General features: G+C 46.8%; 1 protein-coding gene and 1 long non-coding RNA gene across 2 annotated transcripts in view; both read left to right on the top strand.

The window, feature by feature from the left end:
- The window catches only part of DPT (dermatopontin), a 25,751-nt gene extending 1,008 nt beyond the window's left edge, over nt 1–24,743 (top strand). Inside the window, exons 2-4 of the mRNA XM_030303218.1 lie at nt 11,299–11,424; nt 20,513–20,620; nt 23,547–24,743. Coding sequence (XP_030159078.1) covers nt 11,299–11,424; nt 20,513–20,620; nt 23,547–23,613 — 301 coding nt within the window. The 3' untranslated portion in view covers nt 23,614–24,743. The remainder of the gene's footprint in view (nt 1–11,298; nt 11,425–20,512; nt 20,621–23,546) is intronic.
- Nucleotides 24,744–57,619: 32,876 nt separating this feature from the next.
- Nucleotides 57,620–69,678, top strand: LOC115505006. The gene is made up of 3 exons (XR_003965880.1): nt 57,620–57,703; nt 65,660–65,664; nt 69,668–69,678. It is a non-coding gene; the product is annotated as an uncharacterized LOC115505006 (long non-coding RNA).
- Nucleotides 69,679–72,089: the final 2,411 nt, after the last annotated feature.

Genomic DNA, 72,089 nt, shown 5'->3' with positions numbered 1-72,089 from the left:
GCTGCTCTTTGCCTGATGGGGCTCCGCCACAGTCAATGGCATGGACACGGTCCAAGTCTGTGATTCGCTGTGGGGTGTGACCGTCCCAGCCCCAGTACTTGGTCAGGAGCCCATCCCAGTACTACTGATGGCTAGGCTGGTTATTCATTCAGCCTGGATTGGGGGCAGGAACCCTGGAGGGGGGTGGGTGGGAAGGGGGAGGGGAGCCCTGGGAGGTTGGGAGGGGAGGGCAGCCCTAGGGGAGGCAGGTCCAGGGAGGAGGATGCCCAGCTGGGAGGCTGCTGTAAGGCAGGTCTCTATGAAGGTTCCAGCAGGCATGTGGCATAGAGGGGGTTGGGGTGGTCAAACTCTGGGGGATCGCTCGGTCAACAGACAGAACCATGATGAGAGGCCAAGAGGCAAAGACAGTGACCCGCGGAGGAGCCAGGCAAGAGAAGGGACCTCTGAGTGGTAAAAACAGCCACCGTTTACTGAGTGCTTCCGCTGGGCTGGCACCATGCTGAGTGCTTTGTATGGATTACCTCATTAGTGCTCAAAACAAATCTCTAAGTCATTTTATAGGCAGACAAACTGTGGTCTAGAGACCCAGGTGTTTCCTCAGCCGGAAAGTGCTAGAGCCAGGATTTGGATCTTAACTCCAAAGTGGATGTGCGTGGTCCCGGTGATGAGCTATTTGAGAGCCCGCTGCCCCCGCCCAGTGGGGGCCATTGGCTCAGCTGGGGGGCCAGGGCTGGACTCAAGGCAGTTCTTCATCCTGGGAGGATGGGATCTGCAAAGGTCAGAGCACAAGCCCGGCCCTGGAGGACGGGGGACCAGCTCGGTACCCATGAGTGACAAGGGGTTCCGCCAGCCTGTGGAAGGGATGGGGAGAGGGTCCCACAAGCAGCTGCAAGTGGGGCCCTTCATCCGGCCTTCCCCGTCTACCCCACTGCCTCCGGTGAGCAGATTTAATTAGCCCAAACTCCTTCTGGTAGGCAGCCAACTCAGAATGTAGCCTCACCTCAAAGACCTGAAGCAGGTCCCAGTGCCTGGCCTGGAGCTCAGGACCAACCCAGTTATACTTCCACCTGGTCCTTCCATCTGGGGGGCCATGATATGGATGGGTCCCCTTTCTAATCCCCCTTTTTAGAGACAGAGTAAAACGGCACTCGGAGATGATTTCTTCACCCCAAAGGAAAAGCCCTGGGCTCTGAGTCAGAAGGCTTGGGTTTGGATCCGGGCTCTAAAGACCATGTGACCTTGGACCAGTGGTTCAACTCTCTGGGTTCCCACCTCATCTGGAAAATGAGTGGCCCCACTACATGATCCCAGAAGAATCCACATCTCCAGCACCCCACGCTCCGTTTGGCCCTGAAAACGCACTTGGATTTTTCTGGCATTCTGTTGATCCTTGTGTTTATCCCTGCTAGGCAGAGGAAGCAAATGATGTTTAGTTTTAAACTTGCCAGCTTGCTACTCAGCTAATCACAGAGTTAAAAATGCACAACCATGAAAAACAGCCCCTTTACGGTAAACCTCGGCTGCCCCAGGACCAACACCAATTACCCCAGAGGCATGTTTTTAGATGATTATTGCCTCGAGTTGAGACTTCATTGTCAGTGAAAAGTCTGAAAGGAAGGGATTTGTTTGTAGGCTGAGGGGCAGTTACGTCTTCCCACGGGCTGCAAGCTTGTAATCTGCTCTGGGGAAAGAGTCGTTGATGGTTTTGCGCAATTTGGCTGCCTTTATATATATATATATGTATATTAAATATAACTTATTGTCAGAATGGTTTCCATACAACACCCATTGCTCATCCCGACAGATGCCCTCAATGCCCATCACCCACTTCCCCCCTCCCCCGCCCCCCATCCACCCTCAGTTTGTTCTCAGCATTTAAGAGTTTCTTGTGGTTTGCCTCCCTCCCTCTCTGTAACTTTTTCCCCCCTCCTTCCCCTCCCCCATGGTCTTCCGTTAAGTTTCTCAGGATCCACCTATGAGTGAAAACATATGGTATCTGTCTTTCTCTGCCTGACTTACTTCACTTAGCGTAATACTTTCCAGTTCCATCCACGTTGCTACAAATGGCCAGATTTCATTCTTTCTCGTTGCCAAGTAGTATTCCATTGTATATAGAAACCACAGCAATTTCTTAACTCGACACGTCTCCAAAGGCAAGGGAACGAAAACCAAAAATGAACTGTTGGGACCTCACCAAGATAAAAAGCTTCCGCACTGCAAAGGAAACAATCAACGAAACTAAAAGGCAACCGACGGAACGGGAGAAGATATTTGCAAATGACGTATCGGATAAAGGGCTAGTATCCAAAAGCAATTTGGCCGCCTTGTATAACTGACTCAGCTTGCCGGTTTATTTTAAGAGGCAGGAGGAATCTCGAGCACAGGTATGACAACAATACATAAGATCTACTAAAGACGCTTGCTAAAAAATAATAATAATAATAAAAAAATAAGTAAAAAAAATAAAGACGCTTGCTAATAAGAGCACAGATTTGAAAGGTGCTCCAACCGTGGCTGAGCGACTCGTAACACTGCTGTTTGCTATGGTTTCTCTGTAGAAACCATTGTGCCGGATTCTGGTGTGTGGATCCTGGCTCCCCAACTGATGACCACCAGGAGGCTCTACCTAGGTCCCAAGCGTGGCATTTTGCTGTTTCAGGGCATGGCTGTGTTGTTCCCAGGGAATCTTCTCTAAATTGACACAGCACAAGCTGTAGGACATGTCGGTCCTGGGCGGAACAAGATGAAGTTGGAATTTTCTAGTCAGGCTGAGCTGTTATGCGGTGGAAAGAGCTTTGGTCTTAGAGTCAGGAAACCCCTGATTCACAGCTCCTGTTTCTATCATCTGCCGGCCCCGTGGTCCTGCGCATTCATTCTAGAAAGAAAGAAAGGTGTAACACCCGCTTCGCAATAGGGGTGCAAGGAAAAATGTGTAGAGGAACCCTACGTGTATACGGGAACTCCAAATCTAAATGTAAACAGATGCCCAGCACATCCTGGGTGGTCAGTAAAGGTTCAGAGATTCTGGAATCTGCTGAGGCTGGGTTTGGACAAGCCACCTTTGCGTGGTGCCTGCATTCAGAGGAACAGCACTGTGTTTATTGGCACCTGCTTTCTTCCTCCACTCCCCTCCCCTGGACTTCAAAGGACCTCAGGAAGACCTTTTGCAATGGCCGCTTCCATCAGAGCTGACAATTTCAACGTATTCAAGTTCAATTTCTTACTCAACGCGCCTCCAAAGGCAAGGGAATTCAAAGCAAAACGAACCGTTCGTGAACGACAAGCCACATGATGGAGAAAAGGAGAAAGGATAACTCTCCCACAGAGCTGTGGGAGCACCCACGTCAGTCTGAACCTGGGACTGGTGGGCAGAAACTCAGTTTTTTCCATAATCTCAGTGTTCCAATTCTAATGGAGACCAGGGCTCTGGGTCGTACGGGGCAAGCCCCCCTGATCTGTGGTTCTGAGCACTCAGGACACACAGTGCCCGCCTCCTCAGAGATCCTTCCTCAGACCACAGTCTCTAAACTCACGTTTCTCACCCTCCACTCCCCAACCCGCTTTATGTTTGCGGTGGTGCACCTGTCATTAGCCAATGTGTATTTGTATATTGCTCGTCTCCTTGAAAACAGGCTTCGCAAATGTAGGGACTTCGTCCTATTCAGTGCTGCGTAGAATATTCTCCAGCGCCGTGGATAAGGCTTGTGCAAAGCAGGCCCACTAAATACGTATGCAAGACTAAATCTGACTCGTTAGTGGCTTGGGCAGTCCCAATCCCAGCCGGTGTTCCCACCGCCCTCACCAAAGAAGCCTGCGGATTTTTCCGCAGGGGACGCCGTTTGGTTTCCATTTTTGAGTCTCGGTATTCCACTGTCCGTAATATAGGGCCCAACTTTATTGTTCACGTCTCACTGTGACGAGTTGCCTTTGCGGCCCTGCAGGATGGTCTTTTGAGATTTCCCAAAGTTCTCTAAAACATACAAAGGATGGCTGACACACTTAAGATAAATTCCTTTTTAGCTTCCACTCTCCCACCCCCCCCAAATGTTAACGTCCCCATAAGCTTCAAAAAAAAAAAAAAAAAAGAAAATACAGTAGTGAGCTCTTTATCTCAAAAGCCACAGAGCCCCAGTGCCATATGGATTCCGGGCTGGATCTCAGAACAGCAAAAGGGCATTAGTGTGAAAACTGGCGAAATTCCAAGTGAAGTCCGGACGTTAGGGCCATACTGATGTCACTTCCTTGATGTTCATCAAGGCACCGGAGTTCTGAGAGATAAGGTCAAGGGAACGACTCCTCTGTAAATCTGCACCTATTTCAAACTAAAAAGATATTTGAAAACAACGATGCAGGCTAGTAGGGTATGTACCGGGAGTTTATGAGGAAACGGCAACAGAGTCGAAGAAGCCCGGAGCTGGGAGGGATCTTGAGAATAATCCACAGCAGTCTCCTTGCTTTGTATAAGAGGAATAAAGGCCAAGAGAGCCAGAAATACATTCGGCATAGGAGCTATTACCCTTGGCCTAATTTATGTGACGCTTTGGAGTTTATAAACATTCCCCATTTATACGTTCCTTTGCTCATTCATTCACTACCAAATGCTCATCATCACAAACTTTGCCAGACTCCGGGAACCTGAAGACAAATGATATACAGTCTACGTACGCCCTTGGCTTCCTCATGGTCTATCTAATCTTACTTGTTCCTCACGGTAATACTGGGAGGCAGGCCTTACTATTTCCCGGTTTCGCAGATGAGAGACTGTAGCTCAGAGCGTTGGGAGACTTGCCGGCTCCGAGCTGACGAGTAGCAGAGCGAGGGGGGCCCAAGCCAGACAGTCTGATGCCACAGCGCTGACGGCGGATGTGAAAGGTCGGCATTGTTTTTGTGCTTGGATGGAGCCGCGGTGAGTGCTGGGCTGACGATGATATCCCATCCACCGAAGAATGACTTCTGGAGGCAAGGAGGCAAGTGTGGGAGGAGGGTTATGGCAGATCCAGGATTCTTGCCAACTTTCCATCTAGGTCGCGCCTCTAAGTACCAGGAATCAATCGTCTGGGGGAAACCTTGACTTCCGCGAACTTGGCTCTTGGTTGGGCTGATCAGGATGGCAAAGCTTCCCTCCTCCGGTAGGGGGTTTGCTCCTGCCGGGGTACTTGTCAGACATAATTTTCCCAGTAAATAAGTCTGACCCACAGACTTAGGATTGCTTCTTCTGTGCGCCCGCGTGTGTGTTTCTTTGAAGCAGTGGAGAGGTAATTTTTGGAGTCAAACAGGACCATTCTTTTTTTTTTTACATTTTTTTTTCAACGTTTATTTATTTTTGGGACAGAGAGAGACAGACCATGAACGGGGGAGGGGCAGAGAGAGAGGGAGACACAGAATCAGAAGCAGGCTCCAGGCTCTGAGCCATCAGCCCAGAGCCCGACGCGGGGCTCGAACTCACGGACCGTGAGATCGTGACCCAGGCTGAAGTCGGACGCTTAACCGACTGCGCCACCCAGGCGCCCCCAAACAGGACCATTCTTAAAACGCTGCCCCCTCCCCCACTGCTGACGCAAATCATGTCCACGTTCCAAGACCCAGTTTCTACCTCTACAAAGACAACCCCCTAGAACTGTTGTGATAAGCACCTTCGATAATATTGTAGGCATTCCTGGCTGTGTGTCCTTGGGGGAATCACTTAACCTCTCCCAACCTGAGTATCCTTGTGTACCAAATGCGAGTGGTGGGGCGGAAGGGGGAAACTGGTTATTCAAGCCATTTCACAGGATTGTTTGGATGATTGAAATAACGAACACAGAGACAGTGCTGAGCACAACGGCTGGCACATGGAGAGTCCCCGGCAAAGGTCGCTTCTTTTTACTCTTACGACTACTCTGTAGAAACCGAAACTCAGTTTCACACAGTGAATTGGACAGCTGGCGCTGAAATATAAATCGGGCTTACAGGGCTTACAAAGACCCCTGATGGGTACGTACCATTTTGTTTTAGGAACATGCAATTCGGTTCTGATCTATGAATATTTAAATGTACATTACGAGCGTCTGGAATATTTGTCACAGTTTCAGTTAGACCTGGAGGTAGCGTTAGATCTCCTGGTCAACAAACATTGCGATAATTGATGTTCAAGGTCTCCCGTGGCTGAGCCTGCAGTCCCCACGTGACCTGAAATTATTCCCAGGCCATAGCTGATCTCAGGCCATAAATCCATCATAGAAGCTCATCTGCATCTTCTCAGAGGCCTTCGGGGTAGCCTTGACTTCTTGTGTTTTTCCAAAACGGGGCTGGAGTTTGTATTGTGGGGAGAATTTGTCTTTCTCCCTCGGTCCTGGCCTGTGTCTTTTTATCCAGAAAAGCTGTTCAGCAGGCCATTCGTGCTTCCCCATCTGGAAACCTGGCAGACAGGCCAGCAGACATGAAACCGGGACAGAGAAGACGGCAGAACTCTTCCCCAGACGCGGGCAGGCAGAGAACAGCCTGCGGACAGCTCGACATTATTTAAATAGGTAGTTCGCGTCTCCACCATTGTGGCAGGAGGCCCAGTACTCAGCGGTGCAGCACTGACCTCCAAAAACTCTGCACTGTCACACTTTGCCCCTAAACTGGGTTCGTCTCTGCCCCTGGCCGCTTCCCTGTCCCAAGGTCCCCACCTGGTCTCTCATTTTTCTTCTCTGCCTTGAGTGTCAACCCCCTTCTTCTCCCCACTGTCTGAATTTCCACAGTGAGTGCTTCCCAGCACAGCCCTCTGGAAAGACCGAGGATAGCACCAGGCACAGAGGAAGTTCTCATGAGGGTCTGTTGAAAGACTTAAGAAACATTCTAAAGCCCTGTGAACTCTGGTATAAATGCCTTAGAGGAACCCAAAGGATTATTCTGGGGAAAAGAGAATTAGCGGGAATCGAGGCTTCACTCCAAAATAACGAGTCTCTCTTGGGGGGACTTGAGCCCTCCTCAAGCCGGGTTGGGGGAGAAGTTTGGCGGAGTGAAGGAGGCCGGGTCCCCGTGTCTCACACCATCTCCCCAACACCGGCTTTTCCGGTTTCTGTCTTGGCCAAGACTTTTGCAGGCGTTCTTTCATTCGATCTTCACGGTAACTTGGGTGAGGCTCCGCACGGCCTGGTAAGGACAGGACAGGCACAGACCTCAACAAAAGCTCTTCCCCTGCATGCTTCTTTGTTGGACGGCGGCAGAAACAGGAGAACGTTTTCTGTCTCTGCTTTCGGGGCAACAGGCCCGAGACAAGCCATTTTCCAAAGGCCACTTCCCAGAGAAGGTTCCTCCCTGAGGATCGTAAGGCGGGGACTAAGTAACTGCCTCCTAGTCTACCTTCTGGAAAGTTTCTCCCGTCAGGGGGAGCCGGGCCAACGATGATCCAGGTTGTGAGACAAAACCGAGCCTCCGGCCTTCACGGGGTTGGTGAAAGGAAAGGCTGCCTTCCGACGTGGGGAGTAGACAGCCTCTGAAGCAGGGCACCCTGAGGTTCTCCGGGAATCTGGGCCCAGGGCTTCCATGGGGTCCCGTCATAAGCCACCCAGAAGCCTACGGGCTTGGGTCCTTATCCTCCCGTAGGCCCCTTCAGGAGCATCGCGCAGGTGCCGGAAAGGGGAGCAGAGCCTCTGTTGTGTCTTTTCATCACCAACCACTTCTTTTTCTTAATGTTTATTTATTTTGCAAGAGAGAGAGCACACGAGCAGGTGAGGGGCAGAGAGAGGGAAGAGAGAATCCCAACAAGGCTCCCCGCTGTCCGCACAGAGCCTGATGCAGGGCTCAACCCCATGACCCTGGGATCGTGGCTGGAGCCAAAGTCAAAAGCAGGACGCTCAAATGACTGAGCCACCCAGGCGCCCCCATCACTAACCATTGTTAAAGACTGGTTTGAATCACTCGAGCCATGCCAGCCCTCCCCTGCTCCCCCGCACCCCTCCTCTCTACAGCCACCCTCACCCTTCTTCTCCCCTGCCTGCTCCGTGTGCAGCTTGTGGCCAAATGTTTAAGTGACTCTTGTCAAATAAGGTGCTTTCAGAAAAGATCGAAAGTTGCCAGGAGGGAGGGGAGGAATGCCCAAAGCTCTATTCAGTTGACACCCTCAGCCTGAGGAGGCTTGGTTCCTGAGGGCGAAGGTGGATGTGGGGAGATGATCACTCGCTTGGGTTCTGGAAACTTCATGGGGGGGGGGTAGTTTCAGGGTCCTTTCTGGGTCTAAGCGATGGGCTCTCCCAAGTCAACTCCGTCATCAGTCATCCTTTCGTTCGTTCTTCTGTTAAACATCTGCTAGACCCCTTGTGTCAGGCACTGTGGGGACTTCAAACTAAAGATCAAGCTGTCCCTTAAGGATTTTACCTTCTACTGGGGGTGATAAGTGAGACCTAAGTATCTATACTACAAAGTGGTGTGTGTGTTGGGGCACCTGGGCGGCTCAGTCGGTTGAGCGACCGACTTCGGCTCGGGTCACGGTCTCACGGTCCGTGAGTTCGGGCCCCACGTCGGGCTCTGTGCCGACAGCTTGGAGCCCGGAGCCTGCTTCGGATTCTGCGTCTCCCTCTCCCTCTGCCCCTCCCCGGCGCAGGCTCTGTCTCTCTCTGTCAAAAATCAAATACATATTTAAAAAAAATAAAAAAAAAAAACCCCAAGTGGGTGTGTGTCTACAACCAAGGCATCCAACCCCCGTGAGCTTTGTTTTAGGGAAACAGACCCTCAAAGAATGCACTGGAGTCCACCAGCTTTCCTCTGACCGGAGACTGGGGAGCCGAGGCTGCTTTCGTTGCGTATGCTCAACAGTCGTCAAGTGGACGAAATGAAAGTATGGTGGCAATAATAAATGACCGAGCAACCGTCAAAAGCGTCAATAATAAGTCATTTAGTAAGCGCCAGGATTTTATCTGCGTGGTGTTATTTCGTCTTCACGATAACCTACATAAGTATGTGCGATTATTATGCCCGTTTTGCAAATGAGAAAACCGAGGCTGTTGGAGGCTACGAAACCCACCCAAGGTGACACAGCTGGGGGTGGTTGGAGCACTTGGTCCGGCAGCATATCCTATGCTGTTAGCCTTTCTGCTCCGCCGATCGCCACGTGAGAGTGAAAATGGACCCCGACAAAAATCCACTTCAGGGAGGAATAATTTCATGGCTTGGCCACACGCACTACCAAAACCCCGGTGCAGGCTCACTCTAGCAACACGTGTAGGTGACGGGACAGAAGGTAGGAGAGGCGAGCCCTGTGTGGTTCTCTAACTTTTACCACACGGTCTTACGCCCCACGCCTGTCGTGTCCAAATGATCTTCACAGGGCAGCCTTCCTGAGGTGGCGAATGAGGGAGTGACAGGCACACTTGCCCTACGGGACGGTGGGGCCAGCTGCCTGGCTGACCGCCGGCGGAGAAGTCACAGGACAAGGAATGCCTTCAGCACCGGGACTCCACGGGCTCAGGTCAGCTTCTCTTGCTGAGGGAAATGATCACCCTGAGAACCCTGTCCCCATGGTGATCTGAGTGCCTCTGACAAACCAGAACAATGGAACAACAGCCACAGGGAAACCACAGCCTGTCTCAGTTCTGAGAAGGAACATTTTTTGTTTTTTTATAGAGGAAGCCAGAATTGTAGTGATGGTAAGAAAGAAGACACCAGAAGCTTCGTGGACAACTTTTAGCGCTTTCTATTGAAAAGCTCTCACTCACGCTGCCAGAATGAGGCTGTCATAGACCATCTTGGGCACTCCACTGCCCCAGAGCCCGGCAGCCCATTCCAATCACGTGGCTTCCAACACGTGCCAGGCGTCTTCCCAAGGGGGTACTGCTTCCGATAAGATGTGGGCAACAGTAGGGCAGAGAAGGCTAGCGCGTCAAGGGCATTTTCATCTGCGTTCCTGAGCTCCTGGAGCTGAGGTCTCTAGGGTCCCGGCACCTGTTGCAAGTTCCAGGGACAGCAACCCAGGCTAATCTGCATGGCTGGCCAAGCACCAAGCCCAGGTCTCAGTTCTCTCCACACGGAAGCATGGAGATGGATGCAAGAGTAAGAGTACTGGGGTCCATGTGTGTCCGGTGGATGAATGACCATATACCCGCATATTTGATGCATGAATGGATACGTGAATAATAGATGAGCCAAAAGGACAGAAGCTTTCCAATCAGAGCCATGAAATATATTTAATAGCTAGTGTTGTCAGATCCACAAGATCGTTTCTAGCACTTCCAAAGAATCACGTGAAACCCGTCACCACCGATGGTTTTCTAGTTTGTGTGTCAGCACGTCCCCTCCCACCCGTCAGCACGGAGCACTTATTCTTTATCTGTGATCGTTTCTGGAAACGTACCGGTACTTGGGAAAACGGGATTGTGTTCCGGCAGCTGTCAGGCCAGGACGCAGAGACAACTGCCTGCTCCGCTCACTGGAGAGAGGGATCGGGCTCCGTGGCCGGATGGGTGGGGAATGCAGGGAATCCGAAGGAGCTAAAGACTTATTTTGGAAGGACTTGTGAGCGACCCCCACCCCCCTTGGGGGGGGAGCCCTCTGTGGCCAGGTGGAGAACAGCGTCCTCAATATCAGCTGAAGGTGGCAACCTTCAGGCCCCAGTGTGATTTGGGGGGGGTGGGAGAGAGGAAGTGGGCCAAAGGAGGTGGGACAAAGGAAGAAATGATCACACACCGTCCAAAACCAACGCTTAGTGAGGAAGGCGCTGTGAAGGGAAAAGGAGCCGATCCCCAGAGTGAGGGCCCAGCGACAAGGAAAGGGTGACCATGCCCGTGGTCGAGGGGAGGATCTGTGGACCAGAAAGGAGGGGATACCTTCTGTGAAGAATTAGAACGCAACCTCTCAGGCAGGAAAAATGCTCGTCCAGAGAGTTTGAGGCCCGGTTTGAGGCCCAGTTGGCCTGTCACCACCCTGTGGCGGTGCCTCCATATACCAGGACCCACCGTGGGCACTGGGGATAAATCTGACCCAAATCTGCTCTGACCAGGTAGAGCTTATGGTTTAGCGGGAGGTAGGAAGACTCCTGGGTAAGGGCCTCCATCCATTCACGCTCTCTTCTATCCAACTCTACATTCGTAGAAGTCTGTCGGGAACAGTGTTCCCCCAAGTTTCCTTCAGCTGAAAGATTCTGAATCATGTGAATTTTAACGGTGAGCGTAATGTGATTTCTACAAATATAACGAAGTCTTGACTGTTTGCATACAAATGGAATACGTTGTTGGGAATCTAGGTCAGTCAAAGCATGGCCTGGCTTGGTAACGGTGGCAGCCGGGGTCTTGGGTGTCTCTGTCGTTAGTTCACTTTGGATTGTTCTCTTCTCTTCAGGTACCAGACGTGCTCCAACAATGGGCTGGTGGCGGGGTTCCAGAGCCGCTATTTTGAGTCCGTGCTGGATCGGGAATGGCAGTTTTACTGCTGTCGCTACAGCAAGAGATGTCCATATTCCTGCTGGTGAGCCTGGCGGAAGGAGCCTGGAGTCCAGAGGGGAGCTTGGGGGGTGCTCTGGTCCATGTTTCTGGCTTCAGATAAGCCTGGGCGGTCACAGACAAGCTTAGAATGCAACAGCCAGCATATAGAAGGCAATGAACAAATAAAATTAAGGAAAAGGCTAGAATAATATCCAAGCAGGGAGGGACCTTACAGGTCGCCAACCCAATGCGCCCACACCCCTCTTTTGGCAGGAAAGAAAACAGACAGAACGATAGGACAAGGAAGTCACTTGTCCGAAGTCACCCAGCTGTTTCATGGGGATGTCACCTCTAGAACTTGTCCCAAGTTCCTGGGTGTGCAAACAAGCCAGGCATTTCCGCCTTGGACAAATGGATCCCAAAGTGGCAACATTTGAAGGGTGGCTCACTCAAGTGATTTATCTCTCTGCCGTGTGATGCCAGAAAGGGCAGCCTTGCAGGTTATGCTGTCTTCTGCAACCAGAGTTCCTCCACAGATGCCTGCGTGGCTCTAAGGATGGGCAGTTCCAAAGGCTTAACATTTTTCTGTCCAAAGTTATGGTGACTAGAAAATCCAGATGCCATATGATGGAGCAGGGGCCTCCTCCAACTCTCCACAGCTGCCTCCATAAAGCAGTTCTTACCCCACTGTGGCAGGTGCACAGGCATGACTAGGACATAGGCTAGAACTGTGACAGGTCCCAAAGGCAAGGACCTAAAGCCCGTGCGTGGTGGCACAGCGTGGAAACCCTGATGGGGCAACAAGAAGCTTGAGGTTGTGTCTCTGTGTTGACGTGTCCTCTCCCTCCCTCCCCTCCTCCCCCAGCCTTCCTCCTCGTCCACTGTGACATCTCTAGAAAGTCACTTTCCTTCTCTACGGGGTCTCAAGTCTAGCCATCTTTTCTGGATCTCTGAGGTTTTTAAGAATCTCATGAAAGCTATAGATCCTGTCTTCGGCGTGTTTAAACAAAAGTTTACAGAGAATTTCCAGGAGTCCTTAAACTCCCGAAAGCCACCAAAAGATCTTTGAGGTTGTTTTGAGCCCTAAAAATTCCTTGACTCCAAAGGTGCTTTTGCAAAGGGCAACCAGATGCCCAGAATTGTTTCCAAAGAGAGGATGAGGGTCCGAAAGATGACTGGGCCCCACTGAGAGAGAGAAGGAGGTAGGAGCCTGCCCACTGTGACCTGAGAAATGGGGCTTTCCCCAATCTTCCCGGCCCGAGTCGGCCGACAGAGGCCACCCCCACCAAGTCAACCTCCAAGTCAACTTGGAGGCAAGCCCCTCCGAGGAATGCTTTGCTTAGCTGCATCTATTCTGACTGCATGGTGTCAGAACCGAGAGCTACCTTGGCTGTCCCAAGGAAAACTTGGAGAAGCTGCAAAGTGAGATTGCCACATGCACTCACTATCCCACTGGGCTGTCTAGACATCTTAGTGACATCTTTGAATTGCCTGAGTCATGACGTTCCTTATATCATATGTCTTTAAATTGACTGAGTCATGACGTTCCTTCTATTATATGTCTTTCTAAACTGAATGAAGTCTCTAGGGCAAAAATTAGGTCTCGTTCACCAAGGACTGCCTGGCACAAAACAGGCCCTTCATCAATTTCTAGGATGAATGTTGCAAGCCCGTAGGAACAGGAACCGTGGTGAAACCTGACACTGTTAGGATGACGTTTTCTAGTTGAGAAGGATTTTTCCACGCGCATTGTTTTCTTTGATCCTTTTAACAGCCTGTCGGGGTGAGGAGTGTTTTCGCACACCTTCCCACGGTGAAAACCGCTGATAACCTTCCAATCTGTAGCCTCCCCTTCTGTCACTTAAACTGGCTTGAATTACCTCCCCGGGAACTAGACGCATGTGTGGGGGGATGTTTTTTTTCTCCCGCTTTGAAAGCCGATCTGCTGCACTGAGCCCGACACTGTTTGGAACTCGCTAAATGAGCATCTATCCTCTTTGTGTGTGCAGGCCTTCAAGGATTCGGAAATAGCACCGCTCTTGCAGGGAGAGAAAAAAAAAAAAACACAAATCACCCCACCACCTCCCAGATGAGCGAGAGATTCATTTGTTTAGTTCGGACCGAGGTGCTGCTCTCGCTTCAGACTGAAGTTTCTCATTAGAGAGTAGAGCAAAAGAGAGAATTTCTGATAGATTCAGACACGCTGTCACTAAACAGTCCCCACTGGATGGGTTCCATATGTACATCTTACACGTCTTTATTTACATGTGAGAATTCAAAATCTTTGTCCAGTTGTCTGCAAACCACAAACACATGTCGCTGACGGAGCCACAACCCTTCGGAGCCTGTGTGTTAATAATCCCCAGGCTCCCAGCAGCTACAGCTGCTGCCTGCCATGTACCAGAATGTCCCCCATCGGCAGGTGACGCCAGCCACGTGTAGACGATGGGTCCCAGGAACCAACGGTTTTGAATTGAGCATCTATTTCCTTTTTCTCATGGTTCTTCTCCAGACCTGTGGCCTTTCATTACGTTCATTGCATAGTATGTTTGGATGGACAAAGAATAATGTTCTTCCTCAGAATCAATATAGACAACATGTTCAGTTCTCCTCCAACCCAGACGTCCCATGACTCTCGCACGTTATACTCTCTGCTGCCCAGCTCTCCTCTCCCTGAAGCTCGAGTCTGACGCCAGAGAATATTTTCCTTAATGCCCAGATAGCTCAAGTCCACAACAACGAAATCAGCTTACCAGAACACTCTTCTCCCCCCCACTCTAGAGCACTCGATCAAACTAACCTTCAACTCTGGGTCTCGTGGTTCAGATTTCAATACAAGATGGGTGGTGTTTGCCTGAAGTCATGGCAGGGACAAGAATGACGTCACAGGCACCTCCACTGCTGTGTCTGTCACCCCCGCCCCTGCTCAGCGCTGTGCCCAGAGTCTGGGAAGAAAGGCGGCTTCTACACTGGTTCCTCCGAGCCATTGGGAGCCAGTATCAGAGAGGTGGAGACACCCACGCTTTGAGACAATAGGACCGGATGTTGCATTTTTTTTTAATATGAAATTTATTGTCAAATTGGTTTCCATACAACACCCAGTGCTCATCCCAACAGGTGCCGTCCTCAATGCCCATCACCCACCCACCCCTCCCTCCCACCCCCCATAAACCCTCAGTTTGTTCTCAGTTTTTAAGAGTCTCTTATGTTTTGGCTCCCTCCCTCTCTAACCACTTTTTTTCCCTTCCGCTCCCATTTTAAAGCAACTCGCATTGAGTTTAGTCACTTCCTCTATGAACAGTGGCTGCCTCGCATTGCCTGAGGCCCAAAGCGCTCCTTTAGGGGGACAACAGCCGCTCTGAGCCTGTGCAGAATCAGTCACACCTTTCATCAGCCCGAGCGGCTGTTCACAGTGTTTTGCACTTGAGAAATTGTATGTGCTGCCTGCATGGCAGTGATGCGTTTCCCCCCACCACCCCCACCCTAGGCTCAAAGTTCAAAAGCAGCAATTTCAGAGGTGTGGCTCGTTGGCGAGTGAGCGTCGGCCACCCCAAGGCCAGGCCCTGTAGCTCCTCAGAACAAGGCAAGCCTCGCGGCGATAGACGTAATCTGTTGCGTCATTCTAGCTAGTCCGCTTGCCTTTACTGGAGTCTAGAGACCATCACTCCTTCCATTAATTTTGCCTCAGCAGCCAGTGAATGTGAATGGATATAAAATAGGTTACCATTTAGAGACTTGGATTCAGTTCCCAGGAAGGATGACGACGGTACCCTTTATGTCTTGAGCACCTAGCGTGCGCCCGCTGTTTACTTCAAGCAGGTCCAGCTGCCTCCCAGCCCTACGCTCCGCACGCAGTGCTGAGCTCTCTCAATCCAGAGGAGAAACTAAGACCCACAGGGGCGAAGTACCAGGGAGTAAGGCGGCGGGGCCTCTAGAAGGGAAAACAGCAGAGAAGGGGGTGATGTGAGCTGGGGCAGAGATGTGGGACGCGGAGTTGTTCCTCTCAGTGTTGAAGACCGGGGCGACCGTGATGCAATGTGGCTGATGAAAGCCAGGAAGCGTGGAAATAAATGTGTTTGCTGAGCAGCCCTGGGCGTGGCCAGTGAGCTGGAAATTCAGTTCCAAGAGAGCAATTGGGAAAATATTTAGCGGTTCTCCTCTTCTGACTGAAGTCAGAGATGTCTCTGGAACCGCATTTCCATGTGCTGTGACACGTATTTGAACCTTTTGCGATCTAAATCTCCAAAACGCCAGGAGAAGGTCGACATGAGCATCCGAGGTTCTTTTTTTTCCTCCCTTCAGGGTCTAAGGTCTCTCCACAGAGGATGGCACTTGGGTGACGGCAGAGACCTGGGCCTTCAGCCCCACGGGGCCAGTTCCCCAGCTCTCTGGGGGAGAAGCCAGGTGGCTGTTCCTTCGCAGGTGCTTTCCTTCATGCATAACTGCATTTGGGTCTTTGCACATCTTTGCGCAAATAATTCAGACAGGTTCTGATGAGGCTCCTGTTGGAGATGCCAGGCCATCAGCAAATTAGTCCAACCTGAAATATCCTCATGCCTGCTGGCTTGCCTGGAATAGCTTTGTGCAAGAGGATTGATCGTGAGCAGATTGTTTATTTAAAAAACAAAAACAAAAACAAACTTCTCCGTGATTTGCCTGCGGGAGAGGGACAACCTCTTTGTAGCCGGATGTAGAACGTCGGCCAACCTCAACACATCAGTTCTACAAATGCTGAATTTCTCCTTCACGCCACCGTGGGGGCCACTGTCCCCTTAAGGAGTTCACCGCATTGGTCATCATCGTGAAAAAAAGACATATTTGTGGGATCCTGTTATTGTAATTAAATGCTACATATGTGGGGCCAAGTAATAGGACATTAGAAGAGGGTATTTAAAATAAGGTGCACAAGGCACCTGGGTGGCTCCGTTGGTTAAGCGTCTGACTCTTGATTTCAGCTCAGGTCATGATCCCACGGTTCGCAGGTTCGAACGCAGCATTAGGCTCTGAGCTAACAGCGTGGAGGCTGCTTGGGATTCTCTGTCTCCCTCTCTTTCTGTCCCTCCCCTGCTCGCTCTGTCTCTCTCTCTCTCCCCTCCCTCTCAAACTATGAAATAAAAATAAATAAAATAAAATAAAATAAAATAAAATAAAATAAAAAAATAAGGTGCCGATTGGGAAGTGGAGGAAACAGGAGGAAAACAGGATTAGAGGTTGGACTGACCAGAAGCAGCTTCTCTAAAATGTCGATTGAACGTGGGCTACTCACCAAAGAATGGGTCAGAAAACATCCTCAGTTTATTCTTGTTTAGACAGAAGCTGAAGCTCCCATCCTGACGCGTTAATTTGTAAAAGCTGGGTTGTTCTTCCAGCTTTTACCTTCGGGAGGCTGTGGTGTGTGCAACCCTGCCGTCCCACGTGGCGGGATAAGGTTGGGGACGTGGTCCTCGCTGACTCGGGGCCACGAGACAAGGCCCCGTTGTCCGTGTGCACATCGGTGGGGCACACGGCCCGACAGCAGCCTGCAGGAGGCCGTCGTATAATCCAGTTGTCCCCACCGCCAGCAGATCAGGCAGGTGGGAAACCGATCCTGGGGCTGCGACGTTTGACTGTAGGTTCAACGGCCCCGTAATCGATGATAGAGGTGGATTTTGTTACGGTTTTACACTGAGTCACTCTCTGCCGAGGAATAGATTTAAAACCCTTTCCTTTATTAAACCCGGTCCTCAGCCAAACCTGTAACAACCAGTAAGACCGGCCTCTTTATCCAACTAAATCGTAGCTCTACTCCCTCTTTTGAAATGGCTGTGATAACATATATCTGGGCCTGGCTCTGTGATACGCCCCATTCTCACAGCAAAAGGAGCAGGGACATCTGTCGGCTGTGGCTCCATCAATGGTAACGAACACCGCAGCAGCCCTGTTTTGACTCTAGTTGGGTCTGTTGATAATTTCAGGGCTTTAATCTTAGATGAGAATCTTAGATGAGAATCTCCTCTATCCATCTTAAAAATCCCTTCAGTTTGAGTTTTCTTCGGCTCGTAAGTGAGATGTTATTTAATTTCTTTCCATCTCGCTCGACCCCATCTAACACAGGAAGTTGTAAAGGGGTTCTACGTTATCGAGGTCTCGCTTAGTTTCCCTCACTTTGCAAGTTCTCGGTCAAGTTCTTTGTCTTGCCTGCAGATGGCGTAAATGGGGTATCATTTACGTATGTAGTTATGTATGTAGGTAGGTATCATGGGGTGAGAAAGTGTACCCCAGTAGTCATTCATCCAAAGTGATAGGAGGAACGCACACACACATACACACACGCGCGCACACACACACAGTTCTGTGTAAGGGAGTATGTGAGGATCCCAATAGAGACCTTCAATAATCTACCCATTTCAGTGTTTTTCAGCTTCCTTATAGGTTCTTTTGATGTCCTGACAAGTCCCCACGCCCCTGTTTCAGTGTCCAGCTATGAAAGTTTACATTCTTTCTTTTCTCTCATAGAAGCTATTGCTGGGGCTTTCCTCTATTAAGACGTGTTGTGTGTGCCCAACACCATCAAGAACTAAAATGGCGACACATCTATTTGGTTCTAAAACTCAGGATCCTGGATCGTACTGAAACAGTAGTTCCCTCTATGGATGGTCTTTGGGTTGTTCACTTCCCACTCATGACTTGGGCCATTTCTTTCTCTACATTTTTAGCGTCAGAGAGCAGGCATAATTTCCATCAATATGTAAATTCCTTCCCTGGCCCCATTAATCCAGGGTCCAGTAAGAGAGTCCAAACTTGATCTCACAGTTTTGGAACAAAATAACAACAAGAACCAAACATCAAATAAAACAAAAACCCGGCGGTACCAGAGACAGAAATGTACCGAGCATGCAAGCCTTCTCTGGGGCAATCTAGAAATTTACTGGATCGCAGTCCCCCACAGAGACCAACTGTCCAGTTGATCAGGGGACCTGTATCTGATCACTACCAAAAATAAAGCAATAGAAAATGCTAGTTAAAGTATTGGATACATTTTTCCCCTTCGAAGCTTAGAACTTCGTGATTTTTTTTAATGCAAGCCTCTCTTTTCCACGTTAGTCCAAATTTGTTTAACTAACCAAGTAATCTGAGGTCAGAGCAGTAAAAATTTAAAAACAAATAAATATCTAGCCTGGTCATTTCCAAATAATTTTAGTAATTGGATTTAGCTCAATAGAGTATTGCCGTATGTAGATTCTGCCTTCACGCATATAAAACTGTTTGGCACTTAGCTTTCATGCATTGTATCCAAAGAGTGTTTCAAAGTTCCGGAAAATATTTTACGTTCCCTGAAGTAAGGAAAACACCTCCTACCCCATTTCTTTTAATCCTAATTTGCATCATTAACATTCTCAACCAATGCCTCTTTTTTTTTTTTTTTTTGGATAAACTTTAGTCTAGCACTTGTTAGAATCCATTATGTTAAGTCCATTTATGAGTCATTTAACACTTTCATTAGAAAGGGAAGTTCCTGTTCTGGGTCCCTTTAGAAGCACTGAATAGATTTCTGAATTAGCAGAGTCTAATTTTCCTTCATGAACACATTAGGCAAAAACACATATAACCCCCCCTGGGTTGGGCTTGGCATCCCAACGGAGCATAATTATGTCTTGAGAAAAGTCTCAGAAGGAGGGCAACTATATAATGTGAAGACGAATTGTGAGCCTCGAGAACGGGCTTTTGGGGCTCTAGCTAACCCCACGTTATCCTGAGCTAACCATTGATCTTGCTGCAGCCAAGCTCTGAGATCCTCCTCCGAGCCCTTCCAGTTTATAAAGCAGTCTTTTCAAGATTTCATGACAATCATTGCAATACTAAGTCCACATAATGGAAGGTCTTTGGATCATCAACAGACATACAATAACGCACAATGACCTGGTGAATCCAAATCGGATGAAATTATTGACACTCACTAACTGCCTTGGAGATGCAGATGAAGACTTTGGCACGCCCATTTCACACTGAAAGGACCCTTTTTGGTCCTGAAGGTCCCCTTACGAGCCTCGGGAGGTTCTAGATTTATTCCAGGGTGGACCACAGCAAACCTACTTTTAGGGAGTCCTGGGACCAACCTAATCTTGGAGGAGAAGGAAGAAAAAGGAGGAGGAAGAAGAAACAAATTGCTCCTTATGGCTCAACTTCTACCATTTGCACATCACACATACGAGTATTAGTTCCAATAACAAACTCATAAGGTAGTTTTCATTCTTCTCTACACCGGGACATTGAGATTAAGTGACTCTCCCAAGGCCATTTATTTGTTCAGCAAATACCTACTACATAGAAGGAACTGTTCCAGGTGCCACAAAACAATAGTGGACAAGGAAAAGACTACCTTTGTGGGGATTAAATATTATTTTAATATTTTTCAAACCCTTTAATCATGACTCACAGTAAAAAAATACATACTAAACTATCACACCAGGCATACATCATAATTACACACACATATACAGTATATTTGAAACAAAGTTTTTACACACACGTACACAACCTTCAGCATGTGCTCTGATATTTCCTATTCTACTTTTTATTTTTTTATTTTTATTTTTTAATGTTTATTTATTTTTGAGAGAGAGGGAGAGTCAGGGCGCGAGCGGGGGAGGGGCAGAGAGAGAGAGGGAGACACAGAATCTGAAACAGGCTCCGGGCTCTGAGCCCTGACACGGGGCTCGAACCCACGGACCGCGAGATCATGACCTGAGCTGAAGTGGGATGCTTAACCGACTGAGCCACCCAAGCGCCCCTATGTTTTAAACCTCACTTGGAAATAACCAGGTGAGTTGATTTCATGATCCACTAAGAAGTCACAATCCACAGTTTGGAAACACGATTCCAGTGGACTTGTCTGGAACAGACTACTCGTGATATTAATTAATACTTCCTCAAGGCCCAAGGAGTTATCTATATCTTTTTCAGTGTGTAGTTTAATGGCAAGAAGAAGGAAGATGAGAAGTGGGAGGCAACTGCCCATCGCCTTTCTGCAGCCTGGAAAGGTTTACTGGAGGCCATCAAACTCTGGCTTGGATTTCCCGTGATGTTCAGATGCCCTCTCTTCTTTGTAATGATAGTGCTTCTTCCTCTAAACTTTTCTTCTTCCCACATAGGCTGACCACAGAATATCCAGGCCACTATGGGGAAGAAATGGACATGATTTCCTACAATTACGACTACTATATGCGAGGAGCGACCACCACCTTCTCTGCGGTGGAAAGGTGAGCCTGCCCAGGGGCTAGGAGTCCAAGGAACTGGGGACCCCAGCAAGGACCGTGTCAGCAGGAACTTCCATCCGGGGTTTTCTCTAGTTTATTTCCTCCTTGGTCTAGAATTAAGGGAGAGGTTTCCAGGGCAATGGACAGCTGTGGGAATGGAGATATTCTCATCAACCTTTTCATGGAGCAGCTCACCCTTGGAAATAATGATGGGTTCCAGGCCGCTCCAGAGAAGGAAAACCCCAGCTAAGTCCCCCATGATGTTCTAAGCTCTGCCTTTCACTCGATTTCAGAGAGCGCTTTCCCTATAAATTCAGGGACTTTCTGTCAGGTGATAATCGCCTCACACAGCATATGAATTCCCAAAAAGTCACCCATACGTGTTTTGCAGACAGAACAAAACTTACATTGACTCATTCAATAATGGACTATGATGAGTGTGACTGTGGCTTACCTTTCGGGGAAATTTATGCTTTTAAATGAAACGACATCTCACCTAACTGAAGTGATCGTATTCAACATGGCCCAGGATTTGACAAACAAAACACAAAAAACAAAAGAACAAACATTAAGCAGCTCTGAAAAGGCACCCAACATGGTTCAGGCTCCATCATCAAAGAACCTTTATGTTTATTCATAAGGGAACCCTTCATTTCTCACACATTAATCGTTCTTATTTTAGACACATTTTAAACTAGCTTAGTTGTCTATTTTCTAGAAGCACAAAGTCTAAAAATGATCAGGGAAAGTAGTGCTTAGAATGAAACTCTTCACCAGGGAGAAGAAATCGCCAAATGGCATCTCACACACACACACACACACACACACACACACACACACACACACTATTTTTAAGAGAAGGAAAGACCTGAGAACTCAAAAACCAGGGGAGCCTGGTGAAAATCAGTGGCTGTGCCGTCCCAGAGGGCAGACTGGGTAACAGTATAGCAGGGCATTCAGTATTCTTGTGACGTCTCCACATCAACAGGAAAATTAGCTCTGCATTGCCTGTTTAAGAAGGCAGGAAAGACTACAATATGGAAAGAATACCATCCAAAATCACTACAAAAGACATATATGTTGGTGGTTAAAATACTCAATTCCCATTGGCTTGAAATTTATCAGTTATGGGGATTAACCCAGGACCTTGGAAAACTGAGATACCGTGTCACGCGTTTGTTTACTATGAACGTGCCCTTGAGATTTTCTGCTGTCGCTAACAGTCAGTGGCTTAAAGATCCACAATGTGGGTTCCTTCAGCTCTGTTGAAAGATGCTAAGGCCACCTCCTTGGAGAAATATTGTCAGGGCAGGACCGACCTACTGGGCAGGGGCTTTCCTTCCATATGCAAATCATAGTGGGTTCTTCTTGGTATGGAGTTGCTCAGCCTGAGTGCTGTAGATATCTGGGGCCAGATGATTCTCTGTTGCAGGCGCCGGTCCAGGCATTCCAGATGTTTAGCGGCATCCCTGACCCCTATCACTAGATGGCACTAGCAACCTCCCCTCCCCCATAGCTGTGACAACAAAAAAAACCCCTGGGGAGCAACTGGGAGACCCTCCTGCCAATGATTTTAAGCAAATGACTTGAAACAACAGACTCAGAATTCCAAATCCGGACTCAGACTGAGCAGCCCGCCCCAGAGCTGCTGGCCAGAGGTATCTCCCAGAACTACCTTCCAGATCGGAGGCTGGATGGAGACCTTCTCCGGATCGGTTATTGTTCACGATAACTGGGAAGTAGGCTGGCAGGTTGAAAGGGGAGAAGGATAATTCTAAGATTCAACGACAGGCTGCGCTTTGGAAGGATCTGCGTGACCACGGATGGAATGGGTTTTTATTTTTGCCCTTCGTTGGGACTTTGCGAAGGATGCGACAGCCATGTCCTCCGGTGGGGTTACGGGCACGTAGTTACAGTTGGTATCGTGGGACAGGAGAAAGGGCAAGATTTGAGTTCAACACTCTTGGAATCTGAAATCGCCGCCTAGTTATCTTAAGGAAAGGCACGTATTTCTCGGAGTCTGCTTCTTCACTTAAACCCATGAATCACTGTCAAGGTTAAACGAGCAAACCCGTGCACCAGTGTGACACTGGGTGTACCAAAGTTGCTCCGCAAATAGCGGGTATAATTGTCATATCGCTGTTAGGCGGTATTATTATGCCAGAAAAGCACCACGCAGGCGCTCAAAAATATACGCAGTATATACGTATATATATGCAGTTAAATGCGCAGTTAAATGGGTGAACAAAGAACGTAGGCTTGCCCTTAGCAAAGAACATCCATTGAAATGTACCCACCACACCTCATTTTCCCCAATGGAACAATGCTATGGCCTTTCATCCGCGTGCCTGACCTCTAGGACGAATATGCGATGCAATTTCCTCCGTGTGTGGATGGCGGGCATTTTCTTGTTCACTTCATGGGGGTTTAGGGTTGTGGGCCCCCACTGCATTTCCCCGTCATGGTGTTTTCTGAATGGAAACACACAGTGTATGGTGTGGAGCCTAGAACTCGGGAAGCATTTAGTAAATGAATAAATGAGCAAATGGATGGCCCATGGAAGAGAAGATTCTTTACAGTGGAAAGGAGACGATGCTAAATAAATGCTTTTATTCCAAACTGTGCACCTATTTGTCCTGGAGGTACTCATGGGACAGAGCAGTGGCCAGCAGACCCCGGGTGACAAACGGGACCTCCACGTGGCCAGGAACCTGTCAGTCACCTGCAAGGTGCAACCTGCCCTGACCAAGGAGGTGTCGAGAACTCCTGACCTCACAGATGGATTACCTGTCGGTTTTCTAGAGACTTCGTAGAGATCGACATGAGATTAGGTGCCCCTTCGGTTCCTAAATCCTCCAAAAGTCATTCGCTGCTTCTCCCTCGGCAGCGATAGTCCTCACTGGCTTGCCTTTTGACTCTCTCCCCACAGGGATCGCCAGTGGAAGTTCATAATGTGCCGAATGACCGACTATGACTGTGAATTTGCTAATGTTTAGAGCTTCCACCTACCAAATCTGGGCGAGGGGAACGGGGCCAGGAGACCGGAGGATGTCCACACAGGTCCACATCAGCTGGAGCTCCAAAGCGGTTTCTGCTGCTCTTTTCTTCTCCCTGAGCTGGTTAGTGGCCACAGCGCCAGCTTTCTGGGCCTTCCTGACTAGTATCACACTTCTAATAAAATCCACAATTAAATCGTGTTCTCACTTTCCGCACGTTCCATAGCAACCGTTTCACGTGACTGACAATGGCTTTCTTGCACACTGCATATACAGTGGGCATGCTCACAGCCGGAAAAATGCCTGGTTCCAGGAGCACCTGTCACCGCCTCCCTACGGCTTTTACTACCAAATGAGCTGCAGGCAGGCCCGGGGCTGAGTGCTGTCTATGAAGGGGTTCAGTGGAGGGGAGTGAATGACAGAAACTGAAGAGGGTGGCAGGGAAGGTCTTGGCAGCTCAGTCTGTTTGGATGAAACCCAGGGTCCTCAGCAAGCCTTGAGGGGATATGCTTCCACTCTCCCCCTCCACATAAACCAGGCTTGTCTGGAAGTCCAAGTGCAGAGCTCTGTGCTCCAGGAGGGAGGAGACAGGGAGGTAAAATGGGGAGATAAGAGGGTCTGGGGCAGAGCTAAAAGACCTAGCGTTGGAAGAATCTTCTGAGTGGAAGGAAGGTTGTTGGCATACCTCTGAGGTATGACAATGGTAATGACAGTGATGCAGAAACCAGAGGAACGCGTGCAAATCTGGCTCGAGTCAGACAAGTACAAGGAAGGAGACAGAGACCAGAGCATGGGACTCGAGTCAGGAACTTGAGAGGGAAAAAAAAGAGTGGCCAGGTTGCTTTGGGAATAGAAGAGAGGGTTTGAGCCCCTGGCACCTGGAGATATGGCCAGGACTCCTGGGAAGGCTGGCATATGCCCTGTAGCCATGGGAGTTACTGGAAAACTCACCTGGATTGGTCCCGATTTTCCAGCTGGGAAAGGCGGCCCTGGGACTCCATTTATCTTCTATGTACAGTTTAGGGGTGTTTTCTGCAGAGGTGACACTGTCTTTCCTCTTCCTCTGATGCCTCTGTCCCCAGCCTTCTGTACTCTCTTCATCATAAAAGAAATAAAAATGTTAACATTCACTGCGCTGCAAATGTTAAGGGTCGATTTTTGCTGTCTGCCCCTCTCCTTTCCAATTACTCACGCCAGCCGTTCAGCAAATGTCACTTAGCGTTGTGATTTGTGTCAAGCACCAAGCACCGTGCGAGGCACCGGGACGACAACGATGGCAAGGACAGAGTCTGGCTGGCGAATCTAATAATTAAGACATAAAGCACCAAGTGCCTTCACTAAGGACCGGACCCAGGGTAGAACCGCGTTTTTGCCTTTGAACCTAACCTGATTTGCCATCAGCCTCCTTCAGCCCCCCTCCCACCAGCTTGCCACATGCACTTGTAACCCTGGGAGCCCCTATTCCTCTTATCCACACAGTTTACCTTTTGTTTTCAAACCTGTGCCGCCCTTCCCTCCTCCTCTCCCCCAGTGGACCCAGGAGAGCAGGCAGCCAGGCAAAACCAAAGGTGGCCAAGACGGTGAATCCCAGCCAATGCACCTGCCATTTCCCGTGGCGACGCCTGGTGCCGTGAAAGGGAAGCAGAGCTAAGATACCCTCCTTTGCCTCCGTTGCCCTATAAGGCCATTTTTCGTGTTCTGACTTTGCGTAACGTCTTCCATTGCTTCGTTTCCACCTCCCTGGCAATTTTAATTTACAGCAGGCTTCACTGTGTTATTTTTCACACAGGGAGCCATTAATATTTTAGCAACTGCTGCACTGGTTCAGGATGCAGCCAGGAAATGGCCTTAGAGGGGTGTGTGGAGCCCAGCTGGAAGGCAGCCATGAGGAAAACAAAGGGTTGGTGAGAGCGTGGGGGGTACAGGGGCTGGGGGGCTGGAGGGACGACTGTGGAAGGGAGGGGAGGTCCAGGGGACTGCAAGGGAGCAAAGTTGATTTAAAAACAACAACAACAACAAAACCTGATAAAGCAATCCCATAAGGGCCCGCACCAAGCAGAATAAATAGGTTTCACTATGAATAAAACTAGTCTTTGCATGCGGGCCAAGGACAACGATAGTAAAGGCATTACCCACTTGGTTCAAATCTGAATAATTTATACTCGATAACGTACGTCAATCAGTAAGAACACAGGCTAATTCCGTGTTCTCACTACTCCAATCTTTCTGCTAACATGCATCACAGCCTTGGCTATGCCACCTCCCCATTCTATGAGGACATTTATTTCAGATAACCATTGCGGGTTCTTGCAATTTTAGAATTCTGTGAACTCCATCACCGGCCCCCAATTGCTTGTAAGGAGGCTTGCTAAGGCATTTTCTTCCAGATTAGAAGCCCAGCACGAGAGCTGAAAAGCTAAGTACGACCCCTGGCTCTGACAGAGGGTGGCCTTATAGTATTCCTCAAATCCCCAGGCCGCCATTTTCCTCAGCCGCCTGGTAGGGACAGAAACCACTCTCCTGACAACCTCATAAGATGGTGGGCAAAAGGGAGAGTATTCATGCCTCCCAGGGCCTATAGTCCTAACCACTCTCCTGACAACCTCATAAGATGGTGGGCACACAAAATGGGAAAAAGGGAGAGTATTCATGCCTCCCAGGGCCTATAGTCCTAACGGGGAGAGATGAGAACATGGACAATGAAGACACAAGTGGAGGAAAGATTCCTGAGGAAGCCAAGTCTCTGCCTGGCCCCAAGGGACAACGAGAACCCCTGAGGTGAGTGGAAAAACATGGGAGACCTTGTTCAGACTATCCAGGCACAGATCTTGGCTCTGTCACTTACCAACTTCATGACCTCTCTGTACCCAGTCCTCCATCTAACCCCCAGCCTGCTAGGCTCTCTCCTTGCCCTCCCAGTCGTTCTCCCCCTATTAACAAGGGAGAATGTTGCTTCACACAGCCCATGCCCAAACAGGTACGCCAACACAACCAAGGTCATATAGTCGGTAGCATCCACTCTCAAAAAAACCTCAATCGATTTCAATTAAACCACTTCTGTTTAGTTCTGTTAAATCAAAATGCGCTGCTAAGGAGCGATAGCGGAACCTGGTTAACGTTCTGGGTTCCGGAGTCAGTGAGGTAAGGGAAACCCTTTGCAAAATGGCGCGTAAGCCTCCGTGGCTGTGTTACCCTCTAGGTATCGAACTGCTGAGTTTCTTTCATCAGTTCATTCTTTTGTAAAGCCAGGAGAAGAAACACACCTCCTTCAAAAGTCATTTTAATGATTAATAATAATACATTCACACACAACTCAGATTTTCATGGAGCTTACAACTTCTCAACAGAATGGAATGTCCATTGTCTCCTAAAAACCAAAAAACAACCACAACCCCTCACGTTCTGTAAACCTATTTATTAGGAAATGTTTGAAATTGGAAATTTTGGAAAATGCAAATTATTGTACTGTCGTAGACTCTAAGTCTAAAGTTCTCTTTCTTCTTAGCAAAAGAGCGGACGGAGGATTAAAATGAGAGATGGCTAATGTCCGGGGAAAAAGACAAGAGCCCTGAATAAGGGTCCTTGCCTCGTATTTATTCAGATCAGAAGGCTTACAAACGTGATGGGCATGTACAAAGAGACAAAGAAACTGTGAACATTAACTTGAGGACGTGAGGGGGAAAAGGAGGGTCTTGAAGATATACAGTGTTTGGGGTTTGGGTCAATATAAAACAAAATCCAGGTGCCGGGCAGATGGGTAGATGGTTGTTAACAGCAGAGAGGAGGCGCCTTGCCTGTTTATCTTTGCCAGCCTAGGGGATGAGACAGATAGGAGGAGTAACCTCAGGGTTAACAGGACACCTTTTCTTTCGTTAACCATCTCTGCTCCGGGCTGTTTTGCCTGCAGGGCAGTGGTCCAAAGTCCAATACACCAATTTACCTGCCCTGGCCCTATTCTCCTATGAAAGCAGCTTTCTGCTGTGGTACTAAACCTGGGGTGCTTTCACCCTGAATATCTAATCTCGTTATTCCCATGTATTGGGCACCTTTGCGTTGGTTCAATTTCGGGCTTTTGCCTTTCCCTCTCTATCTTGGGCGGTATAGTAACCCCTCCTTATTTTGGGGTGCCTTTGCACCCCCCTATTCTTGGCACCTTTGTGCCTCCCTATGCTTGGCACCTTTGTGCCTCCCTATTCTTGGCATGCCAATCTGTTTTTCCCGAACTCGGGTGTAAGCATTTTATGACTTTGTGTTTCTTTACGCCTTGTTAACCCATTGGTGCAGGCCCGGGGGATTCCTAATCTTAGCCCCCACATTATATCATTTGTGCCGTGACATCACTCTTTATTTCTTTGTTCTTCTTTCCTTTTCTATCTTCCTCGGCTTTAAAAAATGATTACCATTGACTGTTGATAATCAAAAAAAAAAAAAAGAAGAAGAAATTCTAATCTTCTGGAACAAAAATAGTCACCAGCTGCCAAGCAGTTCGGCCCTAGGACCGCGTCCCAGTCTAAAGGTAAAAGTATATGGCGGCTTCATGGAAGGAGATTATAAAACCAAACCCTTTCATCCAACCAGTTGACTGGTGGCTCATGATCTCATATGCAGAAATTCCTGCTCCTTCCTGTGCTGTTCACCATTCCCAGAGACAGTGGAACAGGTGTTCACTCTGTCAGGTGGCCAATGGGAAACTGACACTTCAAACTCCTTCACTCCCCGAAGTCCTCCGTGAGGGTTAATGCCCTCCAGCATCATTGGGTGACCCTTAATTTTAGCCTTTAAAGAGCTACTTACTCACTAACGTCGGGTGTGTTGGAAAAACACACCAATCAGTCACAATTGTCACTTACACGTTCAGAAAGCATATGTCACCACACTAGGTACCCGAATGCCAATTTTGGTGTGGTGGTGACCTCTGAACTGTAGTGAAATCAACATCTGAGCAGCCAGCACAGGACTCTGCACGTGCTGAGTGTGACCCTAGCGCTTTGCTAACGAGCCCCGGGGCGGAGACTGGGGGACTAAGGAACAAAGGGGTTCAGGCTGGGAAAATAGGGGCAATCCTGTATGAATCGAGACGCATCTGAGTCCAGGGGAGGTAGAGCCGTGAGTTTTGTTTGATTGTACCCCCTGCACAGCAAATATTTAATGAATAAATAAAAGTAGAGCCCGAAGACAAATCCTAACCTGGATTATGACTTCATGAATGGAGATTTGCTTCATGCCTGACCCTTTCTCTTTGTTCTTACTCACACTGAGGGTTCACTTGTGGAACTAGCCGCTGGTTAGCTGGACCCAAGCAGTAAAACCGGTTTCTCAGAGTTAGGTGGTTTCCTGTTTATAGGCTTGCCTGGCAGGCATTCAGAGACCACTCTGGTGTCCCGAGTTTTCCTCCTCCATGGCTGGATTTCCACTGATCTGAGTGTTTCCATGGGTCTCATTTGTTGGCAGACTCAAAGGTGAGCTCATTCGCCATCCCGCCGAGGAAAGATATTCCTGGAAATCAAACTCGCTCTGAGTCACATCTGCCTGTCCCCTACCGAGATGGTGCAATGTCATGCAGATTGGCTCTGCCCACAGGCTTCCAGGAGACAGGAATGGCAAACCTCTCACAGCACAAAACAGCGCAGCCCCAGTTGGAGATCCGCAGCCAGTGAAGGCAGGCTTTTAGTTCACTGCATGCGTAGGTAAGCCTTGATAAAATTCGCAAGTTTCTGCCAAGGGGTTAAAAAAAACAAAAACGAGAAGAGCTGCACAAGTGGATTGTTTGGAACAGAGGGACCAGGCTTGGCTCTTCTCAGAATGACACCATTTCTGGTTCTCAAATCCAAAACCTCGCACATCTGTGCTTTTCTCCACATCAGGTTGACTGTTACTTCAACAAGGTGCCATTAACCACCTGCTTTGCTCCTGGCACATACCGACCGAGGCCAAGCGTATAAAACACACTCCTTTACCCAGGGAGAAGTTCGCTCGAGATAGGGAGACGAGAGCTAAAATCTGGAGAGGTTAATACAGAAAATAAGGCTGTTCACAATCAAGTCATGATGAGTGATGCAGGAAATCTTGCTACTGCAGACTTAGGAGGATCGCCATGGGCTTGATGAGACCGAAGCCCGTAGGACAGGTACAAGAACACTAAGGTTCACGCCAGTGGTGGAAACTTCTGAGCAAACGTGAGCCAGAGAGGTTGTTCCTCCAGGAACCCAGGGGAACCTTGGGGATTAGGAGTCCAATTCTTACATCTTACCCATAGGAGGCTGGAGCCCACTGAGGTCAATGACTTACCCAAGGACACCTCACGTGTTAGTGGCAGAGTCAGATCTACTCTACTAGAGTAGAGTGCTGCTACTCTACTTTTTCATAGTATGGCAGGCTTCACCCATCATGGTAAAATCTAGAGCAGACTCAACATCTCCTGCAATTACAGTAACATCTGTTGTCTACCCTTGAAGAAAATGACTCATACACTGCAAACCCTCAATTCCACAAACTCAGTCTAACCCAAGGAAGACTTGAGACATTAATGTCTTTGCTCGGTCTTCCAGCCTCCACGACGGTTTTGGCTGTCCACGCAGGGTCACGGCCTTGTTCCTCCTCCCACGTGGGCTCCGAGAAGCTTTCAGCCTGGAGAATCAGCTAGCTCGACAAGCACCACATTCTCCTCAGTGGATTAAGTCCCAGGACACCCTGTCTGTTAGCAGAAATGTGTTGGGCTGACTTCAAAACTCTAACCCGTCTCACCGCATGAGGCTTTCCTCCAGGGTTGTTTTGGAGCGTGCAGTGACCTGCATCGTAAACCAAACCAGTCACTGGCATCTGGTAGTTACAACCAATTCGTTAGATACATACATGATGTTTCGTTACCTGTAAATTTGGACGCCTAATCCAAAACAAGAGAATATTGTGTTGCCGTTTTGGGAGACATTGTAGAGATTTCACCTGCTGAAAGCAGAGAAGTAAGCAAATTTACGGTAGTGGCCACGTTGAGGTCCTTCCACACGAAACCAATCTCTACGGCCATTAAGGACACTGCTTCTGACATCAGGTGCAGCTTTGACCCACACTGGCCTCAGTGAATTCAGAGGAGGTCTCCATTTCCTGAGGTAGCTGGGTTTTTTATTTACCTGTGGCTATAGATATATGCACCAGATACTGATGATGACGAAAATTATTTTTGTGCGTACTCAGAGCAAGGTACCTTACTCAGCCCTTAAAGCACCCCATTTGAATACTCATAACAGACGTACAAGGTGGCTGTCATTATCTTCATATTACAATGAAAAAATTGAGACTCATCGGTTGGATTGTTTTCTCAAGGCACACATCCTACACATCAGAGCAGACTCTGGCTTGGCCGAGTCCGGAACATCGATATTCCAATATAGACGTTGCTATGCTGCCTTCCATGGTCAATGCCGTGGATGCCAATGGCACCCTTTCTTTCACTATCTGGGGCCAGCACGGGCACCAGATCAACTTAAAGTCAAGCTTATCTGAAATCGCAGGGCCAGTCAATTCCTCCCTGGGACCCATGGAGCAGAACGGAATGATTGTATTCCCTTCACCTAGAGGAATACCTGGTACATCGTTGGAGATTAATACATATTTGTGGAGTGAATGAATGACTTACTTGGTTGATCATTCTTGGCTAATGTTGTAAGTGGCAGCCACTTTATCCACCTTCTCTCCCATACTATTAATTCATATTCTTTTGATTATATCCCCTGTTCTCATCCTCACATCCCCAAACATTCACCTCACCTAAGCTCCGGGAACCTCTATCACACAGCTCAAAATAATCCTAATCCTAATCATCCAGCTTCCTTCTTTTCACAGACTCATGCCTCACCTTCTGGTTTTACATGAATCTTGTCCCCCCTCCCATCCCCCACAGGCTTCTTGGCCGTGCGTTCACATATGCTCTGAGTACTATGGACTCATCAGTCATAATTTTTGCCCCGTAAGCAATTCTTGGTCTTCACCTGTTTTATTTATTCCCCCACTACCACCTTTTTCCAGACCCTTATCACCGCTTCCCCATCTCTTTAGCCTGGGAAAAGAAGAAGAAGTCTTCTAAAAAGAAGTCTTCTAAAAAGAAGAAGAAGAAGAAAAGAAGTCTTTTCTTCAGGAAATGCAGCCATCTTAGGAGACGATCTTTCTGAACATAAATGCAAGAAGCTGCAGCCCTACTTAAAATCGTTTCATAACCCACAACTAATACGGTCAATTAACCTTCAACAAAGCAGGAAAGAATATCCAATGGAAAAAAGACAGTCAGTCTCTTCAACAAGTGGTGTTGGGAAAGCTGGACAGCGACATGCAAAAGAAGGAAACTGGACCACTTTCTTTTGCCATACACAAAAATAAATTCAAAAATGGATTAAAGACCTGAAACTATAAACATCCTAGAAAGGAATACAGACAGTAACTTCTTTGACATTGGCCATAACAACTCCCATTTAGATATGTCGCCTGAGGCAAGGGAAACAAAAGCAAAAATAAAAAACCTTTGGGGCACTGGGGTGGCTCCGTCAGTTAAGGGTCCAACTCTTGATTTCAGCTCAGGTCATAATCTCACGGGTCACGGGATCAAGCCCCACATAGGGCTCCACGCTGACAGCACAGGGTCTGCTTGGGATTCTCTCCCTCTCTGCCCTGCCCTGACTTGCACTCATGAGAGATCTGTCTCTCTCAAAATAAATAAATAAACTTAAAAGGACAAAAAAGGCTTCTGCACGGCAAAGGAAACAATCCACAAAACTAAAAGTCAACCTACAGAATGGAAGAAGATACTTGCAAATGACAGATCGGATAAAGGGTTAGCACCCAAAAATATAAGGCACTTACAAAACTCCACACCCAAACCCCAAATAATCCAACTCAAAAAAGGGCAGGAGACGTGAGTAGACATTTCCCCAAAGAAGACAGCCAAGAGACACGTGAAAAGATGCCCGATGTCATTGATCATCAGGGCAATACAAATCAAAGCTACAAGGAGATGTCACCTCACACCTGTCAGAACGGCTGACAACAACAACATTAAGAAACAACGCGTGTTGGCAAGGCTGTGGGGGCAGGCAACCCTCTTGCTCTGTTGGTGGGAATGCAGAGGGGAGCAGCCACTGTGGAAAATACGACGGAAGTTCCTCAAAACGTTAAAAGTAGAACCACCCTGGGGCGCCTGGGTGGCGCAGTCGGTTAAGCGTCCGACTTCAGCCAGGTCACGATCTCGCGGTCCGTGAGTTCGAGCCCCGCGTCGGGCTCTGGGCTGATGGCTCAGAGCCTGGAGCCTGCTTCTGATTCTGTGTCTCCCTCTCTCTCTGCCCCTCCCCCGTTCATGGTCTGTCTCTCTCTGTCCCCAAAATAAATAAACGTTGAAAAAAAAAAAAATTTAAAAAAAAAAAAAGTAGAACCACCCTATGATGCAACAGTTGCAATGGCAGGCATTCACCCAAAGAATACAAACATCCTATTTCAAAGGGAGGTATGCATCCAACGTATACAGTGTCACTATCTACAATAGCCAAATTACGGAAACAGCCCAAGTGTCCATCGACATATATATGGAATAAAAAGGAATGAAATGTTACCAGTTGCAAGGACATGGATGGAACTAGATAGAGGGTATAACGCTAAGTAAAAGAAGCCAGTCAGAAAAAGACAAATACCATATGAGTTCACTCAGGTAGAATTTAAGAAACAAAGCAAATAACCACAGGGGAAGAAAAGAGAGAGAGGCAAACCAAGAAACAGACTCCTAATTATAGAGAACAAATCGAGGGTTCCCAGAGGGGAGGAGGGGTAGAGATGGGCGGAGTGGGTGATGGGGATTAAGGAGGTCGCTTGTGATGAGCCCCAGGTAGAGCATAGAAAGCGTGCCCCTGAAACTAATCTTACACGGTCCATTAACGAACTGGAATTTAAATAAAAGCTGGAAAAAAAAATCCTTTTGTGATTCCTAAACGCGTTCCGAGCAGAACATACATGCCTTTCAATGACATGATATCTGTTACACGTTGGCCCCCAAGTGCCTGTGCTCCGGCCCTGCAGAATTTTCCCATTTCCCTGCAGCGATCGTGCCTGTCTTGTATTATTTCCCATACCCAGAGGGCTCTGTACCTGAACCTTCTTTCCCAGGCTGACGTGAAGTGCTATGTTTCCTGGTTCCCAGGGCGAGTTAGAGGTCCCTGGCCGGTGCTGCCATAACACCTAATCATACACGTACCTCATAGCCCGTGTCATACTTGTGCCTCGGCCTGTTTTGACAGAGACTAAATGGGTTTTTTTGTCTTTTTGCACCCAGCATCAGTGCGTATTTATTACCTATTAACTATTTGTGTAAGTATACAAACGGTGAGAGAAGTGCCTTGTAACACCTGAGAGTCTACGGTTCCATGAAAAACACACATAGGGGCGCCTGGGTGGCTCGGCCGGTTGAGCGTCTGACTTCGGCTCAGGTCATGATCTCACAGTTCGTGGGTTCGAGACCCGCGTGGGGCTCTGTGCTGACCGCGCGGAGCCTGGAGCCTGCTTCGGATTCTGTGTCTCCCTCTGTCTCGGCCCCTAACCCACTCACCTTCTGTCTCTGCCTCTCTCAAAAACAAATAAACGTTAAAAAAAAATTTTTTTTTTAAAGAAAAGAAAAATACACACAAAGCCCATCATCTTTCCCAAAAAGCAATAGCTTTTTACCCAGGCTTTTTGGGTCCATCCTTCCTCATCACCTTCAAATCCCACGCACGCTTGGCTGCCAGAGTGAGCAGGCAGTGATCTCTCCCTCTAATCTTACACTTTCCATGCTCCCCACAGGGCGTGGGTTTAAGTCCTACTTCCTCATAGAGCATCAACACTCTCCCTGCCCCATTCCCTGCCTGCCTTCATCCCTCGCGGGCTGGGTTAGAAAGCTTTCGTGGAGAGTCCCACAATACTGTATGCAGAACACCATCACCTCTGCCACAATGCTTTATGGCAACTATTTAAACGATGTTCCTATCCCCAGACAGTAAATTCCTCGAGGACAGGGGCTGTGTCATATTCATCCCTGGGTCCCTGGTAGCTAGCACGGTTATTGACCTATAGCTGGTGCTCAATCATGGGTACTGAATTAATTGTATCTGGGTTGGCGAGAGAAGTGTTGCAAAGAGAAGCATCTTTTGGACAAAAAACAGGCCTCTTAACAGACTTGAAACTTCATGTATCCCAGAAGGGCTAGGGGACTTACATTTTTCATCAAACGTCTTCAACTGAGGACCGTATTTCGTAAATACCCTTTGGTACAAATCGAAATCTGATTAGATCATAAAAATAAGTAGAAAACAAAATCACAGATAATCTTCATAAAATGCAGTGAATTGCATAAAGCGAGTTTTTAACATGCATTGTCATAACTAATAATACATAATATTAACATCATTGCATTTATTCGTAGTATATACATGGCTGATTGCATTCTGTTATATGTTCCGTCTCACTGTTTGCCAATGCATGATAATCCCCATCAACAGGCAAGGTTTCAGTCAACTGGCCAAGTATTTGTCAAAAACTTCTTGCGAGGGGGCACCTGGATGGCTCAGTCAGTTAAGCGTCTGACTTCGGCTCAGGTCATGAACTCACAGTCCGTGGGTTCGAGCCCCGCGTGGAGCTCTGTGCTGACAGCTCAGAGCCTGGAGCCTGTTTCGGATTCTGTGTCTCCCTCTCTCTCTGCCCCTCCCCCATTCATGCTCTGTCTCTCTCTGCCTCAAAAATAAATAAACGTTAAAAAAAAAAAAAAAGAAGAAGAAGGTTCTTACAAGCTGTGAGGGGACACGCCCACTACCTTTGTCTGTCTCTTCATTCATTTACCAGACACGCATTAAAATTGAAGATGCCGAACTAATTGATCCCCATCTCGGAGAGCAGCTTTGGTCGCCGTCATACATGTTCGATTCATGATTATTACCACGAGCACTGTAGGAGACGTTTGCATTCCTCACTTAGAAAGGAGCCGATGGGATTTGACAAGTTTCAATCCTCATTTGTGTATTAACCCAGCCAATCCCGGTTAACCCAGTTTCATAGAGGACCTGTTTTACTAAATGAGAAGAACTCCGCCCTCTTTGCGTTCCTCGGAACACCAGTCAGGTTTCTACCTGATTCTGTGTCTCCTGAAATTGGAATTCTCATGGCCCAAATAAATGCCCATTAGCTTGAATTTTCAGGGACTTCTTTTTCAGTCGACAACACAAACGTAACAAATAACCATATAGCTCTTCTACAGACCTGTGTGGTGGGTTTCACTGCCCCTGTTTTGCAAATGAGCAGGTGGCCACCCGGAAATTGGGACTTTTTCGGGTTTCCGTAGCTATAGGAGACCAGACGAAAATTCGAACTCAATCTTCTGACCCTGAAGCCCAATGTCTTCCTAGTATCGCGCAAGGGACAGATGTCAAATATTGCCAAACAGAATCATTCATCCTTCCAAATTCCTTCCAGTGTGAGATTTTATGGATGTGATTTGTTAGGGCAGATTTGCTTACACGTGTCGGGTTAGGAAATCTATAATGTGTCTTCTAATCTGAAAAGTACATAATTCTCACTGGACTATATTTATAGATACCATCAATGTTGTCATGATTCAGCCATTACATATGTTGGATTGTTCCATCAGGCAACCAATCAGGGCAATGAAGAAACAATGTATCTGATTTATCTAGCCAAGTGATTTAAGCACCATGATTAAGCCACTTAAGAGTGAAACACAGCCATGGTCATGTCCAAGATTAATATTATCTCATTCCTTCAGTATTGTAACATGTAATATGCTGGATCCCTGTTTGTCAACAGCACTATACCTTCATTAAACTGTATTTTGGGTATTGGAGAGTCGGTTAAAATTCATGTTAGCCATCCAGAAGTACTCAAATTAGTCTCTTCTGGCTTCCATCAGATCTCTATACTCTTCCACAATCCCCTTGCTTATTTTTTCAATTTCTGTTAAATTGATGAATGTGTTATTGCTATGACTTGGGCATTATGTACTTACTAAATGTTCACAGAATTCTCCACTCTTCTAGGACACTCAAGGTATGCCTTAAACTACGACTCTGAATCACTAGCAAGAGAATCTTTTGGAGCTTCTTTTTTCCCCCTTGACTGGAAGACAGCGTCCAATGTTTGAGGCAAATTTTCAGCTGTCAGGCAACTCCTATATGGTAAATTTTTGTCCTCAGGGTAAACTCTGAGAAGCCAGGGATGGTGGCTTGCTTCCTCCGAGTGCCACCATGAATGAGAATAGTCCTAAAATATCACAAGGAGAGAGCCCAAGTACAGCCCAGGGACATTAGCCTCTCTGCCTTCAGCAACTAGTAGGATTAGTCAGCTGACTTCCAAGCCTGGTCACCTACTGTAATTGCTAAATTCCAGGACAAACATCCTCCTTGAAGGACGACATTGTACCTTAAAATGCAAGCAATCTGCCCCCAACTGGGACCACAAGTCTTATGTAAATTTAGTTCCAATGAGAAAAGCTGGAAAGGAATTTCTTTACCTATCTAGAGAGTTCTTGCTTCCAGGGCAAAGTATGGCACTTCCTGTCTTGGATCAGATGCATACAGATACAGAGGAGGTTTGGTAGGGAAATATGTCATCAACTGAGCGGGGAAGGCAGCAGCGTGGCACCATTGGGAGGGTATGGAATATACCGTCAGGATTCCTGGTCCTCATTCTGCCTCTAAAATGTGCCATCTGCACAACTTTGGGCGAGTAAGCCAATTCTCATGAGTCAGAGTCTTTCTCTGTAAAATAAAGATAGCTGTCCAAATTCCTCCCTTCCTCGCTGAGCTGCTGTGAAGATCAATTTTCTTATGGTGAAAAATACTATACATAACCATATGCTGATACGTTATGAGCATCAATTCCACATTCTTTTATTATTATTATTTACTTAAATTCAAGTTACTTAATCTACAGTGTAGTGTTGGTTTCAGGAGTAGAATTTAGTGATTCATCACTTACATATGACATCCATGGCTCATCCCAACAAGTGCCCCCCTTAATGCCCATCACGCATTTAGCCCATCCCTCCACCTCCCCTCCAGCAACCCTGAGTTGTTCTCTGTATTTAAGAGTCCCTTATGGTTTGCCCCCCTTTCTGTTTTGCTCTTATTTTTCCTTCCCTTCCCTATGTGGTTCCACATTCTTACCTGCCCTTTGGGATGGCATGAGTAAATCCTTTTAGGATGCCTTAAATGTCCTCAAAGAGTTGGTAAAGCAAGCATTCATTGAGCACCAAGTGTGTGTCCCATACTCCATCAGGAGTTACAAGGGTTAACAATAAATAAAGGAAAAGTGTGCGAATCCCAACTTTAAGGACCTCGTAATCTAATCGTGCAGATGATATGGATGCAAAAGAAATAAATATTGAAGAAAATCAAGATGAGGTAGATTTAAGGCCAATTAAGCGAGACCTAACGGATGGATTCAAACATAACAGGGGTGAAGTGTAAACAAGGCTTTGTGGGAAAAGATTCACGAGCTAGGTGAAGATTGGGCATCTAGAGAGGTTAAACTAAGGAAATGCTCATCCCTTAATGAAGCCACTTGAACTGAGACCAATGCTAAAAGAAACAAAGGTATATTAAAATTTTTAAGAGTTTGAGCAAAAATCAAATGGGATTGGCCAGTATCTGTTCTAGCAAATGGAAAGGAGCTCCAAGGAACTGTACAAAAGGAAAGACTTCCATTGCCACAAAGGAGCGGGAACAAGGAAGTTATGCTAGGCCGAAAAGTGAGTTGGTATGAAAAGGCCACTTTCCTGTAGCGTGTGGGAGGGATCTATCAGGCAGATTATTCACTCGCTCTGATCAGGTGATTCTTCATCGCCCAGTTTAAAATTCCAGTTCTGGGAGAGCCGAAACCGTACTCAAGTTAAGCCTCAGTTTGGTGACGCAGGGCTCAGCATATGCAACTCCATTTGGGCCTGTTGTCTTGAGTTTATCCAGAAAAGAAGGACAAAGTAATTGAAGGGACACCAAATGACAGAATCCAAAATTTAGGTCTTAGCCCATGGATTCCTGTCTGCCTAGACAAAGGTGGAAGTGTTGGCAAATGTATAAGGAAACCTGTTCAGTGAAGTTTGCTGCAAGGCAGAATAGAAGATTCTAAGTGTTTTGATTGACAAGGTCCGTCAAGAAGCCTTGGAGTGGAACCAAACACAAGGAGATACTCATGCATGTGATTCCAGCCCACAAACTAGGAAAAATATCTTACTAGAGTCTGTAACATGTCCAAGATAAGTATACTTAAAAAGATAACTATCAAGATAAAGATTTCTAAATCTCCCCTAATTTCATACAACTCCCCAAATAAGCTAAGTTTTTAAATCTCCATGTTATAGATGATAAAATTAATGCATTAGAGCAGTGGATTAACTTGCCCACATAAGTGGCCGAGTTAGGATTCCAAGAGTCATGCATTCAATCTTTGTTTTCTTTTTTATTTTCATGAGCTACTTGTTCGCTCAAGGGCTGACGGGCTGCAAAACTTTTATGGCAGAAATGGCTACAAGTGGATATCTATTCTGTCATTTTGTTTTTCTCTGTGAATTGGGACGTCATCCCCATTGTCCCATTTTAGTGACAGAACACGTTAGCACTGAACGTTTTAATCGTGGAATGTGGAGTGTCTGCTGTAGGATCTTGGTTTGAAAACCACCGCTGAGCAAGTGAAAAACTTGGAGAAATGCAAGAGCAAGGATCCTTGCCAGTGTTCTGGCACCAAGAACACTACTGGCAGCAAATTAATTGGCTTTCTCTAGCAATTTTGCAATGCTCAGGGTTGGGATCCCAAGGGCACCAAGAAAACAGCTGCTGGGCTCTTTGGGAGATTCAGTCACCATTAAAGACAGTTGGATAAAATATGGTTTTGACAACCCAGTGGTTTTTCAAACGGTGCCCTGAGTTCCAGCTGATGGCTCTGGATATTTCTGCCTCTGTTTACACCACCCAACTGAAAATCTCCCAGTGTTGAAGGTAAACCATTGGACCCTCCCACGGCAGCTCTTCCTCTCCCTAAAACGTGTGTGCAGGCTGCAGGGATCTGAGCAGCTCATAGAATGGGGCTGAGGGAGGTCACAACCTCTGAGGCTTGCTAGACATCTTCTCTTTCCAGTTGACCCAGAGTCTGCTTCTCCTCCCTGGAGGTACTTCTGCGTTCCAGAAATGTGCTCATAGGTCATGGTGCAATTCGGTGCAGCTGAAATATTACTCAGGAGATAGATGTACTTTTTTCTTCTTGTTTTGATTGCTTCGTTTTGTTTTTGTGGACATGTGAAGAGTTGCAGAAACTTGTTGATCTCGCTAGGGAACACGTTCTAAATGAACAACATTGAAAAATGGGGAAATTCAGACAACAGGCCATTAAGGCAAAGTCTACCCCCCTCCCAAGACGAGATCAGTAGAGATATTAAATTTCTTAAATCCTGAAAGAAAACTATCATTCCCAGAGCTCCCCCATTCAGGTTTTTTGTTTGTTTGTTTTCTGCAGTGTAAGCCTCTCAGGAAAATGGACCTCTTAGGCAAAATTTAGCCCCTCACTCAACTGGATCGAAAGATTCTAGAGCTCCAAATACCTCCTTAGATTGTCCACCTGCAGAAAGGGAGGGGGCTGAGCAGTGAAGGAGGGTGAGTAATCACCACAAGTAAAAATAAATGAAAAACAGAGGAAAAAGATTAGAAGAGACAGTGAATGCATACAACAGTAGAGTAAGCCAACCACACCTCAAATTCAAATAGTCCACCAGGTGGTCACAGGCCACACTCCTTTCTGACTCTGGCCCCGGAGTGGAGGGGGAGGATTCAGGAATCATCAGTGATGAAGTAAGGGGAAGTTCATTTCTGGAGATTAGTGGTGAGGACCATTTGTTGAAGACAGACCCTTCAGAAATAAAGAATTCCATAAAAGATGCAGAGAAGGGAAGATCAAAGATGAATCCTAGAGATCCAACCAGTGGTTCTTCCATTCAATGACACTTCTCAGGGACTTTCAGAAACTTCCTGTCTTCCTTACTGGCCTCAGTTTGAGCATCTGCCTCAGATGCACAGGCTCCTTCTTTGCACGTATCCAAATGTACAGCAGGGAGCAATGATCAGATTACCCACGCCCCATGCCCACGTCTCCCTGGTTTCAGATTACCAACAATAATAAACCTCTTTGTCTCGATTGTGCAGACGACCACCTCAATTCTTTTTTTTCCATGGTGAAGCTCCCTGTCGCTTTACTTTCACCTCTCAGATAAGTGGCCAGGCAAAAGGGTGCTGAGAAGGAAGAACAGAGCGGAGACAGAAAGGTAGCCCCAGGGAAAGCCCTTGCAGGATCTTGGTGAGCAGAGACAGTTATGGCAAATTTAGAAGATGGGCCTCATAACCTGTATTTATCTACTGGCTAAATAGTGTCGACCCTTTTGGAGTATAGGGACCTCTGTAACATAGGATGACCAGCCATCCCAGTTTGCCCAGGATTATCACCGGAAGTGTTTTAGCACTGAAAGTCTCTTGTCTCCACCTGGTGCATAAAAGCCCAATGGCCGTCAACATGGAAGAGCACAGGGAAAGTACAGCCCAAAAAACAGGCCGAAAGAACACTGTTTTTGGTACCAAATGCATGTAACGCAGATTACCCAGCTTCTAGGGTGGCTATTGCTGCTTCCCCCCGCCCCCCCATGACTTCTTTAGTCTGGGCTGCTGTAACAGAACACCACAGACCGAACAGCTTAGAAACAACAGAAAGTTCTTTCTCCCTCTTCTGGCCAGGAGTCCAAAATCAAGGCATTGGCGGAATCTGTGTTTGGTGAGAGCCCACTCCAGTTCACGGAGGGCATCTTTCCACTGTCCCCGTGTGGCACCAGAGGCAAGGGAGCTCTCTTGGCCTCTTTTGTAAAGGCACGAAGCCCCTTCAGGAGGGCGCCACTCTCACGTCCCAATCACCTCCGAATGGCACCACGTCCTAACTCCATTGCCTTGGGGGTTAGGTTTCAATACATGAATTCAAGACGGACACAAATATTCAGACGACAGCAACGGCTGATGTGGACAACCATTATTTATAGTTCACAGTAATGGATTCTTCACTGTTGCATTACTCTGAGTGTGTGTGTGTGTGTGTGTGTGTTTGCATTATTTAAATCCAAGTTTGTTGATATACATTGTAGCACTGGCTTCAGGAGTAGAATTTGGCGATGCATCAGATGCATCACTTACATATAACACCCAGTGCTCATCCCAACAAGTGCCCTCCTTCATGCCCATCACCCATTGTGCCCACCCCCCCACACACACTTCCCCTCTAGAAACCTCCAGTTTGTTCTCTGTATTTAAGAGTCTTTTATGGTATGCCTCCCTCTCTGGTTTTATCTTATGTTTCCCTCCCTCCCTCTATGTTCATCTGTTGTGTTTCTTAAATTCCACACATGAGTGAAATCATATGATATTTGTCTTTTTTTCTTTAATTTTTTTTTCAACATTTATTTATTTTTGGGACAGAGAGAGACAGAGCATGAACGGGGGAGGGGCAGAGAGAGAAGAAGACACAGAATCGGAAACAGGCTCCAGGCTCTGAGCCATCAGCCCAGAGCCCAACGCGGGGCTCGAACTCCCGGACCACGAGATCGTGACCTGGCTGAAGTCGGACGCTTAACCGACTGCGCCACCCAGGCGCCCCATGATATTTGTCTTTCTCTGCCTGAGTTGTTTTGTTTAGCGTGATACACTCTAGTTCCACCCACGCTGTTGCAAATGGCAAGAGTCCATTCTTTTTGATCACCAAGTAGTATTCCATTATATTTATAATCCACATCTCCTTTATCCATTCATCAGTTGATGGACATTTGGGTTCTTTGCACGAGTTGCCCATGGTTGACAGCACTGTTAATTGTATGAACATTGGGGTGCCCCTTTGGGTCAGCATTTTTGTATCCTTTGAATAAATACCTAGTAGTGCAATTGCTAGGTTGTAGGCTATTTCCATTTTTAACTTTTTGAGGAACCTCCATACTGTTTCCCAGAGGGCTGCACCAGTTTGCATTCCCACCAGCAGTGCAAAAGGATTCCCTCTCTCCGCATCTTCACCAACATCTGTTGTTGCCTGAGTTGTTGATGTTAGCCATTCTGACAGGTGTGAGGTGGTATCTCATTGTGGTTTGGATTTGTATTTCCCTGATGATGAGTGATGTTGACCATCTTTTCATGTGTCTGTCAGCCATTTGGATGTCTTCTTTGGAAAAGTGTCTGCCCATTTCTTCACTGGATCGCTTGTATTTTGGGTGTTGCTGTGGCCAAGGTCAAAGAGGTTGCTGTCTTTTTTCTCCTCTAGGATTTTGATGGTTTCCTGTCTCACATTTACGTCTTTAATCCATTTTGAATTTGCTTTTTTGTATGGTGTAAGAAAGTGGTCCAGCAAAAATAAATAAATAAATATATATATAAATATATAAACATATATTTATATATTTTAAAGAAAGTGGCCCAGATTCATTCTTCTCCATGTTGCTGTCCAGTTGCCCCGCACCATTTTCTGAGAGACTTTTTTCCATTGGATACTCTTTCCTGCTTTGACAAAGATTGGTTGGCCATACATTTGTGGGTTTATTTCTGGGTCTCTATTCTGTGCCATTGATTTATGTGTGCATTTTTGTGCCAGTGCCATACCGGGGAATGTTTCTCCATTTCTTTGCGTCTTCTTCAATTTCTTTCTATAATTTTCAGGGGACAGATATTTTACCTCTTCGGTTAAGTTTATTCCTAAGTATTTTATGGCTTTCTGGTTCGATTGTAAATGATATCAATTCCTTGATTTCTCTTTCTGCTGCTTCATTATTAATGTGGACTTCCACACACTGATTTCATATCCTGCGACACTGCTAAATTCACATATCAGTTCTAGCAGGTTTTTGGTGGAGTCTTTCCGGGTTTTCCATCCGTGAAGAGTGAAAGTTTGACTTCTTCTTTGCCAACCTATATGCCTTTTATTTCTTTTTGTTGTCTGATTGCTGAGGCTAGGACCTCCAGTGCTATGTTGAACAACAGTGGTGAGAGTGGACGTCCTTGTCATGTTCCTGACCTTAGGGAAAGCTCTCAGTTTTTCTCCATTGAGGATTATATTAGCTATGGGCCTTTCACACATGGCTTTTATGATGTTGAGGTATATTCCTTCTATCCCTCCTTTCTCAAGGGTTTTTACCAAGAAAGGTGCTATATTTTGTCAAATGCTTTTTCTGCATCTATTGAAAGAATCATATGGTTCTTATCCTTTCTTTTACTAATGTGGTGTGTTACATTGATAGATTTGTGAATATTGAACCAGGCTGGAAGCCCAGGAATAATCCCACCTGATCATGGTGAATAATTCTTTTAATGTATTGTTAAATTTGATTTGCTGGTATATTCTTGAAAATTCTCACATACAGATGCATCAGGGATATTGGCCTGTGATTCTCCATTTTAGTTGGGTCGTGGTCTGGTTTTGGAATCAATATTTTTGTACCTGTTGAGGGCTGATTTGTGACCCAGTATCTATTCTGGAGAATGTTCCATGTACACTCAAGAAGGATGTGTATTCTGCTGCTTTAGGATGAAATCTTAACATATCTGTTAAGTCCATCTGGTCCAGCGTGCCATTCAAAAACATTGTTTCCTTGTTGATTTTCTGCTTTGCGATCTGTCCACGGCTTTAAGTAGGGTATTAAAGTCTCCTAGTATTATGTTATTATTATCAATAAGTTTCTTTATGTTTGTGATTAATTTCTTTATATATTTGGGTGTTCCAAGTTGGGGACATAAGTATTTACAACTGTTTGATCTCCTGGATAGTTATGATATAATACCCTTCTTCAGTATGGCTGAAGTATGGCTACTCCGTCTTTCTTTCAACCTCCATCAGCATATTAAATGGTTCTACATCCCCTCACTTTCTGTCTGCAGGTATCCTGACATCTAAAATGAGTCTCTTGTAGGCAGCATATAGATGGATCTTATTTTTTAGTCCATTCTGATACCGGATGTCTTTTGATTAGAGCACTTAGTCCATTTACATTCAGAGTGATTATTGAAAGATACGAATTTAGTGCCATTGTGTTATCTGTAGATTTGATGTTTCTGGTGGTGTTATCTGGTCCTTTGAGTCTTTGCTGCTTTGTTGTTATTGTTGTTGTTGTTGTTGTTGTTGTTGTTTTCCTCCCCCTCAGAGAGTCCCCCTTAAAATTTCTTGCAGGGCTGGTGTAGTAATCACGAACCCCTTTAATTTTTGTTTTTCTGGCAAAGTTTTTCTCTCTCCTTCTATTCTGAATGACAGCCTTGCTGGATAAAGGATTCTTAGCTGCATATTTTTCTTATCCAACACATTGAACATTTCCTGCCACTCTCTTCTGGCCTGCCAACTTTCAGTGGGCAGGTCTGCTGCTAGCTTTATGTGTCTACCCTTGTAGGTTAAGGACATTTTGTGCCTAACTGCTTTCAGAATTCTCTCTGTATCCTTGTATTTTGCCAGTTTCACTATGATACGTCGTGCAGAAGATCGATTCATGTTACATCTGAAGGGAGGTCTCTGTGCCTCTTGGACTTGGATGGCTGTGTCCTTCTCCAGATCAGGGAAGTTCTCAGCTATGATTTGTTCAAGTACACCTTCAGCCCCTTTCTCTCGCTCTTCCCCTCCTGGAATTCCTATGATATGGGTATTGTTCCGTTTCATTCCATCACTTAGTTCTCCAAGTCTCTCCTCATGATGTAGTAACTTCCTTTCCCTCTTGTTTTCAGCTTCATTATTTTCCATTTTATCTTCTATTTCACTTATTCTCTCCTCTGCTTCTTCAGTCCTTGGCGTGACTATATCCAGTCGGTTTTGCATCTCGGTTATAGCATTTTTTAATTTCAGCCTGACCAGTTTTTAGGTCTTTGAGCTCTGCAGCAAGGGTTTCTCTGGTGTCCTTGACGCTTTTGTTCAAGCCCAGCTAGTAGTCTTATGCTTGTGATTCTAAATTTTGCCCAGATATATTGCTTATATCTGTTTTGAGCAAGTCTCTGGCTGTGATTTCTTCTTCTTGACCTTTCTTTTGGGGAGAATTCCTCTGTCTTGTCATTTTGGCTAAGTTTCTATCTTTTGCATGTTTTAAAAGCTTGTTATGTTTCCTGCACCTGAGAGTACTGCTCTATTAAAAAGGGCCCATACGTTGTCCAGGGCCTGGCACTTCGGGAAGCATTTCTGGTGTATGTTGCATGCAGTCTGCTGTTGCATTTTGTTCACTCTTTCCCACTGGCCAGTCCTCCACAGAGCTCCTCCTGGCTTGGACCCGTAACTAGATGTGCTTTTGTTTGTTGAAGTAACCCTGGAAAAAGAAGGGGGGAGGGAAGCCTGATCCCATAAAAAGAGAAAAGGAAAGGGAACACGCACGCAAAAACAGAGAGTCAGAAAACTATAAAGTGGATTCCAAGGAAAGAGAGAGAAAAAACAGCAGAAGAAAAAAGAAGGAAAAAGAAAAGAAAAAGAAGGAAAAACAAAAGCCTTCTGATCCAAGAAAAAAGATACAATGCCAAAAAAGAGAGAGAGAGAGAGAGAGAGAGAGAGAGAGAAACTGAGCCTGATTCCAAAAGGAAAGGGGAGGAGGAAAAAAATTAAAAATGAGTTGTCTGTAGGTCCCTGAGGGTGGCGGCTATACTGGTCTAAAGGGGAGGCCAGCTGTGTTGGCTCAGAATCAGTCTTGCCCCAGGAAATAAGCAGTTGTCAGGCCCAGAGGGGCAGGGTTTGGCGGAAGCGGGTCCCACCTCCACTGGGGGCTGCCATGTTGTTCTCTGAAGTCCCACCACGTTGGTGCTGGGGGTGGGGGGAATGGCGCCATCCCAGCTTCTCACTCCCAGACCGAAGATGTCAATTCCCACCAGCCCTCACAGAATAGCGAGGGCAGCCAGATCGCCCTGTGCCACAAGTATTCCGTGCCTTCTCTTTGGTGCATGGCTGGGATTCAAAACCCAACGTCTTAAAGGAGCTGGCACGGTGTGGATCTGCTCCCCTCCTCTGGAGTAGACCCTCTCCACCCTGCTGATGGAAAGCCTTTGGTGGGGCCCTGCAGCATCTTTTAATCCCTGGGGACGCAATAAACCCTCTTCCAAAAGTACTCCAGGAAGGGGACTTCTCTCCCGGTGCGCACCAGAGATGTCTACACCATGTGACGCACTCTGGGCCAGCTCCCCGAGAGCACACACCGTGGCTCCACTCCGGAGAAAGCTGCACACTCCCCACACTTGAGAGTTTGAGCTCCAAAAGCTGTTTGCAAAAAAAGAACTGGGACACTCAGTACTTCTCGCTCCCCAGTCTGCGGTCCAGAGAGGTTTTCATCTCGTGTTAACTTGATGTTGCGCTTTCTCAACCCCTCTCTCTTGCTCTCCCTTTTGTCTCTTCACAGAAGGGGTTTCCTCTCCTCCGTGGCTCTGCCATTTTTCTCTCCCCCAATTCACATCCACACACCTCGCGTCTGCCAAGCTGTCTCCCTCCAACTGTGGAGATCCTTCTGCCGCAGAAGATCTATTTCCTGGTTGTTCCAAGTAATCTGACCTTAATACAACTGTGTTTGAGGGGCAAGGAAAGCCCAGGGTCCCCCTACTTCTCCGCCATCTTAACTCCCTTCCTCCAAGCATTAAGTGCACAACTTACGTGCGTGGTAGACCTAAGCATTTACACTCCGCTTTTTACTTTGCCCCTGGATCCATTATTGTGCTCCGAATCAGATTAAACCTAATTTTAATTTTTCCACATGGTGATGGTTGTGACCATGTTTTCTAAGAGTTTGGGTAACAAAAATGAGAAGGATTGCAATACCTACTGCAGCATGACAGGGAAATTGCTTTAAAAAAAGAAGGGGCAAATGACTCTGCTATTTTCATGACAGTTGGAAGGACAGGTACCACGGGACAGAGGGACTAAGTAATCAAAACAGAGCACGGTGCACTCACTGTCTGCAGTAAAGAATTTAGATCGGGGCGCAGCAAAGGGGCACTTATGATGAAAGCACGGACTTGGAGACCTAATCTCGTCGGTTCAAAATGAGACAGGCACATATTTCTTTCAGTGTAGAGGGGTTGTTTTGTTTTTGCTTTTGTTTTTGTCTCCTAAAACACACCAACACTCAGTTCAGAAAAGCAACCAGTGAATTAGTTGAGGCATCCCTCACAATGAAGGAATGTTGTAATATCTTTCCCATGGCATCTCTATGAACCGGAGAAGTTATATGTTCTGACTCAAGTTACAACTGAAATGCCTGTTGTTCAATAAAAAAGAAAACGGGGGGGGGGGGGGGCCTGGGTGGCTCAGTTGGTTGAGCTCTTGATTTTTGACTCAGGTCATTGTTCCCAGGTCGTGAGATTGAGACCTGTGTTGGGCTGTGCATTGAGCATGGAGCCAAAATGAAAATTTTGATAATAGATGTGCTGGCCCCTTACAGTATATGTTGATTCTTTCAGATATTACCAATGACCATGCTTTCCTCAGTTAATGCAGTGTTGAGTCAAGTTGAGGCAACAAAAAATGTCCTTCCTCGCTCTTCAGAACTCATGTTTGAAAAACGGGCTTTCCAATCATTCCCTTGAATTCTGTGAAGATTTTAAAGAAACCACAGACAACATAAAACAAAAGATCCTTGATATCTTATCTAACCACAGGCTAGACTTAGCAAATGTATCTGCATAGTTGACAGACATTGCAGGTGAATATCTGGGTGAATTCCACTCAGTCTATACACTTCTGATGAAAGCAAATGAAAGATGTAGTTGCTAAATGCCCTACCCACCTGGTACCCAACGCTGCTAAAAGCAGATGTGATTTACTACTCTGAAATTGAGGCTCTCATAATGAAAGTTTCTGCTATGAGGAATGTTTTGCTTTCCTCAAAATGTGCAGAAGCCTTGAATGAGATATTTTACAGAAGTGAAAGGAGGTAGCCTCCTGGAACATGTGTCTCAAAGATGGCCATCGTTGTTACCAGCCATCAAAAAATATTTTATGGCCGCCCAATATTTTGACACCTTTCGCATGGTTTCCCTTCAGCAGATGATGTGGAGGGAGGAGCTTAAAACACATATCCAGAAAGTTTTGGGGACACTTCCGTTTAAGAAGTGGAGGTTTATTGCCCTCCCGTGAAGGATGGCTTTGCCAGGTAAAGTATTCTTGGTTGGCAATTTTTTTTTTCCCTTTCCGCACTTGAGTCTTAGAGAGGATCTCTTTAGGTTTACTTTCTTTGGTGACCTACGAGCTTTATGAACTTGGATATTCAAATCTCTCCCCCGGTTTGAAACATGCCCAGCCACTTTTTCTTTATATATCCACAAATGCGTGGTCCTTGGCAAGCACAGCAGTGAGTCTGCAGCGGCTAAAAGGGCTGGGGGGTCTTCCGTGGTGCCCCCAGGTCCAGCGACCAGGTCCAGCAGGCCACAGTGATGGCCAGAGCTGGTGGAGTACCACCACAAACGTAGCTGCAAGAGCCAGCTACAGGTGCCTCTGCATTAGCAGAGGCCATTTGCAGACACGCATGGCGATGGGGTCAGGGCAGGCAGCAAGGGCCGGAGCCAATGGCAGGCACCCTGGGAGCTGCGGGAGCCCTGGATGTTGATGTGTACTGCCGTGGCTGCTGGGTTTTGTCATATGTGCACAGCAGTGGAGGCCAACGATGGGGGTCAGGCTGGGAGCGTGCAGGCACGTGGCTGGAAAGGCTGGTCACAGAGGAGTGAGGTCGTGCAGGCCAGGGACAGAAGACAGGCACCGCAAGCAGCTGTGGGGGTCCTGGCTTTCTGCAAGTGCCAGGGGCAAAATCTGCCATGGCTTTGTTAGTCCTCGGTTTCTTTAGAAATGAAATCTGCTAGGTTTGCCTGCCAAGCAGATCACCGGGAACCACGGTAGCTGCTGTTAGCAGACCCACGTTTCTTCCTTTTTCAACGCTGTCTCCGTACGTCTCAGTTCTGCCAACTTGGAGAGGGTGGAATCCAAGCAGGACCTTTCCCCGGTGCCCCGAAAGGCAAGGGAAGCTTGCCCCCATCTTCCTTGTCTGGCAAGGGCAACCCTTCCTAGCTGGGAGGCTCCCTTTTGGTGTTGAGCAGTACTGCCTTGGGGATGGGATAATGCAGGCCAAATGAAGCTGACATCACTCTCTTTTTGGGTGCTTATTCTCAGGTTTTGTGTTCTCCTGTGTTGTTGAAGTTCCTTAAGTGGACTCCAGAGCTCTCTTGGAGCTGCTTCTGTTTGTAGACGGCTTCTTTAATTGTTGATCTTTGTTGGGGGCTGGAGGTTGGGGTCTCCTATGTCACTGTTTTTCCAGACTTGAGCTTTGAGGTGACTGCGGGCCTGACTGAGAGCTTGATGGGAGTCCCGTGAAAGACCATCAACCAGAGACGCTCGGCCAGGCTGGGCTGACCCACAAAAACTGAGGTGAAAATACCCATCATTTTCAGCTGCCCCTTTTGGAGTCTGTTACATAGCAATAAAGAACCAATACGATGTGGTACTTGTCACAAGGGGAGATCTAATTCAAGTCACCCACTTGGGGCACCTGCGTGGCTCAGTCTGTTGAGCGTCCGACTTCGGCTCAGGTCATGATCTCACAGTCCATGAGTTTGAGCCCCGCGTCAGGCTCTGTGCTGACAGCTCGGAGCCTGGAGCCTGTTTCGGATTCTGTGCCTCGCTCTCTCTCTGACCTTTCCCCATTCATGCTCTGTCTCTGTCTCAAAAATAAATAAACGTTAAAAAAATTTTTTTTTAAATCACCCACTCAAGCTAGAACCTATCTCCTTCTGCCTCCTGGGGAACCTCACGCTGCCCATTCATCCTCGCCTCTTGCCTGAATCTCCCTCTCCGCTTCTACTGTCACATTTCAGTGTTCAAACGTTCTCATAATAAACCCGTCCTCAACTGACATTTCCCCCTAGTGACTTCTCTAGCCTGTGCCTCTTCCTTCAGAGCTGACCTTCTTCAAACAATTCTCATTTCTTCAGGTTCCATTTACAAACATCACACCCCCTCTAACTGGGAGATGTTAGTTCAGATATCACTTGTATCTCACTCAATACACTTAACTCCAGTGACTTATTATGCGTCTTTCATTGGATTGTCCTACATGGACCCAGCATTTACTGTACCTGAAACCTTGCCATCATTCTCTCTCTCTCTCTCTCTCTCTCGCTCTCTCTCTCTCCCACCGTCTACCCATCCTAACCATCACCAAGCTAAGCTCCATCCACCTCTTTACTGTCTGGTGTCTCCATCACACCTGGGGATCCAGGCTTATATAACCATTCACAGTCTCTTGAATGAACTTTCTAGATTCTCTTGCCTCTGGGCTTTTGTACATGCTCCTTTTTTCACCCCTTTCCCTTCCCCAACTAACTCCTAACATCCTCAGGGGTCTTCCTTAAATACCCCAGACTGGGTCGGATACCCCTGCTCTGCATTTCTCTAACTCCTTGGGCTTATCCGTCTCATAGAACTTACCACATCACGTGATAATGACTTTATTTTGTTTGTCTGGTGTATTTTACAAATGTATTTTGCTCACTGTTATGTCCCCAGCACCTAGGGCAGGGCCTTTCACAAAGAGCAGTCACACAATAAATGCTTATTCGTATCTATGAATAAGTGATATAAGGCTATGTATTCGTTTTTTAGGGCTATCCTAACAAACTACCACAAATTTGGTGGCTTAAAACAGCAGAAATATATTCTCTCACAGTTTCGGAGACCAAAAGTTGGGAGCCAAGGTGTCAGCAGGGCCATGCTCACCATAAGGACCCTCATGGAGAGTCCTTTCCTACCCCTTCAGCGTCTGTTGGCTCCTGGCATTCCTTGGCTTGTGCCAACAACACTTCCTTCTCTGTTTCCATCTTCACGTAAACTTCTCCCCTACATCTCTGTGCCTCTTCTCCTTCTCTATCCCTTATAAGGACACTTATCATTGGATTTAGAGCTCAACCTAATCCAGGATAAGCTCCTCGCAAGATTCTTAACTTAATTACATCTTCAAATACCCTTATTCCAAATAAAGTCACATTCCGAGGTTCCGGGTGGACATAATTTGGGCGGGGGGAAGGATCCCCTATTCAACCCACCACATTCTGCCCTCTGGTCTCTTTTTTTTTTTTTTTTTAATGTTTATTTATTTTGAGAGAGAGGCAGAGCATGAGTGGGGGAGGAGCAAAGAGAGAGGGAGACACAGAATCCAAAGCAGGGTCCAGGCTCTGAGCTGTCAGCACAGAGCCCTACGTGGGGCTTGAACTCACAAACCGTGAGATCGTGACCTGAGCCGAAGTCGGACGCTTAACCGACTGAGCCACCCAGGCGCCCCTGCCCTCTGGTCTCTTAATTCATGTCCACTCCCTGTGAAAAAATATATTCACTCCATCCCAACATCCCCAAAGTCTTAACCCATGACGACATCAACTCTACATCCAAGGTCTTCGCTAAATACCATCAGCTCAAAAGGGCTTCCGTTTCATCACCTAAGTCATCTGAGTCAGGTATGAGTGAGAGACTCTAGGTATAGACTGAACTACAAGGCAAATCTACTTCCAAAATACATCAGTGGGACAGGTGTCAGGTAAGTATTCTCACTCCCAAAGGGAGAAAATGGAAGGAATTAAGGGGTCACTGGCCTCAGTAGAGTTCAACATCCAACAGGAAAAATTCCTGTAGGTTACAAGGCCTGTGAAGAGTCTTCTGTGGCTCGAGGCTCCACCGTCTGGGCGCACGGCTCCATCACCTCCTACCCCTGCACAGCAGCCCCATGGCCCCCACCCTGTGCCCTCAGCAGCTGCTCCATCACCTGAGCCCCCGGGCTGCATCTCTATCCTCCGGGTCATTCCTCCTCCTGGAAGAGGAGCACGTGTGTGCAGCCTCATAACTCTATGGGCTCATTTCCTGTCTGTAGAATCTGGGAAAGCTGACAACCTGGTTTTTGGGGGTGCTTGTGGGTAAATTATGCTCAGTCACTGCCCATTTAGGTCCAACCTAGAAGTGTTTCTGCTGGTTCTCCAAAATCTCATGGTCCCCTGTGTATGTCAAGAGGACCCACTCATTAGACAAGAGAATTCTCGACAGAGTCTCCCTGGAAAATCCCATGTCTATCCCAAGATTCTTCTGAGAGGTCTGACTGGATCCATGAGCCGTCTCTTCAACAAAAGGTTACACAGCCATATCCTTGGCCTTCTCCCCAGAGAAGACGACATAGAAAGAGATTGTGGCAAAGTTAGGGAACGTCACTTGTTACACAGCGTAAGCCAGCTAACTTCCCTGACAAAACACCAGACAATAACAACAAAAAAAGCTAAACAAAACGAACCCCTTCTTTGATGAACTTTCTGTAGCTGTGCGCCTGACTTTCAGCTGCGTGGGTTCAGAGACTCTACGTCCTGGAGTTGATTTAACGTAAGAAGCTGATTCAAGCTAATAAATCTCACCAGAAACCAATTTCTAGAGTCAGCATATCAAAGTATTAATTTAAAGTAAAACTATACTGAGTGAACTGGATGTATGTATCCACCTGACTATCCCTTTCTTCACAGAAAAGCTTCCTGGGTCTCATAAAATGAGATCAAGGGAAACTGAAAGAATCAAGTACTGAACGGACTTAAGGCTTTGCTAAACGAATGCTTCCACATGTACAGCAGGGATTGATTGACCGGTCACAAGAACCAAGTGCTTGTGTCTATCTAAACCCCTCTTTTCCAGAAAGAGCTTGAATAGCCTATTGCCAGTATCTAAATCCATGACTCTGCTTCTGTGTTACTAAGGCAGCTGACTTACATGTACAATCTAATTGTCATATTCTTCAGCTACGTAAACCTTTTCAGTGTGGTTACAGTCCATAGTCATGTTGGCCTGTGGGCCAATCATCTTCTTGAAGATGGGCTAGTAGTCATTATAGGGACCCACTCTGAGCACATGCCCTTGATAGCCTCCTTGAATTTGGGGAGGTCATGTGACTAGCTCTGACCAGTAAGTTTCAAGTGAAATATCCATGTGTCACTTCTATACTGCAACGTGTATACCAGCGTAAAACTCTCCCGAGTTCTCTTTATCTGCCAAGATACGCAACAACAGACAATGCTCCAGATGAGGTCTGCTGGAGGTCCCAAGAAGAAGAAACTATGGAACATAGGCCTTCAGATAACTTGTGAAGAACACATATAATGAACAAGGAGCAAACCTTGATGTTTGACTATGGCGACTGTTGAGCTGGTTTTCTCAATAGTGAAGTCTGGCCTATTCTCACCAGTAAACTGGCACTACATGTTTTATCTGTGAGATTAGGTTATCTCTGAGGACAATTTTATTTCCCTTTTTCAAAGTTTTTGGCCAGTGCCTCGCTATTGTTCGTCTCCATGAACCACCTATGACGTCATAAATAAGTGAATTCTACGTACCTAGTATTTATGAAGCAGAATACTTCCCTATCGAGCCACAACTCTGTATATATACCCTGCCACATCATTTCCACCCAATCAGATTATTGCAAAATACTGTGAAATTTTCGAATCAAGCTTCATTTACCACGTTCTTCTATCAGAAGAACCAAGAAGGGGCTGGGATGATGCCCAAATACACTTGGGAAGGAACTTTCCAGATCAGAGACTCTAGTTTTGCTAGAGTTGAATTGGGATATTGCTCTGACACTGTTTTTCAAGAAAATGTCATCTCTATGACAGACAAAAGAAGGATATACAAGCATTTTGGATAAAGCACTTATGACCTGTATTATAGAAATTTTTAGGGACTGCCAAGAAATTAAGGCTGTAAATAACGATCACCACAGAAGACAGGACCGCTGGCCGTAAGGCCTTGGGAACATCGCCACCAAGTCACCAAGTCCTTCACGTCAGTGTCTCTGGTCGGCGTCCAGCTGACGTCGGCAGTGCGCAGACGGCTCATCCCTTGTCTCATGACCATGCTGTGGCCTTTAAGAGATGAGTCAAGGGTTATTTTAACCAATTCCCAGGGATTTTTATACTAAACACTATTCTCTCATGACTGTGATACAAATTTAAGGGTAGAGTGGGCCAAAGATCCAGAAAACCTTGAATTACAAGGGATATTCAAAATCGCCCAGACTAGTCTCAGCCAGTGAGAAATCTCCTCCATAGCATCCTTGATAAAGTAATGTATTAAAGAAATTGCGCCTTATAATCCACAGATAACAGCTACAATGGCTACCATTTATCGAGTTATTATAAACTCGGGAATGTGTCCTCACCAAAATCCTGTGAGAAAAATAATTTTAGGGCCTCCTTTTTACAAATTAAGCCCTTGAGGATTAGAAGTGCTGAAGAATTTATCTGAGATCTCAGATTACTCAAAGCCAACTCTGGTGGTTTCTAAATTTCAAAATTATAACCCCTAATTTACAGTGTTCCTAACAGGTAACTATTAAAGGCTTTGAAGTTGAAAGTGATATAATGAGGCTTTTGTTTTAAGAAATTACTTGAAGAGCACAGAAAGAAGAGAGTTTATAAAAAGGCAGCGAAAGCCTGAACATCAAAAAAGGGAGAGAAAACCAAGCTACTGCATCATATCAAAGTCTAGGTGAGAAATCAGACGGAAAATGAAACTTGCATAGAATCTTCAGAATAGAGTTTAACAAGGGGTGAAAGGAGCTCTAACTGAAACATATGTAATTCATTTTTGTCATTCCCATGCCCGTGTATTTTCTGTTGACCTCCTTCCCTAACCTAATACCATTCTTGTTCATCATCGTAAACCCAACGTTTGGCATGAACTCAAGTGAGACAGACACAAAAAGCTGTTAGTTGGCAAAATGAGTGGCCTTTGGTTCTCTACTGTTCTTTGGTTGGTTGATTGGTTTTTATTAACCTGTTTGCTTCAAGGAACCTGATGCTGAACACTTTACTCTGAGTAAATATTAACCTCACTTATATTTTTAAGTGATCATTATTATATTTTCATCTCATAACTGCCAAGATTGTTATGTTGAAGATAGGTATTTTTTAAAAAATTCAGCTTGGGCCCTTCTTGTTGATGACAACAAGCAAATTAGGAACATTGATAGAGATGAAGAGATGCTCAAAATTCTCCATCCAAACCACTGGGCAGTCTCAGATCACTCCGAGGGCCCAAGCCTTCCAAGGACTTTATTTACTTTGCTCTCTTTCTCTAGAACAGTTGTTATCCCTCAAACTCTCAACAGGTGAATAAGTCAAACTCTGAAGGGTTGTCATACATCTCTCAAATGCATACATCAAAGGAAACTAAGCAATAGCAAATAGCTCTGATCAGAGAAACCATTCAGAAACAAATAAAAAAAATCAGTATATCCTTTTGACATGAGGTCAGTGACCTCCATTTTAGGAAAGGAAATGCTCATGATGTACAATGCATGCCCTCCGAACAGGGGGTCAGCACGGTTAACTTTGTTAACGAAGGATGGCAATGATTTTCCGTGGTGTTGGCATCTACTAATGGATGCCCACTCTTTAGAAAGAAGCCAGCCAAAGCTTCTGGAATCACCATTAAGTTGTGAGTCACTCCACTTATCTCTAAGTAATAATTTTGATGTTGCACGCTGCTACGATAAACCCAGAAAAATGAGTGGAAAGTTATTTCTGGGCTGGGACATAAAATATTTAGAGGCACCAGGATTCAGTATGGCCAACGGAAGCCTTTTGAGACCCACAGTGCCCTAAAAAAATAAATCGAGCCCTCTCCAACTCTCTTTCCACTGGCAGGTCAAGTGTATAAAAGGCTTTCTGAAACTATGTTAGTTCAGCTAGGAAACATTTGGCCTTGCTCTCATGAATGGCTTGTCCTGTTGTCCCCATGTGTTAAAGGAAATGTTTGCTCTTCTTAAACGAGTCCAAAAACAACTGGTTGATTTGACCTATTTAACTAGCAAACTTGAACAAGCAGTGAGGGCACCCGTGCAGGAATTGCCCCCTTCAAAGCCCTAGAATTATGCACACGAGCACAGGGTGGTCACGTTCCCCACTTGCAGCCACAGCTGATCGGTTCAAGGGTAGATAACTGGCTCACCCTGACGAGTTTAGTTTTTGGATTTCCTTATGGACTTTGGACAAAATTAGCCCAGTCCTTTTCAAGCGATCAACACTGTAATCCAGAAAACTAAAACACTGCCCACAGCCATATTTTCTCATCTGGGGAAGGACTGACCTGTGGTGAAAGAGGGTGGAAGAAAGCAGAGGTGTGGCAAACGCAGAATTGAAAGAAAGAGCCCTGAGCACATTTCGGTCTTCAAATGCACTGGCTCCTAAGGGTCCAACGTGTCCAAGGCCTTTAAAGTGTTTTTTTGCTGTGGTTCAACTTTCCCCTGTGACCTATTAGATAGCCCAGCATGTGTACAATGCACTCTCCTTCTAACTTGTCACGTTTGCAAGTTGGTTCTTCCAGCCCCCCATGACTGGTTCCAATTCCTGTACCAGGAGGTATAGACTGTGTTGAAGGAACAGAGAAACTTCAAACGGCTTTTAAACACAAAGTTCAAGTTTTGTTCTCATCTCTTTCCTGTCAAACCCAGGCCGACTAGATGGCCATCACCTCAAATATTGCTGGTCACGGTGGCAAAGGGAGAGAAATTATTTGAAGGTCTCACTTTGTTTACCACTTAGGGGTCAGAAATAGCCACAGACCTATCCAACCACCCAGGGGCCTGGAAGTGCAGGGGGAAGGACTGGATATATTTCTCATCAGCACCACACCCACGTCTCAATGTGACCGGCATGGAAACTGATATTATTTCCATCGAATCTTCTATGTGTCGAGGCAAGGAGAAATCACTGTGGTATTCATTTTGCTGTGGGCCACAAATGTTCAACGCCTCAGCCGTCAGGTTGGTTTTGCTCAATAACTCAGAACTAGAGTCTGCTCATTTAAAGACGTAAGATGGCTTCAGTTTCTTCTCCAAGAAAAACTAGGGGATCTGAGATCATTGGCTTTTTCCTGGGGGTATCCCTTAAGGATGAGGTTTTAAAGATCATGCCTGCGTAAAAGCAGACCCGTGCTGGCCAGCAGACCAGGTTCAAGGCAGTTGTTGCCGTCAGAGATTACAACGGACAGGTCGGTCTGGGGGGGTCAGTGCTCCAAGGAGGTAGCCACTGCCGTCCATGGGGACATCATCCTGGCCACGCTCTCCATCATCCCCATGATGTGAAGCCACCCCCCGAGGCATCGTCCCAGCCTGTGCCCTAGAAGCTACTGATGATGGCCAGTATTGATGACTGCTATATGCCATGGCCAGGGGCTGCACTGCTGTCCTGGCAACTTGGCCACAGACACTTTTGGTGCCATTTCCAAAACCTAAAGCCAGGGGTGACCCTGACCCCTGGAAAGAGACTGCGTTCACGAAGTCTCCCTATCAGGAACTCACTCCCGTCTCGGAAAGACCTACACCAGGCTCCAGCTGTGGCCACCATTTGGTGTCATCTGAGAAAAAGAAAGCGACTCAAAGCCTGTTCAAAGAAAGAAAGAAAGAAATTAGTAGCTTCAGCTGTGAGTTTTCTATTTGAATGCAGCTAGTAATCGTGTTACAAGTGAAAATAAATTGTGTAGCTAGTTTTTGTTTTTTGATGCCAGACGTGCTTAACGTGCAGACAACACGACGGAGGCTGGGATTAAAAATTATGTGATGCACAACAACCATGATCTAATGAGTGAAGGTATGTGGGGCTGCAGAAGATGAGACACAAACCTTCACCCACCCAGCCAATCACACTAGAGGAACAGCGTGAGCAAAAAATAAAACTTTGTATTTAAAAGCCTTTGGAAGCCTTTTGCTACTTCAGCAACACCTATACTTCCGAGCCGATCCAGAAATTGAAACTATTATTGGAGGCTGGAAGAATACTAACAGTGACAAGATATTTAATGAAAATGCTGCCAATAATAACTTAGAAGGCAAATGAGGTCCCTAATGAACTTCCGCGTTTGGGAGAAAATGCTACAAAAAGAACGGTAGCAGCATGTGTTTATTTCGCTGGCTGAATTTGACAAGGCACAAGAAAAAATAGAGAATATCCAGGAATTTGGCTATGTGTAGGGGTGGAAAAGGTGACATTTTATTATGCTAAGCAGTAAAAGGTAAAACTATTAAATTCAGCTTTGAGTAAAGCTTGGAATCAAGGGCGCAACCGTAAACAACACCCATTTGTGAAACCTCCAAATGTAATAAGACGTTTCAGAGCAGAGATCCATTTAATTTCAGGTTACCCAGGATATAGCTGCACTTGAGCAAAACAGTCGAGAGAGAAGAGATTAGACATGTGGTTTTCGTACCAAAGCCTGAGAAACTCACAAATAATTTGAAAGAAAGGCAGGAGACAAAGCATAAAAGTCACAAATGTCTGGGAAAGAACTATATAGGTGTGGCCATTGGCACAGAGAACTGAGAAGGAACAAACAGATAAGGATCTCTGAGTTTTTAAAGAGTTATATTGCCAAAGAAACTGTGAGCCTGGACCAAAAACGTTTGTGGCTACTCAAAATTCGACATGACGCTGGGGTCCCGCCAGTCGAGGGCTGAGAAAGCTGTTCAGGTCTCAAGGGGGGCATGTTCTAAAATGGCATTTTAGGATTATGGGAAAAAGACGACTCTCCCCCGAAGGTAGACTTGGGGAAGATCCATGGAGAACATCGGGCTGGTGGCCGCCTAGAAGATCTGTCCACATTCCACTCAGCAGAACCTGGGAACATGACCTTATTTGGGAAAAAAAAAGGGGGGGAGGATCTTTGCAGTTATAATTAAGAATCACTGCCAGTTTGTACTGAAGAGACAGGAAAAAATGAAAGGCGGCGGTGGGATTTCCAAAATTCCACAGTCAGGAAATTAGTTGATAGAATTACTCAGCTGCAGACATGTGCTACCCACAAAAAAGGAAAGATGGCTGAGAGGGCAGAAAGAGCAGGGTCATAACAGGTGGCACAGAGACCAGCTGAGCCGTAATGGACCCCAAGAGTGGCGTCTTGCCACAAAGGATTACTCTCGGACTTTGGAACCTACCAGAATTCTCCCTGCTAGGCTTAGAATTTGCTCGAGGCCAGTGACCTCTTAATTTTCTCCGATGTTTCCCTTTGAGAATGGGAATTTCTATCCTATGCCTATCACACCATGGTGTCTGGGGAGCAGACAACTTGTGTTCTAGTTTCACGAGTCCTTAAGTAGAGAGGAATTTTCCCCCAGGGTCAAGTATATTCAGAGTCTCATCCATATCAGATTTAAATGGTTCAGGTGATGGCAGTGGGGATTTTTTGAACTGATGACATTTGGATAAGATCGGGACTTAGAGCTGACGTTGTTAGGGGCTAAAAATTTGGAGGGTGTTGGGATGAGGGGCTACATTTATTTTGTTTGTGGATGAAAGTGAATTTGGGCCAGAGGAAAGACTATAGTGAGTTGCGATGTCCATATCCTAATCCCTCAGCCTATGCATGTGACCTTATTCCAGAAAAAGAGTCTCTGCAGATGTAATTAAATTAAGGCTCTTGAAATGAGATCATCCTGGATCATCCAGGTGGGCCCTAAATCCAAGGACACACGGTGTCACACGCAGAGAGATGCACACACAGACAGCAGGGGGGAAGCCGTGTGAAGACAGCGGGAGAGAGACAAGTGGTGAAGCCATAAGCCATGGGACACTGCAGCTGCTAGAAACTGGATGAAGGAAGGAGGGAGTCTCCCTCTGAGCCTTTGGAGAGACCACAGCCCCCCTGCCACCTCGATTCCAAACCCCTGGTCTCCAGAATTGCGAGCGAATACAACTTCCGTTGTTTTAAGCCACCAATTGTTGGTAACTTGTTACGGCAGCCACAGGACGTCATACGGGCCATCAACTTGCCTTTTAATTGAGTTCATGGAGCTGCGCATGGTGGTGAGTCACGTCCAGGTCTGACGTGGACCCCACTGAGCTTTACCCCCCCCAGCAGAGGGGCTGCTTTGCATCGTCCAGAGCCCCTAGGCTTTCAGACGGTGACTAAGTGGCTTCCAAATGGTTCGGTCCCATGATACAAATAGACAGTAGTATTTCATGTCTCAGCCCCGTGAGCGTTGCCCGAGGCCGTAGAAAGGGTCCCGGCCACACGAGCTGGGAGCAGAAGCGACATCTGTCCTTTCAAATGTGGGACCCTCCTTCCCCGAATAATCGTGGTGGCTGCTTCCTCGGCCTGGATCCCAGATGAGGAGATAAGGAAGCGAGCTGCCAGCTCTGTCCCCGTGATGGAATGTGAGTCTCACCACAGGGTTTGTTTCGCTGTGGCTGCCGCGGCAACCTAACCATCCCTCCCGAATGTCTTAAAGATCCAGAAATTCCCAGGAGCGCCTTTGAATCAAGACAAGCCAGAAAGTGTTTACCCTTTCCAAGGAACCTACCAACGGGTGCGACGGAGAGCCGTGTCGAGCAGTGGCATTGATACCTGACAGGGCATGAGGATGACCCGCGGAGCTTGTGCACCGCCCCCCCCCCCCCACCAGCCTCACAGACCTACTGAACCAGAGTCTTTGGGCAAAAGAGGAATGGGCTCCGGCTGGGCATTGGCGTAGTTGAATGGGAGGCACAGGTGTTGTCGCGATGGTTTCGGTCAATACACAATGATGGAGACCAACTACTACCAAACGCTTTTGGTCACGGAAGTCCTTCAGATGGCATCCTACTAGAAGCTCAGGAGGTAAACAGTCAAGGTCGAGTGGAGGGGGAGCCCGGACCCCCAGCCGTGTGCTTCTGTTGCCACCAGCTGGAGCCCTGAGGGGAGGGACCCTCAAGAGACCGTAGAGAGGATAGTTCTCAGACGTGACTAACAGAATATGATAAACACAGTTGGGGTAAAGGGCGGTGTCTGGGGAATTCGGAAGAAAGTTGACGCGCGCAGGGCTGGATCAAGGGAGGCTTTGTGGAGGAAGAGGCATTTAAGACAAACTTTGAAAGACTGGAAGGGAGTCAGCAGGTAACAACAGTAGGGTGGTGAGTGGGTGACGGGCAGAAATAAGTCTCCTCCTCATGACCCTTCGGTTAAGGAATCCCGTAACTATTCATAAGCCGCTAGCCTCGAGCTCCACAAGAGCAGAGATTTATCTGCTTTGTTCACTATTGTATTCCCAGCATCTGTAAGAGCAGAAGGGGTGTTCAGTAAATATTCATTAAATAAAATAAAATGCCGTAAAATACCACTTTTAGTGGCATGCCTCCCCAACACCCCAGAAGCTGGAAGAGGCTAGGAAAGATGCCCTCTAGAGCCCCTTAAGGGAGCACGGACCTGCTAGCGTCTTTCCTTTTGGCATAACATTACTGAGTCGGACTTCAGACTGGCCTCAAGAACTGTGGCCATAAACTTCCACGTATGTTTCAAGCCACTAGGTATGTGGTCATGTGTTACAGCAGCACCAAGAAACGAATTCAAAGCCCAAGGAGGTTAAGCAACTTGGCTCGGGATTCCCAGCTAAACAGGAGTATAGACAGAGATCAAGTGCATATATCTTTGTGGTGCTCTTTCTACTACAACATTTAGACTGGGGCCGGGGCGGAGTGGGGGGGGGGGTGGCTTTTTATTAGAAACTCAAGGGCTAGAGGTGGAAGCTGGGGTGAGAGGGGATAGGGATGAACACATTAGAAATGATCTTTCCAGCACTTCTCAGCAATCTGGCATAAAGCTTTGGCGGCTGTTAGGACCCCAGTTTCACAGTAGAAAAGCAAGTTTCTAGGGCACTGAACTGGCATCCGCTTCTCCAGCCAAGAACATGAGTCAGCCCACGATGGTGAGCATCGCTGGCCAAGATCTGATGAGCCAGCTGTTTGTCTCGTCCTTTTCTCTGCTCCAAGCTTGCGAGTGGATCAGCTTATTTTTCAACAGAAGAGATTCTGGAGTTTGGCACGCAAAAGTCTACAGAGATTAATGGCCCTCTTAGGCTGGGATCTAATTAATTGACTAAAATGATGAATGTGGCGAAGAGCTGTGGTTTGCTGTTGCAGGGCTCGCTAGGCACCACCCCTCCTCCCCCCGCATCAAGGTAATCTTCGTCAACTCGTTGACTCCCCGGACAGTGGAAAGCATGTTTGCCCTTGGTCTTTCCAATTCACAAGGATAGTAGGACACATTCCATTAAAAAGCTCAGAGTCGAAGAGCCTCTGATTAGAATTCCGAGCTTCTTATCCCCAGAGGAGTCTGAGGAAATGGGAAATCATCAGCCTGGCTCAGGAGTTAACATGGTGCATACCAATGAAGGAACAGCTAGAATCGCCAAGCTCCCAGACCGCCATGTGTCCCCTACACGCAGGGCTCGGTCACCTCAAGTGACTCTCGGAGGGCGAAAGAGTAGTGCGCTGAGGGTCAGGGGACCTGGGGTCAGTCCCGACTCTCCCAAAAGTGGCTCGGCGAGTCACTTGACATGTCTGGACTTCAACGTTTTGTACTTATAAAATGGTAAAATTAGGGTCTTTAAAGGTCTTCCCAGGGAGCCCTCATGCACTGTTGGGAATGTAAATGGGTTCAGCCTCTGTGGAAAACGGCATGGAGGTTCCTCAAAACATTAAAAATAGAAATGCCACATGATCCAGTAATCCCACTTCTAGGTATATACCCAAAGGAAATGAACGCAGGATATTGAAAAGATTTCTGTACTCCCATGTTTATTGTCGCATTACTCATGATAACCAAGATATGGAAACAACCTAAGTGCCCATCAACGGAACAATGGATAAAGATTTGGTACACACACACACACACACACACACACACAGGAATATTATTCAACCATGAGAAAGAAGGAAATCCTGCCATTTGGGTTGATATGCATGGACCTTGAGGGCATTATGCTAAGTGAAATAAGTCACAGAGAGACAAATACTGCAGAGTATCAGTCACACGTGGAATCTAAAAAATAAAAAGCCGGACTCACAGAAACAGGGTTAGGAAAGTGGTTGCCAGGGGCCAGAGGGAGGGGAAATAGGAGGTGGTATAAACTTTCAGCCATAAGACGAATAAGGTCTGTACACCTGAAGCTAATAGAACATCGCATGTCAACAACACTTCAATAATAAATTTTTTTTGAGGATGAATAATGACCGAGGATCTCAGGTAAAACATGAAACTAGAGTTGATAAAATGCTGAGACTTGGCATCTGTTAAGGGACTAGAACATAAATGTTCTCACCAAAAGAGAAACGCATAGGTGAGGTGATAGATGGATTAATTAACTACATGGCGGGGGGGGGGGGATCCCCTTCACAGTGGAACACGTGTATCAAATCACCGCAATGTAGAGTGGAAATATCTTGCCATTTCACTTGTCAATGACGCCTCAATAAAGCTGAATTAAAAAAAAAATGGAAAACAAAAGTTCTTCCTGGCTCCACCAACTGGCGTTCTACATTCCAGGTAACTGGCATAACTGGGACCGAGACATCTGAACAGATCCCACAACCGTGCCCCTTGACTACCTCCTTCTGGCGCAACGGGCACGAGGGAGACAAGGGACTGGGGACTCTACTGCGTGTGACTGGAGTGCGTTGACACAGCGCTCTCTCCTTTGAAGGTATTTCTGAATCTCATGAGCACGTACTCATTTGTTACTTCCCAGCAGAGCGTGGCTGCCGTCTCCATCACCAATTGGTGGATGTTAGAAGTACCCATCTGCTCTGCGGGGGGACAGGAGCCACACCAGGATCAAGTGACAGCCTGAGGATCTACACAGATACCAAGGATTACCATCAGGATGGCCTTGTTCTCCTCACGCGATAAAATGTTCCCTCCCCAGGTAGTGTAAGGAAATTCTCAACAACATGCAGTTGGGAAGAGTGAAAACATATATAGAAGAAAGTATACAATCCCGTGTGACTGATAGGCAAAGGGAAACCTGTATTCAAATGCCAAATGTTCATTTTACTAGGTCAACAAATGAACCCTGGTTTGCAAGGGGAGGTGGTCTAGATACTTAGGGGCAGTGGAGGACATTCTTGATTCGAACCCCAGCTCTTCCGTGTGCCAGGAATGACAGTGGGCGAGTTAATTTTCTCAGACTCAGGGTCTTTATAAGATAGAGATAAAAGCCGAAGCGGTAGTCAAACAAAGAAAGGATTGCGAAGGTGATGGTGCCCTTGCCTGATGGCTGCAGCACACCCTGCGAGGTGACGATCAAGGTCCTCTGGGAGAAGGGGTGGCTGGGTGCTTGAGGAGACACCCGAGCGTTCAAAATGTTGTTTGGGAGAACAACTTATACCAACCCCCCGAAATGAGTTTGCTCGTTTGCCCCAAGAAAGCTCCCCTGGGACCCACAAAAGACTCGCTAGACAGGACTCAGCAGAAGTTGAAAACTGAATTTGTAGGCACAGTTCTAGAAAATTATTAACATTCTCCCCCCGCAGAGAAAGAGACAGAGCAGGTTTTGGCAACCAAATGTACGGGTATAGAATACGGGTCTTCTAGGTGCTTCAGGAATGGGGCTTTGCTGAGCGATCGGAGTAAAACGACAATAATACTACAGATCAATCACATTACCGTGTGCGTACTCTTCGCCAGAGAGCATAGTGTGGACAGGGTCCAGAACATGCAAGTTTTAGGCATCCAGAAAATGGGACTAAGAGTGTCAATGACAGGACAGTTTGGGTTCATCATTATTACCGTCCTAATGCGCAAAAGTCATTCAAACCTTAAAAATGGGGTTTGGTTAGCTGTTCGCACGGGTTTAAAATGTGCCTTAAATTTCCCTGCCTCAAAACCACTCTTCCCTGGGTCTCGTCCATCTCTGTGAATGGGGTCGCTGTTTCCCTCTCTGCCACTCTGCCCTCCTGCCTCACATCCAACCCAGGCCTGTCACCCCCCACGTCTGAAATAGCTTCTCAAGGTACCACTTACCTTCGATCTCCTAGCGTAGGGATTGGCAGACTCTTGCCACAAGGGCCGGCCATGGTCCCCGGACTATAGTCGGCCTCGCCCAGTCCTGTCCTTCAGCCTGTCTCATCTTTATCATTTGTACGCCCTCCATAGTCATCTCCCTGATTTGAATTAGCTCCCCTGTGGCCCATTCTTACGGTAGGAAGAGTAACCTTTTTGAAACAAAAATCAGATCGTCTTGCTTAGGACCCTGCAGCGGCTTCCTGTTATAACTAGAACCAAGCAGACTCCTGGCCTCAGAAGCACGTCATGACCCGGAGTGCCTCCCACCCCCCCCCCCTCCCCCCCCGCCCCCCCCCCCCCGCCTTTCACTTTCCCTGTCCATCCGTCTGTCCTTTGAACTCCCCCCAGCCTCTTCTGGACTCAAGCCTCAGCCCATGCAGTTCCCCCTGCTAGAAATGGACTTCTCCGGGCCGATTCTTCTTTCCCATTTATACCAGTTTCACCTCCCTAGGAAAGTCTTTTCTGGTCCACCTGGCAGAATACTCCCATGCACACCCACCCATCCCAGCCACTCTGGGGCCCCTTAGCCTGCTTGGTTTCTCCCAGCCCAGCAATCTGAGCCATTTCTCCATTTATTTACAGACGAATCGCTCTAACATGCCCATAAACCCCACAAGACAGGACTTTGTCGCAGTTGTTGATGTGTCTGCAAGGCTCTGTTAATGCAAAACTTCTGTCAAACCTCAGTTATTTTCTTTTGAAGTTTATTTATTTTGAGAGAGAGAGAGCATGCGCGAGTGAGCAAGGCAGGGACGCGGGGAAAGAAAGAGAATCCCAAGCAGCCTCTTGCATTGACCTGGGGCTCAAACTCATGAACCATGTCAAGAACCATGAGATCACAACCTGAGCCAAAATCCAGAGTCGGACGCTTAACCAACTGAGCCACCCAAGTGCTTTTTAAAAGTATGCAGCCTTTGCCTACTTTGCCTTATTTTGCCTTTCGAACACAACAAGATCTTTGTAGATTTTTCATGTGGTACTGACCCGGGACACATCTGCCTTTTAACCGGAGCCTTCATTTAACTGGGCTAAAGAAAAGTAAATAAACAAACCACACGCTGGAGGAATTTTAGGGACCACCAAAAGAGGGCAGAGGAGGGAGATTTTATAAAAAGCACGAGTACTGAAGTCAGGCCTGGCTCTAAATCCTGCCTCCGCCGTTTGTTAGTTGAATGACCTTGGGGAAGTTACTTAACTCTGAGTTTGGGGTCACTAACCTGTACAGGGAAGACAGTAATTCCTGCTTCAGGGATTTGGGAAACGATGAAATGAAAAAATATGTGTTAAACTCCTGGCCCCACGCCCAGCGCCTAGGAGGAACAGCGAAATTCGGTTGTCTTTGCCATGATTCTTCTATTCTGGAGGGAAAAGAGCCCTAAAAAGAGTGTCCTTCAAGGACCTTTGAGTTCAAGGCGGATGAGGGGGGACGTCAGCCTTGGACAGATGCCCAGGGTGGGAACACGCAGCTCGGTCAGGGGAAATCCCCAAGGAGGACCTGAGGTCTGAGGAACAGCAGGAAACACTCCCGGTTTCTCTGACGTCCACCCATTTGTGGTGTCACAAGCGACATTTCTACCTTCACCAGGACAAGGCGGGAGAGCTCCTGCCCCACCTCCAAAGCCAACATCTACTGACCTACACCTCTCTCTGGAGCCAGAGACGTTTTCAAACTCCAGGTCTCCTTCAGGCACAAACTGCCTAAAAGTTGGGGACAGGGAACAGGTGCGTAAGAGGCTTGGTCTGAGTCCATAATAGGGCAAAGGAAGTAATGAAATCTGGACGGGCCTTACAGGTGCATAAAGTGTGTTCATGGCTGGCGACGGGTCCGCCAGGGTCCGCGGGGCCCTCACCACACGGAGGGTGGCACACTTACTCAATCTTGCTCACCAGGGAACCTGGCACGTGACCAAATAACAGCTTCTCTTTAAGAACCAAGGACAGAGGACCGCCGGTCGTGCGCTGGAGACGAGGAGTATCTGGTCTGAGCCAAGTGAGCGGCCACCCTCGGGGACCTCAGCTCGGGTTTTCCACCTCGGAGACATGTCACAGGTTGTTTCAAGCCATGAGCAAAACAGCTCCTTGCAGGACATTTGGGTGTTTAGGGTCAGCAACCTCAAGTGAGGTTCTCGTAACAGGTTCCCCTCCTTGCACAGAGCTAAGAAAACAAGCTTATGGAATGAATCGTCCCAGTTAGTGACTTGGGAAAAGGGACCCGAGTAATGGTTTCCAAAACGTCTGCTTTTAACTGCCTTAATGAGGAAATGAAAAAAGACTTTCCTAGGAGAAATTGTCTTTCCTTCATCATACAGGATCCCTGTTTTCATGTTAAAATAAGACTCTACAATGGGGGGGGGGCATAAACCTGCTTTTTAGGGATGTCTATGAAACAGATAAAACCAGTATCCTACCAAGACCTCTGGCCTCCAGCCAGGCAGCCTCAATGTTATGACCTTGTCCTCTCCTCTGCCAAGATCAGAGTTGGCCGAAGCATCCTACTTTTATCTTAAAAGCATTATCCTAGCCATTCACAGACATCTAAATCTTATTTTCTCTTAAATCTTTAAACCGCTGTTTCTGAAATTCTTCAAAGGTGCGTAGGCGAGAAAGAACAATGAATTTGTTTCTTCCACTCGCGGGTTTCGATCAGGTAACGATTCATGCTCGTGATATAAAAGTCAAACAATGCAAAACTAAGTCTCCTTCACACCCCAGTTTCCCACTTGTCCATATTCTTCCTCTAAGAAACCTAGTATTACCTGTTTCTTCTTTTTGTGTATCCTTCAAGAGGTGTCCCTCATACCTCCACAAAGTGGTTAAAAGAAGGAAGTGCTAAAGACACTCCGGCCAAATGTGTATGCTCCTTACAAAGATGGCCGCAATAATCCCGCCCATCCCTGTACGCACACTTCTTCACAATGGCCTTTCTATTCCTCACATCCTAAGGGACAGTCCGTTTCTCCGTGCCTTCTCTCTGACCTCGCCTTGTGATTGTTTTCTACAATAGAAAGTAGCAAACCTGACACCGTGAAAGTTCCAGGTCCCAGCCTGTTGCCAGTGCTGTTCAGTTAAGCGTCCGACTTGGGCTCAGGTCGCTATCTCACGGTCAGGGAGTTCGAGCCCCGTGTCGGCCTCTGTGCCGACAGCTCAGCTCCTGGAGTCTGCTTCAGATTCTGTGTCTCCCTCTCTCTCTGCCCCTCCCCCATTCATGTGCGCGCGCGCGCGCGCTCTCTCTCTCTCTCTCTCAAATATAAATAAAAATATTTTTTAAAAATGCAGATCCCTGGTCCTGAATTAAAATCCTCAGGATGGGCTAGGAATGAACACTTCTGCAGGCTCCCCCAGATGGCTCCTTTTCAATGTAATATTGGATGCGGAACTTACATGCTACCTTTATGTCTTACAAGAGGTTGTGAAGCAGACTAAGAAACCCCGATAAACCCACTACCACCTTAAGGACTAGAAGTTACCAACACCTTGGTGTCTACCTAAATGCGCCTTCCCTGTCCCCTTCCACTGTCTCTCGAACTAAAAATGGCAACAACATTCTGAATTGGGAGTTTCGCAGGTGTGTGTGAAATAGCGTTTCGCTATCATAAACAGTGTTGTCACCTGTTGTCACAAAGGGCTCAGCCAATCCTACAGGGGCTCTGGGGCTGGAGGGCCTTTCACAGCTGCCCCAAGTTGGGGCCAGAGGTCAAGACCTTCGTTCCCCACATCCACCAGTCAAGATTGTCACGCTGTACCAAACACCTGGGTGAGAGGCGTCATTTTTGAGGACAAAAAGAGCATAATCCATTTGGCATTTCAGGAGCTAAACTCAGTTGCAGGTTGACTTCCACTCTCTGTCAGTCATGGCGGGGTCGGGTGGAATTGGCCGAAGTCACCCCGTGCTGTGTGTCTATGCCATATCTGTCACCAACACACAGAGCAAAAATACAAGGCCTTCAGCAAAGTTGCCGTTGGTTGATTCCGAGCTACACCAATCTATTGTTCATCTTCCCCCATCAACTTCCGGAGGGTCCATAGCAAAGAAACGTTAACACTGCCGAGAGTTTCTGTGTCTCCCTCTCTCTCTGCCCCTCCCCCGCTCACACTTTGTCTCTGTTTCTCAAAAATAAATAAATGTAGGGGCGCCTGGGTGGCTCAGTCGGTTCAGCATCCAACTTTGGCTCAGGTCATGTTCTTTCTCATGGTTCATGAGTTCGAGCCCCACATCGGGCTCTGTGTCTGCTTGAAATTCTCTCTCTCTTCCTCTCTCTCTACCCACCCCCACTCTCTCCCTCTCTTTCAAAATAAAGAAGTAAACTTTTAAAAACTGGTTCAGATAAATGTCAGGTGACTGGTAATAATCAAAAGCTGATTAAATATTGACTGTCTATAATCCAAGCTGGAGCGTTTGCTCACATTGGGGGTTTTCTAAAAGCTGATCGATAAAAACAGACTTGGGGTTTTCGTGTGTGGTGACAAGCAACGTCAGGACATACTCTGATCACAGATATGCCAGGCACAGTCTGGCTTTCATTGATCTACATTGTACCAAATGCCTAGCCTGAAAACACCCCTAGGCAAAAATTAAGGCCTCCGTACAAAAGAAAAGAGGAAGAACATTTTAGAAGCATCTGAGCTTAGGGGAGAGAGAGGGCATAAGTAAGACAAAGCTCTTTGGTCTTTCGAACGCTTTCTTTCCGCAACCCCACTTATAAAGAGTGACAGACCACCATGGGACGTTTTTTTCTTCCTTCGTCTACCATTTTCCCAATATTCGCGTGGTTTCTGTACGTCATTTTCTCCTGTATTTTTTTTTCCTTCCCCCATTTTCTCCTAATTAGAGAACAAAAATGAATTCCCTTTTGAACAAAACACCACGCAATAGAATGAACTGAGAAGAGTGCTCTACCCAGGAGCCCGGAAGACCCCTTTATCTACTTGCCTCTTGGACCCGCCCCAACCCTTCATTCTTGTCATAGTCAGAGCATTTGATTCTATTTCCCATTGCTCTTTCTGCACATTGAGCCAGTTAGGCATTTCTTTGCTAAGTCACTAGAGGATACAACCGAAGAAAATACAATCAATACAGCCAAGTTTCGGAAGTAGACTCCTTTCATAAGTGGCAAAGTGGTTGCTGGCTTGCCACATTCCAGCAATACAACGGCAGCTGCATTTCAAGAACTCTGCTGAATTATTTCCTGTTCCCGGCTTGTTGCCCTTGTGACCGCTGGAATCCATTCGTTTACCCTCCAAACAGGGCAGTCATCTACCGGGACAGCTTCGATTTCACAAGGGCCATTCAGGCCCTTTCACCTTCAGTGACACCTGTCGTGGTTTCGACACAGCAGTCGCCTGCTCAGACTCTCCCCTTCAGCTTCCGTCTCTGCTCCAAGAAACACACCTACTGGACAGTTGAACGACTGCCAGTGACGATCAACTTTCTCCAGTAACAAAGTGATGAGAACTGTCCTGGAACGGTTTACGGTCTGTGCAAAACAACATGTCTGTCTGTGAAGACTCGGGAAATTCTTCTTAATCTCACACACGTGCACATAGAACAAGGAAATCATTATCGTAGGAAATGTCTACCCATTACAGCTTCCCAACACAATCGTACTAACCACTCATTGGACATTTGTGGCTCTACACTTAATACGTGCTGGGGTAAGCTGGGGCTTGAACCTAGATCTCTTTGCCTCTAAAGGCCATGCTCTTAACTACCACAGGCTTTCTCTATTTATTTGCCAATAATTAGTACACGAGAGAATGGAAATGAAGGGCCTTGCACAATGATGGGCACTCTTCTGCTCGCCTGAATCATATAACAACTCTAATATATGGGACCCAGAGGTAAGAAGAGAAACTTGAAGCCCCAAACGCTGTAGGAAGAATTAGAAATAAGGTGGTCACTTGGTTTAGCGCAAGGACACTCATTTGTGGGGGTTTTTTCCATCCTTAAGCCAAGAGTACATTTAGCTTAGCTTTATATCAGAGCTTAATTAAGGAATACAGTAAAGGAAACAGGTGTTCCTCATTATTGATTGAGTATTATTCCTTCCCAATGAGTACATAAGTAGCTTATCTACAAGGCCAGGCTTAATCAGATTACTAGTGATAATAATTATAATGATTAACTTTATTAAGCATATATCATGAGCCGACTACTGTTTGAGACATTTTACATACTGTATCTAACTTACCCTTTAAGAAAAACCCTGTGAGGTCAGTTGTATTATCCCTATTTTACCTATGTAAACATTAGTTAGGACTCTACGAAGGCAAGTGTCTTGGCCAAGATCACAAGACAAGCAGACAGCGAGCGTAGAACCAGAACCCAGACGTGCCTGACTCCAAGGCCTTTGCTTTTTGTGTGTTGTCCACTTGACACATTTATTTACAGGTATCTTTGTGAGCACCTACTGAGCGCCATACATTAGACGAGGCTGCATGGATACCATTCTGAACAATACAATCTGTATTGCACTGGATGCCCGCCCTCGTGGATTCTTCAATCCGTTACAAAACCAATATGACAAATACTTCAGTACGCTGAGTGACACAAAAGAGGCGGATGGAGTGTT

This window comes from Lynx canadensis, chromosome F1 (genome assembly GCF_007474595.2).
Source record: "Lynx canadensis isolate LIC74 chromosome F1, mLynCan4.pri.v2, whole genome shotgun sequence".
Lineage (NCBI taxonomy): Eukaryota > Metazoa > Chordata > Mammalia > Carnivora > Felidae > Lynx > Lynx canadensis.
This window is presented reverse-complemented; position numbering and strand designations above follow the sequence as displayed.